This window comes from Pinus tabuliformis, chromosome 8 (assembly GCF_031772625.1).
Source record: "Pinus tabuliformis cultivar Carrire ecotype Pingquan chromosome 8, CPIR1, whole genome shotgun sequence".
Taxonomy (NCBI): domain Eukaryota; kingdom Viridiplantae; phylum Streptophyta; class Pinopsida; order Pinales; family Pinaceae; genus Pinus; species Pinus tabuliformis.
In genome coordinates this window covers 1,613,175,487-1,613,247,575 of record NC_142294.1, presented here as the reverse complement: position 1 = coordinate 1,613,247,575, position 72,089 = coordinate 1,613,175,487, and the positions used below count along the sequence as shown (strand labels likewise).

The 72,089-nt window shown below is 37.2% G+C and overlaps 1 protein-coding gene across 1 annotated transcript; it reads right to left on the bottom strand.

Moving 5' to 3' along the window:
- Positions 1-34,251: 34,251 nt before the first annotated feature.
- Positions 34,252-61,179, bottom strand: LOC149242234 (inositol-3-phosphate synthase-like). Its single transcript, XM_089370796.1, has 5 exons — positions 61,143-61,179; positions 58,993-59,186; positions 58,698-58,885; positions 52,420-52,462; positions 34,252-34,371 (listed from the first exon to the last, which is right to left on the bottom strand). The coding sequence occupies exons 1-5, from the start codon at positions 61,177-61,179 to the stop codon at positions 34,252-34,254; spliced, it is 582 nt and encodes a 193-aa protein (XP_089226922.1).
- Positions 61,180-72,089: the final 10,910 nt, after the last annotated feature.

Here is a 72,089-nt window from a genome sequence, read left to right as displayed (position 1 = left end):
CATCTGCGGGTTTGCTGTGATGTTGGGCACAATTTACTTGGCCGTGGTGACTGATAAAGGCTCAACTAGATTCCAGGAGCAATATTTTTTCCTTTCTTGCACAATCTTGAGGTTAACTTCGTCGAAAGTGAGCCTTGTGAAATCTAGGACCTCCTCTTCTTGTCCCTCCGAGAAACCAAGTTCCTACAAGGGGAGGTGTCTGCTAGTGAGGGGAGTAGAAGGAGGCACATCCAATGGGGGAAGTTCACTTTGCCTTGTACCCATCTCAACTGTTTTACTAGTTTCTCCTTGTTCGCTTTCCCCGGTTTCTTTTTATTTGTTCGTCCTTAGCTCCTCCTCCTGTTACCTATTTTCTTGATCTGTGAGAGCTTGTTGCCTCTCTAGCTCATCTTCCATATTTTTCAGCTCTTGCTCTAATCTTCTTTGCTCCTCCTCCTATTTTCTCTTCGCCGCTTCTTCCTGTGCCCTTCTTTCCTCCTCTTGTTTTCTCTTCTTTGCTTCTTCTTGCACCCTTCTTTCTTCCTCCAGTTTTTTCTTCTCTGCTTCTTCCTGCGCCCTTCTTTCTTCCTCTTGATTTTTCTTCTTTGCTTCTTCCCACACCCTCCTTTCTTCCTCCCTCTTTTCTTGCAAATGTTTCTCCTTTTCTTGCTCTTCCTGTTGCCTCCTTTTCTTGGGCTGGCCTTGGTTGCTGGAATCTTGAGATTGTTTGATCTCTAGCTGTCTTTGCCTCTTAAGCTATTGATTTTTCCTTGCCAAGGTGGCGTTTCTTTGTTCTAGCATTGCATTACTTTCCTCCTCTTCGTGGTCGCTCACAACATCCTTGACCTCTTTCCCTTTTCGCTTCTCGGATTCCCCTGAGCCTTTCTTTGCCTCATGCTATTTTTTCTTCATGGTGGAAGCTATTACTTTAAGGCTCACATCTTATTAGGAATTGTCGTGGAGCTCTTCATCACTGGCCTGCTGCTCTCTTGGGGTAAATTCCCTTGTAGCATTATACCAATTTTTTATCCCATCCTCGTGATCTTGTTTAGTGTGAGGATATGACTAGTTGAACTTTGCCCTTTTGCATTGAGCGGCCACGACTTTCCTGGGATTGTATGTCCGGTAGTTGAGGCTCACAAAATGGCTCCCCTTCAATGCCTCAGCCTTTGGCTCTACTTGTTTAAAATTTTCCACCACATGTGCTCTGATGGTGAGAGGGAAGGTGGGCCATGGTTTCTTTTTGGTTTGTTTAATACCCTTGAAAAGCCCCATGTCATTTGGTAGCAGACCTCTCGCAGGGGCGTTTTTTCTGTGACGAACCTGGGTAGGGCATGGGGGGACTTATGGGTACCGAACACTCTTATGAATGTTCCTTCTTGAATGGGAAATGAATGTGCTACCTTGACCATAGTCTTCATAACCCTCTTTGACATGCATGGTGGTTCTTCCCCAAATAGCAGTTGGTACAACGGGGCGATAAAAGATTCAGAAATTACATCTATCATACCTTTGTAAGCCATGTCCCAGAAAACCTTGTAGTGGCAGTGCACGGGGTCGGCTGCTGATGAATCCCAGTTGCAGCTCCAGTGCTCAAATTGGCATCTTGAGCAGATAATGTATAGGAGGTATGAAGCCATATAGAATTCCAGAGGATGTTTTGGCTGTGGGAGCTTGGTCGCAGCTATGTTTTTCCTCAACGATGATGCGAGAATTCTTGCCCAATTAAATGCAATTCCTTGGGTGACAACGATGTACATGAGGGGTACCTAGGTGCCATAAAATAAGTCGCAGTCCGCCTTACGATATAAGCGGCACATCATCGCAACAACCAATTGATATACTTTACGCAACCCCTCTGTCCTGTATGCCTGATCCGTTCTGACCTGGAACTTTGACGGGTCTTGACATCATTCCCTTAGGATGTCTTTTACTGGGGTCATAAACTCAGAGAGCCACTTGGTATTGAAAACCTCCTATCTCTCCGGGAGTCTGTAATAGGCGGCGATATCTGTAGAGGATATTGTGGCTATGGGTGCTCCAGCATGATCCTTGATCGTCCATGAATCCGTATCTGTATTTTGCAAGATCCATTCAATAGTTTCTGTGCATGGGAAGATCGGGGGGTGTGTTGCTACCTTGTGTAACTTTGACCTCTTGACATTTAGGTATACCGGGAAATCCTCCTGGGTTTCTGGAATGTCTGACTTTGAAAACTCTTTGTAGATGTTGTACTAGGAGAGTTTCATGGTTTTATTGATGTTGCAGGCTGTGTCCCCGAATATGGGCGGCTCCTCGTCTTGGTAGATCTCCCATGACCTGCTTCCTGAGCCTCTGCGAGAAACCTTAGTGGTTGGGGGAGCCATCTTGTCTTCGAAGGAGGAGATGGATATGCATTCGAGGTCAACGTCAACTGGCATGTCGAAAATACAATCCCAAGATGATAGAGATGACATGAAAAATCTATCAAAACTATGAAAGTAAAAGGAATTTTAGAAGCTGATAGAAAAGTCGCAGAAGGGGATAGGTCGCAAGGTCACAAAAGGAGACATGTTGCGAGGTCGCAAATCCAGAAGGTGAATGAGAAAATTATTGTGGAGGTTGCAAGGTCGCGGGTCGCAAGATCGTGGTTTGAAGGAGGTCACAAGGTCGTAGGTCGTAGGTTGATGGGGTTGCAATGTCACAGGTCGCATTGGAGGCGAAGTCGCAGGTCGCAAAGTCACGAAAAAAGAGGTATCACAGTCTTAATCCGTGCGACCTAGGTTTTGAGAGGACTAAGGAAGGAAATTTGAGGCTTTGGGAGGTCTGGGATTCTTCCAGGCAAGGTGGTTAAGGCTTACTGGTGAAAACCGGGGAGGCTAGGGTCAAAGAATGGCCAAGGTTTGGTCAAGGAAGAATGAACGAGGCAAGGGCAACTGCTATTTTGGGTTTGAGGTGAAAAACCAAGCAAAGGGGATAAAAAACCCCTTAGGAATGGGATGCAGAAGGTCGGGGATGCAGAAAATGACACTTGGGAGAAAATCATGATTGGTAGGAAGGCACAGAGGTTGCTTCCCTGGATAAAACCACGCGCACACCCAAGTTGCAGAACTTCCTTGTCTTCCGTGTGACCAAAGGAGCCATTACAATGAAACAGGGTGACCTCCACTTTTATAGCTTTGATCGCACGTGTAAAGGCCGCATGGGTCTATTGTGCGACCTTGCGACCTATGTGACCTCGCAACTAGGTAGTCATGAGGTCGCAAGGGTCGCATGGTCACATCCATAGGCGACTGAGGTCTATGCAACCTTGTGATTAGAGAGTTGCGAGGTCGCAAGGGTCGCATGGTCACATTGATGGGCAAGCAAGACCGATGCGACCTTGCGACCTATATGAATAGTGGGTCGCATTGGTCGCAATAGTCGCAACGATCACAAGATTTAGGCTTAGTCGCACTCCGAACTTGCGAATGAATGACTTTGGGCAGGAACTAGCGACCTAGCTATACTTGGTTGGAAAACTTAGTCTTTTTCAAGGTTCTTCGGGACTGGTGAACTCTTTGAGAAGATCTTAACAATGTAGGAGGTTCCGCACGATACGGGGGCTCCGAAATTTTAAGGGTTTCCAGATTTTTGGAGGGGTTATTGCAGCAGCTACAACAATTGGCAATTCACTGGGAGAACTCCAAGATCTCTGACGACTTCTGGCCTAGCTTAAGGGGACTTAAATATGTGTTTCTTTATAGAGCTACTAGTCTCGCTAATGGTACTCAGGCCTCTCCTTCGAACCAGTTCGCTGTCCCATCTTGCGAAAACTGGCCTTTATCACACAAGATAGGGTGCTACCTCTAGCTATTCTGGGAAGGAAAAGGGAACCTGAAGTTATGATATGAGCTTGAATTTTTTTTTGGTATAGTGGTCATGGTACTCTAGTGTTGCTCCGCTGCGAGCGAGCCTGAACAGTGCCCCGACGGAGTCATTACCTAGAAATCGTGAACGTTTCTATGCTGCCAGTGAACCTGGTTAGTACCCCGGCAAAGTCGTTGCCTCACCTCTCTGCGCATGAAGCCTTTCTTGGTCCTTTAGACCTTATTATGAGTGGATGGATGTGCTCATTGGCACTTATTTGTCTGTGCTTATGTGCACTTATTCGATGGTGGGTTAAAGCCTCTGCGAACGAGGGATACCGACTTGTTTGACTTGCAAAGAGGTTGTTTCTGGTTTTTCAGAGACCTTATTGTTTTCTCGAAATATATGTATTCTCAAAAGGTTTCTTCAGTTTCCCCTTCATTCCCAGCACCACGGGTAAGCCAGAACAATTCAAAACTTATTGTCCATGTAAGCAGACGGGACAGACTGACGCGAGCAAGCCTATGTGTACCCCACTACTGCCAATATTGCACACTAAATTTTTGGCCGCGGCTTAAGTTTCAGTCAAAAAATGGTTTCGTGGAGAATCCACAAAAGCCAATATGTAGGGCCATTCTAACCTCTACCTGCCATCCCAAAATTTTATTCTAAAAGGAAATGGAACAACAAACTATACTGAAAGAAAAACAACAAATATCTAGGAAAACAAATTGGATCAATGGTACAAGATGGGGATAGAAACCTTGGGGCTATTAGGTAAAATAGAACTTAAGGTCTTGGCCATTCATAGGTAGGGGTTCTACTCGACCTTCAAGGGTCTGCAACTTAAAGGTGTGCTGGCCAATTTTCTCTTTGATTTGGAAGGGGCCAATCCACAAAGATTGGAACTTCGTATGTTTGCCCCTGTCTTCATGGGCCCGATCCCATTTAAGAATCAGATCGCCCACATTAACCTCACAAGTCCCTGCATATTTCTTGTCAAACTACCTCTTAATCCTAGCTTGATGAATGACAAATTTCTCTTTGGTCTTTAGTCTCTCCTCTTCCAATCTCACAAGGGTATCGATATGGCTTTGAATGGCAGGACATGGGGAGACTTGCGACTCTTGAGCTAGTCTGAGGGTTGGGAGGTACAGGTTAGGTGGCAAGATGGCTTCTTTATCGTAAACCAAGAAGTAGGGGGTTGTGCCAATAGATGGTTTGGGGGTAACCTGATCGGCCGATAGGGCGTTACTGAGTGCATTGTGCCAGTTCCTTTAATGAGAAAGCAGGGTTTTCTTGAGGATGCGAATGAGGTTTTTATTAGTTGATTTTGTTAGGCCATTTCCATGAGGATAGTAGTTGGTTGAATGCTTTAACACGATACTGTTTTCTAAAGCAAAATCATACAATTTTAAAGATGAAAAATATCTAGCATTATCAAAGACAAGTGAGGTTGGAACACCGAACCTGGTTATGATGTACTGATGAATGAAAGATATTACCTCGTCATCATTAAGCTTATGCAACAGAATTTCCTCTACCCATCGGGTGAAATAGTCGGAGGCCGTGAGTATATACCTATGCTATCTTGATGAGTTCGGCATGATATAACCTATGACATTCAAACCCCATTGTTGAAAAGTATCTTCTACTGCTATGGGTTGGAGTGGACCGGATGATCTCGCCTGCCTACCCACGTGCTTTTGGCAGATGGGACATTTCCGAGCATATGCATGTGTGTCCTTAAACAGTGTGGGCCAGTAGAAACCTGCCCGCATAGTGACCTCTTGCAGGTCCATCATGTAGATCTTTCAACACTCATTGAGCCTCATCGTATTCCAAACATTTTAGTAGTATGTCGAGGTGGTGCTTTCTAAAAAGGTTTCCTTGAACCATTCGATATGAGGCGGACTTAAGCCTAACGGCTATCTTTTGTTTGGTGGACATGGTCTCGGGTAGAGATCCTTGCACTAGGTATTTCCTTAAGTCAGAGTACCATGAAGAGGTGTTGTGTGGACCGAGGAGTCCGTTCTAGTACATTTCAATTTCATGTTCACAACCTTTTGCCTATAGAACTGGTCGATCAGACTCCACATTTTGTTGATTTTCCACCTTGGCGGTTAGTTTACAGAGTCTGTGTCCTTTCACGGTGTGGGAGGGTTTGAAATCCAAATTTTACTCTTGGATGGAGGTCATCTAGTTGGCTCTCCTCTCACCTAGCTCCTATTGTACAAAGAGGGATTTGATGGCCAGGTGTGGAACCATTACTGTGACACAATTTTTTAGGATGTATGGTCTGAAGTGTTTCACCTCTTTGTAGACTGCATACGCCTGCTTATCAATGTCCGGGTAATTTAGCTTTGTGCCTTGTTGTGGTCACAATCCTTTTGTGTGAGGACTGCGACCAAGGACGAGTTTGAGGCGAAAGTATATAAGATAAAGTCCTTACTGAAATCTAGGCTAGAGAGGGAAGGAGCCTCTGCGATTGCTGTTTTGATGCGATCAAAAGATTCCTTTTCTTCTTGATTCCATTTGAACACTGCATCTTTCTTTATCATATTCTGTAAAGGTTTGACAATTTGCGCAAAATCCGAAATAAACTTGCAAAGAAAATTAGTTTTACGAAGGAAATATTGCATACCTTTTTGGTGCTCGGCTGAGGGATCTATGCTATAGCTTTTACGCGGTCAGGGTCTACCATGATTCTGTTTTTGGTGATGATGTGACCTAGCAAGTTGCCTTTGGAAACCACAAATATTCTCTTCTTAGGGTTGAGGGAGATTCCATATTTCCGACATCGTTCAAAAATCTGCTTCAAATGGTGAAGGTGGTCACCCCTTTTCTTTGAGAAAATGATGACATCATCAAGGTAGACCACCACACCCTAACCCATTAAAACTCGGAAGGCGATATCCATTGCTCTCTCGAACGTTGTCCCAACATTTATGAGTCCGAAGGGCATATGACGAAACACAAATGTCCCCCACTTTGTTCTGAAAGCTGTTTTGATCTGATCAGGTTCAACTACCAGGAGTTGATCGTAGCTGGAGAAGCCATCTAACAAGGAGAAGACTTTAGATCCCGAGATGGTTTAAAGGATCTGTTCCATGGAGGGAATCGGGTCGCTGTCATTATCTGATGCCTAGTTGAGGTTTCAGAAATCGACACACAGGCGTATCTCTCTGGATTTCTTTTGTACTGGAACTAGATTAGATACCCACGTAGAGTGCCTGACTTTGAAGATGATGCGAGCATCTAGCAATTTCCATATTTCCTTTGGATGAGGGGCTCTAATGCGGGATGTACTTTTCTCAGTTTTTGCTGAAATGGTTTGGCCCCTTCTTTCCTAGGGATGACATGCTAAATAATTTGAGTATTGTACGTTTTCAGGTCATCATATGTCCATGCAAAAATATCGCGGTACCTTTTGAATAGGCTGATGAATGCCTGTCTTTCCTCGGGGGTTCATCCCAGCTCTATGTTGACACACTTGGGGTCATATTCAGTTTCGAGGTTGATTGGTTTGTGAGAGAGAGTGGAACTATGAGTCTTGGTGTTCGGTGGGCCTCAAAAGCGGTTTTTTAGGTCGAATAATTTCTCTAACGTAACCACCCCTTTAGGTAAGGGGTTTCCTTTTTGTGAATCAACTTCTTCTTGTAGGGACTTCTCATGTTCTTCTTCATTGATGGCTGCATCTTTGAACACTGCCGCGTTCATCATAAACTCTTGAATCTGTTGGTCATCATTGAAAACACACAAGTTAGTTATGTTATCGAGCACTTCGAGTTTATACATAATTTCAATAGAAAACTCATCCCTAAGGGGGGTGAATCTAGATGCAACATTATCTAAAGTGTTAGCAACAAAATTATTAAATCTATGAATAGAAATGATATTGAAAGCTTTAAACGAGTTTATCAAACGCCATACCTCTTGCTGGTAATTCTTGAGGTGAGGCGACAAATAGTGAATTGTATTGCGTACCTGCCTCGTTATAATTTTAGAATTCCCTATTACCTTCAGACAATCTGCTTTTTGGTCGATGACTTTTTTGAGGCCAAGTACCAATGCCTCATATTTTGCAAAGTTGTTGGTGCATTGGAATTCTAATCTGCAAGAGATTAGGAATCTATTCTCCTTGGGGTCTAATAGGACGCACCCTGCTCTAGCTCCGTCATGAGTCTTGGATCCGTCATAATACAATGTCCATGTCTTAGCACTAAGGGGTAGACCCGAAGTATGCAAGTTTAAGGCACATACTTCACTATCATGGCTTGGGGCCTGCATGGGAATTTATAACTGGGTATCTGGGGGAACGATTGATGTTTGAGGTTGATAGCACCCGGACAGGGTCTCTAGGAGGCATACCCACAGCTCTTGCTGGGTGTAGCTGATCAGATCATTAGATCCCTCAAGTTTGGTTACGATGTGCTTCATGCAAGGCTCACTATTGACCCTGATCTAGTTATTCCTTCCCTTGTAAGGTAGCCATAAGTGGGACCAGTCTGTGGTGAAGTAGATTTGAAGCTTACAGGACCAATCTCTGCTAAGAAGTATACATTAGGCTTCTGGAATGTCTACAACGATTATGTCAATGCACTGGTGAACTCGAGAATCAAAATATAATCGAATAATAACATTGTTTAATTCTCCCACAACTAGAACATTAGACCTATCGAGTTGGATGATTTTGGTGTCAGTTTTCTCTGGTTGGATGTTTAGCTTCTTGCATATTGACCAGGGCTTGACGTTGGTCAATGCGCTCGAGTCGACGAGGCAATTGTGAACATTAAAATTGAACATCTCAAAGGTCAAGAGGAAAGGAGGGGTCGAGCCTCTCGAGTTTGCGTTTGTGGCATTCACTATGGCTTGAAGGTCGATCACAGCTGGGGATCAGCCTATGGAGTTCGCCCTTCTTGATGCAGAGGGTTTTGAAGGGATGGGAGAGATGGCGAAGGTTTTGGCAATCAACTTGCACAGACTAGTCAACTTGGATAATTCGTACAACGAGATATTAGCTCCAATATTCTTCAAATCTTTGATGATATTGTAATCCAAGTCTATGGATGAAGGCTCTTGTGCCAAGCGCTGCGTTACCGAGGTAGTTTTAGCCGTCACCCCTTTGGTCGAACTTCTGGGTGTGGATGAGTCTCCTCTCATACTGGTTGGTGACTCTTTAGAGCTTACATCATTCGTGCCTTTGGGTGAGGAGGTGGATGTGTGGCTGGTATTGGTGGGGGGAAGAATCCTCCGTAATAATGCCCTTTTCTTATCTTCCAGCGTAGAGTCTAACACGGGACCTTTACTCCCGAGGTTGTAACTTTTTGGGGGCTTGGGGGGAGCATCTCCAATGATGGCCTCTTGAGCGGTCAACACCTCTCCCCCACGGATGACCTTAAAGGTTAACACAATAGATGGAGCATCATCACTGGGAGGGGAGTCGTCCTCTTCAGGATCGTTAGTTTCTTCTTCACCCTCTCCTGTGTCCTGATCCTCTAAAACTGGGTGACTATGACAATCATGTTATGGAGCCACTATGGACAGGTCTTCTCAAAGTGAGATGCCTGATGGAAAGTGCAGAATTTATCCTTTCCTAGCTCTTCCACATTGAAGTTCGAATTGGATGCCTGCGACTCTTTAGGGGGGGATTGTTAGTTTTCTGGAAAAAGGGTTTAGCAGTTTTCCTCTTCCCAAAGCATCACTAGTTCTTCTTTCTAATCCAGACACTTCATTAGTCAACTGTTTCAAGGATTTGGCCAGTCCCTCGAAATCAGAGGAATCTTTTTCTTTGTTTGCAGTTTTACTTGATGAGGCATGATTCTTCTTACTGGAGGGTTTTTCCTACTTTTGGGACTCATGCTCTAGGGCACCGATAGAAAGGAGGTCTTTTTCGAATTCAAGTGTAGTAGCGAAGTTCTCTACCAGGATGGGTTTTGCTTCACGTTTAACGAACATGGAAATATCCTGTGGTAGGGTCCTGATGTAATAATAAATCATGATGGAATCATCAAGTGCTATGTCCATGGGGAACTTATTCAAAATGGTGGTGAATGGTTGGTTGAAATCTTTCACCTTCTCTTTCTTATGACACTTCAGCATGATGAGCTTGGTGAGGAGCATATAAGGTGTCTTGTCTTCCGAAAACTTGTTAAGGAAGGTTTTTCGGAACTCATCCCAAGTTCGGATGGAGGTGATGGGCAGCGACTGATACCAAGTGGCTGCCTTATTCTCAAGGGTGTGAGGGAATAAACAACAAGCCACATCGTCGTACTGGCCTTTCATCATTTGCAATGTGAGGTAGAAATTGCTAATATGGTCGTCAATTGAGGTACCCTTTTTAGGGTCAAACTTCGGGAGGTGCTTCTTAGAATGGAGGGGAATGTCATGGAGTTTGCCTCTAATGTTTATTGGGGATTGAGCCATCCAAGCCAACGGTTGTTGGCGACAGTTTCCTTTAGGGTGGAAAAGGAGGCAGCGATCATTACCCTCTGTTTCGCTATTTGTGCCTGATCCCCTGCTAGTGTGAGGGGGTCACCTGCCTTCCCCTCAAGGCACTCTGAGGTGTCCTAGATCTCTAGTGTTTCTCACATTCCTGGTATTCCTCAGGTTTCTCAGGAGACACTGATTGTTGTAGAAGTTTATACGGTCTCTAAGGTAATCCCCGGTTCCTCGCCCCAGGATCCCTTGAGTATTCCCTGTGAGAGGCTGATTGCTAATGGGGTCTCTTTAGTGAGGCGTCGATTGTTTCCCTGCATCTCCCCCCATTGTGAACAATTTTTCTCACCGGTGAAGGTATTCCTAGGGTCACCCCCCTCATCTTTGGGATGACTTTCCCACCCTTTGATAGGTAACCTCTCAACAACGTCCACATAGTCATCCAACGCTAGGTTGATTAACTGTGATATGAAGTTAATGCGGGCGCCTTGACGCATGTGATGAAGCATGGAGGTGTGTGGATTGGATAGGGAGTTAGTGGCGGGAATGCATTTCAGACCCTTGGCGAACTGTCGAGTAATAGGGCGTAGAGCCCTGAGTTGTTCGCTAGTGACTTCGAACATGGGAAGTTCCTGTCCTCCAGGAGCATCTTCAAGAGGGGGAAGTTGGGATTCTTCTTGATGCGGCCTCATGAAGGTTGGCCCATAAGGGGGGTTGTATGGTTTTTCAGGGGGCGTGGGAGGAGGAGGTTGGTTACTAGCTTGGTGGGGAGTTTTGGTGTGAGGCCGTGGATTAGTACTTGCCATGGCCCTCCTTCTATCACCAAATCTGTTGACAGGCTGGAATTTTCTGCTAATAGTAAAGGGGATCTCCACGGTGTAGGTTCGCAACTAGAGCCTGCACCGCTTGAATTAGGGATCCCTTCCGGTATGCAGGCCTGTTGGCAAGTACTAATCCATGCCCTCACACCAAAACTTCCCACCAAGCTAGTAACCAACCTTGTCCTCCCACGCCCCCTGAAATACCATACAACCCCCCTTATGGGCCAGCCTTCATGAGGCCGCATCAAGAAGAATCCCAACTTCCCCCTCTTGAAGATGCTCCTGGAGGAGAGGAACTTCCCATGTTCGAAGTCACTAGCGAATAGCTTAGGGCTCTGCGCCCTATTACTCGATAGTTCGCCAAGGGTCTGAAATGCATTCTCGCCACTAACTCCCTATCCAATCCACGCACCTCCATGCTTCATCACATGCATCAAGGTGTCCACATTAACTTCATATCATAGTTATTCGGCCTAGCGTTGGATGACTATGCGGACGTTGTTGAGAGGTTATCTATCGAAGGGGGGGGGAAGTCATCCCGAAGATGAGGGGGGTGACCCTAGGAATACCTTCACCAGTGAGAACAATTGTTCACAACAGGGGGAGATGCAGGGAAACAATCGACGCCTCACTGAAGAGACCCCAGTTAGCAATCGGCCTCTCACAGGGAATACTCAAGGGATCTTGGGGTGGGGAACCAGGGATTACCTTAGAGACCGTATAAACTTAGGATTGTATGTCTAATAGTTGAGGCTCACAAAATGGCTCCCCTTCAATGCCTCAACCTCTACCTCTACCTGTTTAAAATTTTCCACCACATATGCTCCGATGGTGAGAGGGAAGGCGGGCCATGGTTTCTTTTTTCCTTTGTTCAATACCCTTGAAAATCCCTGTGTCATTTGGTAGCATACCTCTCGCAGGAGAGTTTTGTCTGTGACGAACCTGGGTAGGGCATGGGGGACCTTATGGGTACCGAACACTCTTATGAATGTTCCTTCTTGAATGGGAAACCAATGTGCTACCTTGACCACAGTGTTCATAGCCCTCTTTGATATTCATGGTGGTTCTTCCCCGAATAGTAGCTGGTACAATGGGGCGATGAAAGATTTAGAAATTACATCTATTATACCTTTGTAAGTCGTGTCCCATAAAACCTTGTAGTGGTAGTGCACGGGGTCAGATTATGATGAATCCTAGTTGCAGCTCCAGTGCTCAAAGTGGCATCTCGATCAGACAACATCTAGGAGGTATAAAGCCATATAGAATTCCTAAGGCTGTTTGGGATGTGGGAGATTGGATGCAACTATGTTTGTTCTCAATGATGATGCAAGAATGCTTGCCCAATTAAACACAGTTCCTCGGGTGGCAACGATGTACATGAGGGGAACCCAAGTGCCATAAAATACGTCGCAGCCCGCCTTACCATATAAGCGGCACATAATTGCGACAATCAATTGATATACTTTACGCAACCCCTCTATCCTATATGCCTGATCTGTCCTGACCCGTAACTTTCATTGGTCTTGGCACCATTCCCTTAGGATATCTTTTACCGGGGTGAGCCACCTAATATTGAAAACCTCCTGCCTCTTTGGGAGTCTATAATAGGCGGCGATATCTATAGAGGAGATTGCTACTATGGGTGCTCCAGCATGATCCCTGATCGTCCATGAATCCGTATCTGTATTTTTCAAGATACATTCAATAATTTATGTGCATGGGAAGACCAGGGGGTGTGCTGCTACCTTGTGTAACTTTGAAGTCTTGAAATTTAGGTATACCTAGAAATCCTCCTGGGTCTCTGGAATGTCCGACTTTGAAAACTCTTCATAGATGTTGTCCCTGGAGAGTTTCATGGTTTTATTGATGTTGCAGGCTGTGTCCCCGAAGATGGGCGGCTCCTCGTCTTGGTAGATCTCCCATGACCCGCTTCCTAAGCCTTTGCGAGCAACCTTAGTGGTTGGGGGAGCCATCTCGTCTTCAAAGGAGGAGATGGATATGCACTCGAGGTCCATGTCACCTGGCATGTTGAAAATACAATCCCACGATGAGAGAGATGACATGAAAAATCGAGAAAAACTGCGAAAATAAAAGGAATTTCAGAAGCTAATAGGCAAGTCGCAGAAGGGGACATGTCGCAAGGTTGCGAGGTTGCAAATCTAGAAGGCTATCTGTATTTTATTTCATTAACGCTTCACCTCAATTATTTTAAAAAACAAAATCAACATTTTAACAAAATGCTCATACCTTAGATTAATTTGGAGGAAGTTTGGTCATGCTTGATTTTGATCCTAAATATCGGGCTTGTTGCCACCTTAGTATGCCTCCTTGGCTTAAGGAAGGGCCTTAATTCTATCTCGAGTTATATCCTTAGACTTGGCTTTAAAAAGGCCACAAATAAGATCTTGACAATCCTAAAAAAGGTCTTTAGGTTTTAGGACTTCATTCTTAGAAAACAAGTCTTTGTCTCAACTTGTCGCCTAGATAGGCCCTCTTCCTGTAGCTTGAATGTAGACTCAATAAGCCCTTATACGCAACCCTAAGTCAACTCTTTAACACCCCTTAAACCGCATCAAAAGTGGTCCTTGAGAAACATTAGTATAACGTCTTGGATCTCAACATTCCATCAAGAAAATGCCCTTGACTACAACTGATGAATTCAATCTAAGTTGGTCCTCAAATTTGACCTGATAGGCTTGTCAATGTGGCCCTAACTAGGCCCTATTGCACCCCTTTTTCCGTGAGCAAAAAATGCATAATTCGACACTAAACCTGTCCCTTAAACTCAACATTTGAACCTAATTAGACCTTCACACATCACTTGATTTGGACCTCAATAATAGCCCTTGAAGGAGCAATAAAAACTTGATATTATTGACCTCAAAGGCGGCCTCAAACCAGGCCAAATCTTGCCTTAGGGATGATCGAATTTTGGCCTCAAGAAGGCCGAATTTTTGCTTAAGAGTAGCTGGATTTTTTCGTCAGCCCAGGCCTTAGGTCAGTAGACCTTCCTCCTCATAATAATATTAGAATCACAATCTCTGCCCTGCTATTCACCATAGAAGAAAAAAAATAAAAATGAAAACCAAAAACCCTTGAAACTTGTCCTCTGCTTCAGAGCTGCATTTGGCCGACTTGATCATTAACCACATTTAACTTGATAAATTCAAATTTTTATAAGGCGAACCTTAACTCCCCATTTTTACACCATTTCAAAATATAAAAATCTCCTTTTGAGGGTTGAATTGGTTAAATATTTGTAACGTCCAAGACCCACGTAATTGATCAATGTTCAACATATTTTTATTAAATTTTAATGCCAAAATTTTGGACCAAAACATCATTCATTTGGGGGCATCTTGACTAAGATTTCGAGGCTCCAACTTTAAGGGGAAAATCTCCCTCAACCGTGAGGACTCACATGGTGTACCACTTACTATTGAAAACTGCATAACGAGTATTATTAGATGATGATGATATAGCTGTTGGAATTACCGAAAAAGGGTGTGAATCAATATTTCGTAAACTTCAATAATTTAAGTATCAAAACAATTAAACAATAACTTTACATCAATAGAACATAATAATGTATATATATTACTAGTTAAACTACAACTTTCAGTTTACCAGCTTCCTCAAGTACAATTTCCTTAAGGTTTGAGTTAGGCATTGGGGTAACCTCAAAAACAACTTTTGTTCAGGCCTTAAGACGCCACAAAAAATTATCTACCTCAGTTTTGGATGCACAAGTTTAGAGGCTGCATAAATTCGTCTTGATAGAAATTCAGAGCTATGGAGAAGGGGCCTCACACAACCAAATTAAACCGTAGGCACATGGCTGTTACAGGTGTTGGATTTTGGGTCTATTGAGTGCCTTAGACCAGCCTTAGGCTAGGCCAAATTTCAGCCTTCCTCAGGTTTGTTGTAAGACAGTCACAGTGGCCTAAATTTGCTTCAGACATGCCCTTAAAATGGGCCATAGATGCCCTAATCAGGGCCGAAATAAGCCCTCAGAGAATGGTTGAATTAAGCCTCAGATTAATTAGTTATGCACAGTGAAACCACCACAAAGAAACTAAAAAAAAACATAAAACCCTCGAAATTAGACCGTTTTCAGATGTTCAATGAAGCGCAAACCTCGGTTTCCTTCACTTTTGTTCCTATCTTAGATGATCCGAATTTTCTTGTCCATTTAGATGCGCCAAATTGAATATATATAGATATGGAGGGGTCCCTTAATTGGAGCGGACTTGAAATAAAATGATATTTTAACGTCTACGATAGTCTATGAGGCTATTAGTTCTTTGCTTTTCGTCTTGATATGGGACTAAGAGTCTTGATTTGTTTTGAACAATCGTGACTATATTTGAAGATGACCTAAAAGAGATGAATTGAATTGATTAGAGAGACTTTAGGACACTTAAAAAAATATTTTTTTCCCCTTTCATATAATCTTCTTTGAAGGTAGATTTGGACCCATAAATTTAGGCTTTTTAATTTATGAATTTTGGCCTTCCTTTTAGGGCAAAAATAAATGTTAAGGCCAAAAACCCTTGTGGTAAATGTGTTGGTGCGAAACCCATTGATTGAGGCATCCATCATTGGTCGATCTTCATAATGTATTTTTGGTCCTTGATGTATTTGTAATCATGTTCTTCATGCTTGAGTCAAAATAAAACTTATTTTAGACATGTTATTCATGTTGATTGTAAAAAGGAAAATTTCGAATTTATAAAAGAATTTTTTTTGGCTCCAAAAACTTAAAGTCAACCTCCTCCTAGTCAAGTTGCCCCCCCCAAATGCTCAAGTTGGCTCCAGTAAAAGACACAACCATTCAACCAACAAAATTTGTATAAATAAGTGCGATTCATCCTCCCTTAAAGGCAATTCGAATATGTAAAAGAAAGTTCAACTTTCTGAGGTATAATCTTCTATCTGAGGCAACGAAGTATGAAGTGAGGCAACCAATGAAGGGCACTCCGAGGCAACTAATGAAGGGAAATTTGAGGCAGCCAATGAAGGGAAATCTGAGGTAGTGTATGGGGCTTCTCTGAGGTAGCAAGAAGGGAACCTTTGAGGCAAAGAGGTCTGAGAAAAAAGGGTTGAATTCTGAAGTGTTGAATCCCTGTGGAAGGGCTATTTCTAGAGAAGGAGAAGGCAAAGTTCTATTAGTCACTTTAGTGGCTAGGTTGACTTGACTAGGAGGATGAACCGTGGACCCAGTTTGACCTAGTTGATGAATTAGATGTATCTCTATTGAATTGAAGAATCTATTGAAAAGCGAGTTGTCTTTAGTGAGACTTTTGGAAGCTTTTGCGGTGGATTTTTCCGGTCTAATTTCTCTAAAATCTGGCAGGAATTTATTGAAATCACAAGCTTGATAGGTAATCCCTGTACAATTGAAGTGCCCTAGGGGTTTTTATGGGTGTTGAATCCATATATACAATCAAAAAACCAGTTTAAATAACACAAATCAAGATTTCACCTCAATTTTTTTGGCTGGATTCTGGCACCGGAAAGTCCAAACAGTCACACTAAAGACAACTCCATTGAAAAGGTTGTTAGGTTTTTCCCCATATGGGTTTTCCCAAGTTAAATATTTGTGTTCTTTTGTGTGATTGTCTCTTTAAAAATTATACTATCTTAGGAATTATATTGTTGATATTTTCTATTTAATTATTGAATGATGAAATAATGAATAATAATGTGAAAAATAAAAAATCATTAGAAATAATTATCAACATAGAAAACCATGTAAAAATCAACCAAATGAACAAGCTATGACCTGATGGATGGTACCTAAGCATCATATTTAGTAGTCCTAACAATACAGTTTTATAAAGGCTTGGTATTGCTTCACACCACATTATCTAGATCAAACAACTTTTTATTAATAGATACTTCGTTTCACAATTTAAGCTAAGTTACATGTGAATTATATATGTATATTCTGTTGTTGATTTTATGTTAGGAAGTTGCAAAATTCAGTTCATACCTTTCTGAAATTTATTTGATAGTAGTGCTTCAATGCATAGAGTAATGCACAAATTAGTGTAGGATTTACATAGGGAAGAACTTGAACAAGTTTAATCATCCAACTAGGTACATGGTATATGCAAGTTTCAAATATATGATAATTTTGTAACAAATAATAGTAAAAATTATAATGGTGAAGCTCAATCTATATTAATATTTAAGCACATTCCAGGTAATTACCACTTTTTTATATTTAGAATATTTTTTTGCAAGATTGAAGATACAATTGTTCATTATCTCAACTACAACCTAGTAGCAAGGAATGTGTGAAAACCTAGATTGCTTGCTTTCTTGCTTCTTATTCTTCTACTCTATTCATGAGATAAGAGTTCTTTCTAGCAATATTATGAAGGTAGTGGAAATTGTGACCCTATAAAGGGGTAGAAACGATGATTGCATAGTTGTCAATCAAAAGTAATGGAAGCAAAAATCTGAAGACAATGCAACAATTACATTAAGAAAAAAGAAATATTTTACAAATCTTCAAAATTATCAAGCAATGATATATATATATATATATATATATATATATATATATTTCCTACCTCAAACATTCGACATCTTAAAAAAAACCTGTATACCAAACTGAAAGTAATAATAAGTCAATGATTAAGCCATCACTATAAACCTAACCTTCAACGGTGACTAAGACTAATAAGAAAGCCAAAAACTTCTAGAGTAAAACCACCATTATTCTCTTGTAATCATTGTAATATCATTATTGCTTTTGAAACAACATTGTGTTAGTTTCAGATTATCGTTATTGGCCCTCTACCATTATGAGTTGATCCATTAATAACAACATTAAAACTAAATGAAAATAAAAATATGCTTTTAATTTTTAGTTAGGTAAAACACACGTAAAACACCACTACCATGTAGAATCGACCTACACCACATGGATCCTTACCTTTCATTTGGGCTGGCTGATTAGTTCATGCCATTTTAAATTAAGCTATTGATTATGGATGCATGATCTTCAATAATGATAATAACACCATAGAATGGGATACAATGAATCAGGAAAATAGCTGAAAACTAAGGATGTCATGTCTATATATATATAATTTTGGAATGATATATATATTTGCATATGTTAAGAAAATGTGAATTATGTAAGGTAATAATATTGTTATTTATTTTTCATTTTAAATAAATGATATAATTATTTTTAAATCAATTTGATATATGAATTTAAACTTAAATATTTTATGTTTTTTTGTGACGGTAAATTAAAGAATAATAACAATATTTTTTATGGAATTATGAACATTGTTATATAAAGTTTAAAGTTTTTTTTATTCACCGTCTTGGTTTATCATAAGGGAAACAAAATTAACAACGATGAAGGTAGTTGACTAGTTTTTTATCCATAAAAATAATCAAAATATAAGTTTAGTTCTAGCTATCCTACGTTTAAACAAATGTCTAGAAGGATTGTCAAAATTACTACATATCATCTACTAGTACTTGGCCATGCATCTAACTATGAAAAGAAGAAATTTCTAAAGTCAAAACGTAATTTGTCAGAGGACGTTACTAGGGATGGGTCCTATGCACTTAGGCTTGTTGGAGGTTTGTGACCACACTGAAGATGACCTTTGATATCCGCCAAGCGAGCATTGAGGCTAACCAAACAGGAGCACTAGTGGTGTTGAGACTGTTGGATTTCATTGAGGCATGCAATGATCTCATTGCGGTCCTCATATTTTTCTTTGAGCACCTATCCCAGAAGCGTATTCATTTGCCAATGAAGGGTGATGGAATTAACGTATTGACTGTGTCATCCCCTAGTGTGGACAAGGTCAGGGAACAAACTAGAAACTTCAATTTGAATTTCCACTTGAATTTTAGGTGGAGTGGTAGAATGGAAAATAACAATAACCAACTGGGCTTAGGTTTAGGCACGAGGCTTGCCCGAAGCACCATGACCTCCAGACCCCCGTTGAGAGCACATCAGCTGGTGTGGCTTAGCTTTCAAGAGCAACCAAGATACAATGTTGGTAAACTCCTAGAGGAGGTGAGGGCTAGTGAACCAGACAACACTAAACTAGAACAAAGCTATGTGAGAGGTTGGATACTACGCCTAGGCTAACCAAAGGATGGGATGAAACAAGAGCGACAAAGGGGGTGGTTCTAGGGGGGAAGATCTAGGCGAGAATTGAAGAAAAATGTAACCAAAACAACCCAAGAGTTCTCAACACCACGAAGATACTCTGTACAACAAGCAAAAAATTATACCATTTTCTTGGCGGCCCACCAAGCTATGAGTTTCTAAGTTCAAAGCTCACCACACTATTGGACGACACAAATTACAAGACTCACATTCACTGCAACCTATCCCATGAACTAGGTTCAAATATTTGCTGAATATCTTGCAAATGAATACTAACAATATTAAATCTTCAAAAAGTTTGTATTTAATAAATAAAGTTTGTATTTAACAAATAAAGATGAATCCCAAATTTTCGTGAAAATATATTTGATATATAAACATAAAATTAATATTTTATAAATTTTTGTTAATATAAATTAAATAGTAATAACAATATTAAATTGCCACAAATTTCGTAGTTAATAAATAAGGATGAGGGCTAAAGTTCAATATTACATTGGGATAGGTCATTTAACTTAGACTCTTAATTTATGCATAAAATTTAAGGATTTTAATATATTGAGAATATTGGAAGACAATAGACCAACTTAATCTTAAATTTGGATTTATAGGTGTAGTTTTTTTATCATTTAATTTTATGTTATATATTAATTTTTTCATATTAAATGATATAATTTATTTTTCATATTAAATGATATAGATAATATAGAATTATATGATTCAAAAAGCATACTTTAAGAAATTGAATATCTCTCGGTGTTTAATAGTTTTGGATTTAAGATAGATCTACTTTGGTTTATTGTTTTTAGTTGTTATGTACATATATAGATATATAAGTATTTATTTATTTTCCTTATAGACTAAGTAGACTTTCTTTTTTCCCCATTTCCCTGGTCAATTCATAATCAAAATAAATCTTTATTCTACCAAGGGGAGGGAGGTGCTCTACAACCCAGTATGGGGTGATGTTGTCACGTAATGTAAGATATTGTTATATTAAAGGTATAATAAAAACTATTAGAAAATACAATTTGGCTTTAAAGTAAATTTAGATTCTATTTTTGAGTTAGTAGTAGAACCAAAAAATATTGTTAATTTTATTTCATGACAATGATAATCATAATAAAGATTTACTTTGATAATGAGTTGATGATAGAAAAGAAAAAGAAAATGTTTACTTGTTTTTTTATAAGCTTGGTAGGACCTTTCTTTTCATTATCTTTCAAAAAAAGGCAAGTTACATCCATAAACTAAGTGGTTAGGTGGCCTCAACCTGCCCAGAGGGAAACTAGATCTGTTGGCCACCTAATAGCATGATAAGCCATCCAAAAGAAAAATATTATGAGTCTGTCAATCCAACTTAAATAAGCTTGTATGTACTTAAACTTCCTAGATTCTAGATAACTATAAGCATAAGCATGTAAAATTTGAGATTGCTGCATACAAAAACTAAACAGGAAACATCAAACTATTCATCATTAGTTGAATCAACAAGAGCAAGATCCTTCACACTTGATCCTTGAAGCTCAAAGTGCAGGATACACGGGAAATGCTGTTCAATGCGATTGAGGCAACCATTCAACCTTTGGTGCCAAAATTGGATCTGTTGGAGATCCTTACTATAATCCAGGAACCTTTGACAAGACAAGGTCGAACCAGAAGGGATACATGTCAAAGATTTCACCAAGCGATTCTTCATCATCCAATACAAATGGACAGTTTGCTTATACTGAGAGGTTCTTCCCCGAGAGTGTCCAGGGTCAGGCACCAGTGATTGCCAATCTTCCATATCGCTATCCATAAGGCCAGCTTGTTGGTTAAGCTCGAATTCCCATGCATCTACTAGCTAGCGAAATTGGGAAGAGATACCCTCATGGTATGCAGAGGCAACTTCCTTGATTATACGTGAGAAAAATTTGCGACCATGAGGTTACCCTCAGATTCGTTAAGATGAGGCTTAAGCATGCCTTGAGATTTCTTACCTTGACCACAAGAGCCCTGGGTGGCCTTGCCCTTCCTAGCAGCAACACAGGTCATGGTTTGAAGGTAGTTGAAATAAATGATGTCTGTAGACTAGAACCTTGTTAGCCAACCCAAGGATGGGTTGCAATGGACCAGGGGTCCTGCCAAGTTAACCATATGTGAGAGTCTCATCTTGTTCATAAACTAATGCTTCCCTCCGATACAGACTTCCACCCAAAAATATAAATAATTTTTGAACCAAGAAACAAGAGTCCATCTGTCTGGCACAACTGAGGCCATAAGAATGAGTTGAGAAACTCTCATACTGAAACCCATAAGCCTCAGAACCTACTCGGCCAACATTCAAAAGGAAACCAACTCCATGGTGGTAGGGGCAAGGCCAAGAGGGCGGCTAGGAACAATACAAAGGCCCTACATAGCAGTGAATAAAACAGAGAAACCCTCATACCATTTTGCAATTTCCAGATGATATTTCTAGTGTAACACCTTCCAAACCATCCAATGTAATATTTCCATTCTTCTTAGAGACCACCAAAACTAGGGAATTAGCCATAGCTGCAGAGAGATAAAGATTAGGATTGAAAACATACCCGTAAGAAGTGGTCTAAAGAAAATATGGATGAGATGACGCCCAATGAAGGACCACAAAGGACACATCTAGGCCACAAATATGCTCATACCAATGCAGAGACGAACATGGATTATGAGCATAAAATTTATCAAACTTACCAGCGTGAAAACCTGAAACTTTCCCCTCAAGATTATTGTTGCCACCTTGTTGAATGTCATTAAGTAGAGGCATGCAAGAGGCCACCACTCCATGTGCCTCGTGCATGTGGAGGGTGGTAGAGTACCTTTTCGAAATCATCATATTAATTGGCTGGCAGGGGCAGGGCCTGCTCCATCCTGCTCACACCCCGATCGAGGAAAAATGTTTACTTATTTAGTTTGTAATAAGAGAAATAAATAACTATGTATATATAATGTATATGAAAACATTTAAAAAATAGATCAACATAGATCCATATTAAATCAAGGTTTATCAAGCATTGAGAGACATCCAATTTATTTACGTATCATTTTTTTAGTCATTTGATTTCATGTTATGCATTATTTCTTTCATATCAAATGAAATGGAATTACATGATTTTTTAAATTTTTTGGTAAGCTTTACCTTTGCATTAGAGAAACATTTATCACATATTTAGGACACTCTTTGCTTCTAACCCGCCACTTGGGAAACCAAACCAGAGACAGAAGAATATAAAGTCTAAAATAACAAAATTAAACTTAAAATAACAAGATGTTCCTAGAGAGTTAATGACAGGTCTGTTGCTCCATAGCTAGGAAAACCAATAGCGAAATTCAATCAAAAAGTGACATTGCAAGTCTACAAAGTATGAGATGAATGTTTAAGGAACTAAAAATAACAATAAACTTAGGGTGGAGACACCCACAAAGAACAAGCTTAGAAATCTAGAAATTAAACAACATAATCAAAGGGGAACCTGTGGCTCAGGAAGACAAGGAAGTTCCTAGGTTAATGGGTTGCTCCTTGACCTTGCATGGCAGTGGAATTGGAAAGCTAGGTGGTTATCCCATCTCCAATATTTATAGGCTTCCTTCAACACCCAACATAAGGTTTGTCAACTCATCCATCATGTGCATGAGATTGGCTTGAGTTTGAAGTCAATCTATGAGAACCTTTCCTAGAAACAACTTGACATGTTAGTAGAGGTCCACTATATGTCGATAGTGATTTTTTTTCCCTTGAGAATTGCTTGTATCTGCTACCCATAAAGCGACTCCCTCTATGAAATATGATTCTAGGAACTCCTACCCTTCCTGACAAATTTCCTCCTCTTATAGCCAAATTTCTTCTTGAATGTCGAGATGAATGTTCCCTTGAAAACCACATATTGACGAATCAACATGAAACCTCACCCTTGGAGCCACCAACTGTTCCATGTACACCCCCTCGTCTATGACAATGTGCATGTTGATGCATCATAGCAGCATGAGGCAACAATACACAACTGATATTCAAATGGTGTAGAGTCGAGAGTTGGAAAAGACACTCATAGAAGGTCTCCAAAAAATCATCCCAGGAGGGATTCACTTCAACAAAAGAGTGAACTAACCCATCAGCTTATGAAAAAGCCACCAAATACTGAGGGAAAAATAGTTGGGAATGATCATACCCCCACACCCTAGATATTGTGCTATGACCAAAGGACATGGACGATGTTGGTAGCAACACGAGGGCACAACATAGAAGTAGGAGAAAACAATTTTTTTTTCCAAGGAGGAATAACGTCGTGTAGGTTCCAAACATTGTTGCCGATGTCAAAACTAAAACTTTCCTGAGACTCTTTTCCACCTTCATTGGAAGGCAAGGCAGCATAATTTTTGGCTTGCTTGGTGGCATGCAGAGGGGTGGGGGAGTGGGGTGCCCCGTCCTATCAACCCTAGCTCTCGTTAATGCTTTTTTAACACCCCCATTGGGGTGATGTGGAATTACATGATTAAAAAAGTACACCTTAAGAAATTGGATACCTATTAGTGCTTGATAAATCTAGATTTAAGATGGATCTACTCTTTTCTTTTTTAAACATTGTCATGTAGATATATACATATGTAGTTATTTATACTCTTATTACAAAATCTACTTTGGTTTATTTTTTTAAATGTTTCCACGTACATATATACATACACACTTATTTATTTCTCTTACTTCAAATTAAGTAGACATCTTTTTTTCCCATTTCCATCATCAACTCATAGTGAAAGCAAATCTTTCTTGCATCGAGAGTAGCAAGTATGAGGGAGACGTTTCCAGGTAATGTTAGATAAGGTTATATTAAAAACTAATAAAATATACTAAAAAAATATAAGTCATCTTTAAAGTAAGTTTAAATTTATGTTTTAGAGTTAGAAATAGAAACAAAAAACATTGTTAATTTTATTACATTACAATGATAATAGTAATAATTAATATCTACTTTAACTACTAGTGGATGATGAAAATGGAAGAAAAAAATGTCTACTTACTTCGTTTGTAATAAGATAAATAAATAACCATGTATATATGTAGATGACAATATTTAAAAAATAAACTAACCTATATTCATCTTAAATTCTGGATCTATCAAGCACTAAGAGGTATCATTTTTTTTTGGTAGGTAAGCACCCACGGGGGATTTGAACCAGTGACCTATCGCAAGGAGTGCCTTAACAGTGCACCCATTCACCGCCAATCCAAAGCCCTGTGGGCAGCACGAAGAGGTATCATATTTCTTAAGGTGTATTAGTTTTAATAATATAATTTCATGTCATTTAATATGAATAGTTAATACATAACATGAAATTAAATGACTAAAAATGACAACTTACTAGATTGAATCTCTCTTGGTGTTTGATAAATCCAGATTTTAAGATGGATTTACACTAGTTATTATTATCATACTCATGTAATAAAATTAATAATGTTTTTTGTTTATACTTCTAACTTTAGATGAATTTAAATTTACTTGAAAACTAACTTGCATATTTTGAGTATTTTTTAATATAACATTATCACCTGTTCACATTTTACTAAAAAATTCTCTTCTAATAAATTTCAAATATTAAAAACTTAATTAAGTTAATGTAAATTTAAATTCCTTAATCAACAAGTTTAGGAAGGGGGATGAGGTTCAAAGAGCTTGTATATTATTTCAAAATTTTCATATAATGGTATTTTCATTTTTATATATTATTATTATTTTTGGTTGGCTAACTCAAGGGATATTTGAATTGGTAACTTTTTCTCAAGGAGTGCCTTAACAATACACCCTTCACTGTTAATTAAAATCCTTGTGGGCTTAATTATTAATTATCATATATATATATATATATATATATATATATATATATGAACTTTATTAGAGTAATTTATTAATAAAAATATCAAAGTGAATGATAATATTTTTTTCTTATTTAATAAGTTTGTCTTTTTTGGGTAATTAGTGGAATACTAGCATGACATGGATAGCAAATGTGGACAATCGTAAATGGCCATTGAATCAAGGACATCATTTTTAAGGCTGATTATAAAATTTAACTATTCAATAATGTTTCTTTTTGGATGATGAGTGGAATAATAGCATGATATGGATATCAAATGTGGACACAGATAATTGGATATTGAATCAAGGACCTCATAATAGTTTGCATAACATGTTTAACTTTAAGTGAGCTACACCTATAGAATTGATAACTTAATTTTAATTAATAAAAACTATACAATTTTTTACTATTCAATAAAATAGAAACAAATATATTTATTATCAAAATTGTTGCAATCACATTGTCCAACGTGAAATCACATACTAAGTACAAATTCTTCATATTAACCTTAAGCATGTTCAAAAACCTGTACTAGATTATAATAATACATTCAAATTGAAAAAGATAATGTTGTCTTCTCCTATAAGGATATACTTTTACAAAATCACTTAATAAGATGTAAACTTTGTAAAAACTCAAGAGTAGCTATAAAGAGTGTTTGGTTCCACACAATCTTTGTTCCATATTGCCTTAGTTAGACTTTACCAGTTCCATTTCCATGTACACCAACTATTGTTGAATTGTTTCTCCCTCATCATTGCTTGAGTAACCCAATGCCAAATGAGCCATTTTGAGTGCCATGTTTAAATAGCTACACTACCTATTTGAGGCAACACTACCTATATCAACCATCATGTTTTTAAGAAAAATGTATACACCTTGTAATTTTGTGATTTGCAACTTTTATTGCTCCAAAATTTCCATCAACAATGTAATTTTAGCATCCCCATTATCTTCCTCTATATGCATCTTTCTTTCTATAATAGTAATAGACACTTTACTCCCCATGATAATGGCTTCATGACTTATAAGAATTATCTTTATCTCAACCACTTATAAATGTAGTAATGAATTACATCGCTATGTGCCATCACCCTAAACTCATGTCCTATGACCTTTATCCTTGTACCATTCCTTGACTTGCCAAAGTTAACTTCAAAAGAACTTAAAGCAAAAAAAAAATAGAATTGGACCCAAATCTAATATGCCCTAGTACTGAATGCATACAAAAATTCTAATTCATTTTTAAAAATAGCTTGGATACCATCCCCTCTAAAAATTATATTGATAAAGATTTAATTTAGTAATTGAAGCTTGACAATAATACAACCAACCTAACAATCTCTACTCACATAAGCTTTTTTCAAACAAACATAATGAACCAATAACCACGTGGTGACATGTCATTGCTTATTTGTATACATTGTGCATATATTTTTTAGTTTATTTGGTTGAAATGATACGTGTGAAGATGAAATTATTTGAAAGACTAGCAGCAAGGAGATAAAGTATGGAAATTTTGCTTTCTATTAAAGACATGTCCTCTACTACTTGAAAAATTATTCAAGTTACAAATGAAGTATTTGTTCGACTACTAGATTATCATATTCAACTTATAAATGAAGCATTTGTTTGACTACTAGATGATCAAAGTAGAACATAAAAGGGAATTAGAATATCTTTATCTATTTCAGATTTATTCGATTGCAAGATGATCAAAGCAGAACATTAAAGGTCATCAACAAATCTATTTCAAAATTTGAAACTGTAAACTATAAGTCATAAGTTAAAAGTTAAGGTTGTAATAAATAGTTTTCCACCTTGGAATGAAATAACTTGCAGTTGAACTCTCTAGTCTCATGAATTTGCATCAATATGATGCAAGGTTACCCCTGCTTACACCCACAGTATGCTTATATACGCATAAGAAACTTAGTCCCAGGTATTTAACTCTCTCGAGAGTCAAATCTTCCACCATAAAATGGTAAGGGCCCTCTTTATCAGTTCCTATATTACAGAACTCAATCACCCCACTTAAACCCTCATTAACCTTTTTATTAAAGCCTTCCTCACATATCTCTTATCGGGACTGGTTATCCCTTATAGACCTTTATAAATCCTTCGCTTACCCCTTAAGCCTGCATATATCCAAACCCACTTTAAAACTTTGGGTTACAATTGGAAAAACCCTTCTATCGACGCTTTAATCCATTGTAATACTCTTATAAGCAAATACACCTAAAAGCGTGCACAAACATACCTTTTTCTGCTTTAGTACGGGTTGGCACTTTTCCCGATGCACCCTTTATCGCTGATCGCTATCAGCGTCCCCACGGGTCTCTTTGCATATGACTCCTTCACATCGATAAGCGATAATGCAACATCGGACTTCAAATAACATTAACTGTGCCTATACCCTTATTGGGTCCAGCTTACCATTCGCACGTCGCATTCCTCTGCACGTCGACAAGCCCGAACTTCGATCGCTGATTTATCGCTATTGGCGATACCGCAACATCACTAATTCACCGTTGCTATCCCTTGGCACCTCCGACTTCCGATTGCGATTTAAATCATGACCGTTGATCTGGTCTCAATCCAACGGTCCATGATCAATCGGCCATTGCTCATCGCAATTCTGTAAGGCTCAGTTCCAATAACTTCGCTGATGCGATTTAATTTTGACCATTGATCTTCTGGATCCAATGGCTACTGAGCGTTAACACTTCATTTCTCCGCTCTTCCACTGCACTTATATTTTGCACCTTTTCTTCAGTTTTCTGTGGTTTCCGGGGTTTCCTTAATGGTTTCTGTTCTTTTCTATTTTCACTGCATGACTCCTTTTGGACTACCCTCTCATGCTCCTTTCACTGATCTCGTCCTCGAACATTTCTTGATCCCTTAATGGATTCAAAGGTCCATTACGAACCTACGGTTCGTTCCTCTCCTCTGTGCATATTCCGCCAAGTACCGCCTGCATATATTTATTATGCCAATCTTTGATTAACACAATTTATGATTCAATACTCAAAACACACCTTTCACACAGTTTTGAATTAATATCTGCATATATAAACACACAACAATACAATTCCTCTATCTTGGCCTGATCTTCTGATTACGATGGCCCCTCTGTACAATCTCTGCCCGTAGGCTTGAATCTCACTCTCACAGGCTTGCTGTCTAGCTAACTGGCTCACTCACTCCTCCAACCTCTTTTTTTTTCCTTTTCTTTTCAATACATCAGAAACAATTTCTTTACAGTTGCTCAACAGTTTCGTTAAACTAATTCCTAACTAATCCTAATCCTCTCATGTTCTCCTACATTCGAGAACATTTACAAATATGTCTCACAATATTTAATTAATTCCTATTCTCATTAAAATCACTCAAAGGCATAAATATTTACATTAATTCCTACTCAGGAACCTATTTTCTTGAAAACACAAGACCCCCTATGTCTACTAAATTACATTGATTTTCTTGGGCTGAATGCTCCTGCATCACAATATCAACAATAGTGGACTCTCTAGCATGAGATGAGTTAACCAATTGAAGATTTGGTTGGTTGGGAAAAACAATTAGTGAATTGTCTAGATGTTTTTTGAGAATATGATTTATGTTGTGTGCTTAGTCCAGAAGATGAAGCCCACATCAATTAAATTAAATAACAGTTGAAAACTTGGGTTGAAGGCTTAGTTGGTTGGGCGAAACAATTAGTTATTTGTTTATATGTTTTGTGAGATAGATGATTTACGCGGTGTGCTTGGTCCAGAAGATGAAGTCCGCACAAATTAAATTAAAAACATAAGCTTAGAAGTAGATGGATTATAAAAGAAAAGCCAGCCAAAACCGATAATATAATAACGCAAGAGAGACATCAAGTTGAAAAAGTTGTATTTTATTAACAATCACCAAAATGAACATAAATGATTCATCTTGGTTCAAAAATAATTATAAACAAGTCACACTTCTACAATCATTATTAATCACAAACAACTTGGATTGTAAAATTATATGGCATAACAAGACGAAATGTTATGAACTTGATTTGTAGAAAAAAATGTAAACAATAATATTCATAATTAATGATTAGCTAATTAATAGTTAGTATTGAAGAGACATGTTCTAAGGACATGTCCGTTTGTGAAGGGGTGACTGCCTAGGGTATATAAGAAGGCCCTCACCCTCATTTGTAATCATATCATATCAATTCTTTTATACACTATTCAGTATATGTTTCTTGTCCTCAATGGATGTCTTCGTGTACCAAGTATTCTGAAGATTATTGTTGTGTATATGAACCTTGTACGTTACATTGGTATCAGAGCATTCCTCTGAGTATACAAATTTTGTTTGTTACTGTGGTAGTCTAATTCACCTTTTAAAATAGCTTGGCTACCATCCCCTCTAAAAATTACACTGATAAATATTTAATTTAGTAATTGAAGCTTGATAATAATACAACCAACCTAACAATCTCTACTCGCATCAGCTTTTTTCAAACAAACATAATGAAACAAGAGCCACATGATGACATGTCACTGTTTATTTGTATACATTGTGAATATAGTTTTTAGTTTATTTGGTTGAAATGATATGTGCAAAGATGAAATTATTTGAAAGACTAGCAACAAGGAGAGAAAGTATGGGAAATTTTGCTTTCTAATAAAGACAAGTTCTATGCTACTTGAAAAATTGTTCAAGTTACAAATGAGGTATTTGTTCGACTACTAGATTATCATATTCAACTTATAAATGAAGCATTTGTTCGACTACTAGATGATCAAAGCATAATATTAAAGGGAATTAGCATATATTTATCTATTTCAGATTTATTCGACCGCAAGATGATCAAAGCAGAACATTAAAGGTCATAAACATATCTATTTCAAAATTTGAAACTATAAACTATAAGTCATAAGTTAAAAGTTAAGGTTGTGATAAATAGTTTTCCACCTTGGAATGCAACAACTTATAGTTGAGCTCTCTAGCCTCGTGAATTTCCACTAATATCAACAATAATGGATTCTCTATCATGAGATGAGTTAACCAGTTGAAGACTTGGTTGGTTGGCAAAACAATTAGTGAATTGTCTAGATGTTTTTTGAGAATATGATTTATATTGTGTGCTTAGTCTAGAAGATGAAGTCCACATCGATTAAATTAAATACCAGTTGAAGACTTGGGTTGAAGGCTTAGTTGGTTGGGCGAAACAATTATTTAATTATTTATACGTTTTGTGGGATAGATGATTTACGTTGTGTGCTTGGTACAGAAGATGAAACCCACATGAATTAAATTAAATACATAAGCTTAGAAGTAGATGGCTTATAAAAGAAAACCCAACAAGACCGATAATCTAATAACATAAGAGAGACATCAAGTTGAAAAAGTTGTATTTTATTAACAATCACCAAAATGAGATAATCTAATAACATAAGAGAGACATCAAGTTGAAAAAGTTGTATTTTATTAACAATCACCAAAATGAGCATAAATGATTCATGTTGGTTAAAAAATAATTATAAACAAGTCACACTTTTACAATCATTATTAATCACAAACAACTTGGAACGCAAAATTACATGGCATAACAAGACGACATGTTATGAACATAATTTGTAGAAAAAATAAAATGTAAACAATAATACTCATAATTAATGATTAACTAATTAATATTTAGTATTGAAGAGACATGTTCTAAGGACATGTCCATTTGTGAAGGGGCACCTGCCTAGGGTATATATGCAAGCCCTCACCCTCATTTGTAATAATCTCATATCAATTCTTTTATACACTATTCAAGATATGTTTCTTATCCTCAATGGATGTCTTCGTGTACCAAGTATTTTGAAGATTATTTTTGTGTATACGAACCTTGTATGTTACATTGGTATCAAAGCATTCCTCTAAGTATACAAACTTTGTTTGTTACAGTGGTATCAGATTCGCGTTCTCCTATCCAGGTCTATGGCCATCAAAATTTGTCAACCTTTTTGTCGTTGAAGAGTTTTGCTACATATAATTTGGAGCTTCTCCATTTTTCCATCAGATCTTTGGCCATATTAAAAAAAAGAAAAAGAGAGAAATTTAATATATATCTATATATATATACATACATATATATATATATATATATAAATGAAAAAAGAAAAAAATTCAAGATTATATATATAAGGAGTTAAAGAAAAAAAAGATTTTTGATTAAAAAAAAACAAAAATGTTATTAGAAAAATAAAAATAAAAACGCTATCCTCTAGCCACCAATTCTTCCATTGTAGGCCCCTTTTCCAATAGAACAACATTGCAACACTGTCACGGACACCAAACACCACCTTCCCATTCGTCACAGCCTAGCTATACAACCACCCGTCCTACAAATTACGCCACAACCTTGTTCTTCCCTCAGAAATCCGCTTTAACAGTTTCACCTGTCACTCAAGCCTTCACTGCATTTTCCATTGCCATAGTCTGTCGCAGTTTCCGATTCAACTCGACCATCGTCCGCCTAAGCTTCAGACTCAATCTGTGCATGCTCGAGGCTATAACAAAATTTCTAATGAACTAGTCACTCTACACATCATTATCACCGCCGCCACTGACACATCGTAGCTTGACCATAGCTTGACCGACCATCCATTGCCTTAACAATCACCACTCAAATTGCTACGAGACGTTCTATACCACAACCGCACTTTCATCACACTTCACAAACACCACCATGTTGTATGAATTGTGAATACCTTCGTACGATTCTGCCTTCTAAAACTAAAAACCACGCCCACCAAAATTCTAGTTAACTAAATTGCTACCAAATTGGTGGAAAAACAGGTCGCATATATTCAAAGTGATTAAACAACTCATATGAAGATTATATACTACTATATTTAAAAGTATACAACTATATTTAAAGAAAGGAATTAAGTTGACTCAATACAAGGAAACTCAATACAAGGAAAAATATAAGGGGAAATCGTGAAGGTTTTTATAGAAAGGAAAAGTTATATATATATTTTAAAAAGAAGGTTAGAGAGCTTATTATTAATTAAATAAAAAGTTGAATAAAGGTATAAAAGGGTGATTAAAATATTAAAAAAATTAAAATCCAATTCAACTCAAAAGTAAAGAAATATATACTTCAACAATACTCACAAGTAAAGAGTTTGAAGGAAATATATTTCAAAGAAGTCAAGAAATGATTGAAAAATGAGCTCCACATATAAGTCAATCACTGAAGAAAAAAGAACGGATTATAATCCAGAAATAAAGGAAGGAAAATTGTCCTATAAAGATATTTCAATTGCAAATTGTAGATTAATTATATTAAAAGGGAATACCCAAGGAAAGGAGATTAATATCATTATCAACAAAAGTGACGAGAAAAATCACATCAATGTTAATTTGGAAAATCAACTATTAATTCCAAAGTCAATCATAGGAGAAAGAAAACATATTTTTGGTGAAAAAAAGTATGAAATTAATGATTTACAAGTAATAATTGACCACTATGAATGCACCTCTCAATTCCACATCGTAACTATGTTTAACCCAGAGATTGGCATAATTTCTGGTCAACCTTGGTTAAAATAATTGGGTACATTCATGTTAAACATAGAAAAAAATATTTTGATGTTTCCTTATAAGAAAAAAGATGATCACTTTCTATAGCATGAAAATGAAATCATAATTGATAATGCCTTCATCAAAATAATTTAAAGATATTTCAAAATTGATGCTGCAAAAGAATCAAGAAACGATGTTAAAGAAGCAAAAGGAGATTAAAGAAGTCATACCTAACAAAAAAGAAGAAAATTCATGCTTGAAGGATCACAAACAAAACTACTTGCGCAAGTCAAAAGGTGTAAAACTAAAAAACACAAATTAGAACAAGGAAAGGAAGGTTCCTGAGAAGAAACTCTACGAAAGTCTATTAGAGAAAGAAGAAAAAAATATGCACTTAAAATACCTTAATGAAAGGTTATTAAAATAAATCCAAAGTTTAAAAGATGAGGAGGATACTAAGAATGAAGTCAACAATCTATAAAGCGAAGAGATTTTACGTCTAAGGAATCATAACCAAAGCCTTCTTACGCAAATAAAGAAGCTTAAGTGTGACTAGAAATCATTAAATGACAAGTTAGAACAACTTACTTAGGAAGATGAGAAACCAATAGCAGTTAAAACATATTCAAATGTTGGAGGTTCAAATAATGGAAATTCCAAGTGATGATTCAGTAGCCAACTCAACAATGAGAGTACCTGAAGTAAATAAGGAAATTTCCACACACATGATAAGGGAAAGTCAAACTAAAAGAAATACTTATTGACATCTGAATCATAAGAGAAAACTTCTCAATCAATATACATATCAATATCACTAAGAACATAAACAACAAACTTATGTTTCAAAGAATACTAAAGTTTATACAATTAACTCATGTGATAACAATTCATCACAAGCTTCTAGTCACTGCAAGATTCCACAGAAGATTAACTTAGGATGGCCAGATCCCTTCTCAGTGCGACAATTTTGTTTATCACTCAGAGGATCCTATCATCTTGTATCAATGAAAACGAAAATTCAAAAATTCATAGAAGATAATAGATTACAAGAAAAGAAGCAGATGACAAGCCTTGACAATAATAAGCTTTGAAGATAAAGATTTTTGAAGAGGACGACAATGTTATGAACATAATTTGTAGAAAATAAAAAAAAAATAATGTAAACAATAATAATCATAATTAATGATTAACTAACTAATAGTAAGTATTGAAGAGACATGTTCTAAGGACATGTATGTTTTGAAGGGGCACCTACCTAGGGTATATAAGCAGGCTCTCACCCTCATTTGTAATAATATCATATCAATTCGTTTATACACTATTCAATATATGTTTCTTATAATCAATGGATGTCTTCTTGTACCAAATATTTTGAAGATTATTGCTGCATATACAAACCTTGTTCATTACATTGGTATCAAAGAATTCCTACGAGTACACGAACTTTTTTCGTTTGATGACATTAAGTAAATATTATTTCAAAATGGTACCAAACACATTGTAGATGTTCATTCTAGCGGACCACCATGTTTTTGTTCTTCATTAGTATGATGAATGAACCCATGCCACTTAGGATGTTGACTTGGCCCCAACACTTCATTTGTATTCGAGGATCATGTTGTTTTTTGGATCCAGGCTCACACATGCCCTTATGACGTTCTCCAACATTGTCCTCTTCTTTGCCAGGGCATTGACGGTCGATGTGCCTAGTGGTACCTGCATGTATATAGGGCATGGGTTCAAATCTAATTAGCACGACATTTTACAAATAACCATGTCCCAAAAGTTTACTTGAACATAAATGTAGTTAAATTTGAATAAGGCACTCAAAATTATATTCACAATAAAATAATAATGCAATACATGAAGCTATGTCTCAAGATAACTAATCTATCTTGGACATACAATTGTTGGCATTATGATACATGTGTTGTACTTGATGGCAACCCACTTGTAGAAGAACAACTCACTTGTATATGGTAACTAGATGAATCTACGTAACTAGATGAATCTACATGAGAGATATAAGATGTTACAGAATGCATGTCAGTTCAAAAGAATCATTTCAGAAGTAATATGGCAAATTATAGTGTAACAGGTCTATTCAGAAGTAACATGACATTGGTATAGAAGAACAGGGAGATGGAACTTAGGTCTACTAATCAGAATAAAGAATGTGAAGGAAAAGGTTGGTGTAAAGCAGTTTAAGAAGTATACGCAGTTCCACTTAGTCAAAACAACGTATACACGCTGGTCCACAAAACAAAAAGAGCGTATACATATACACACACTCTCTCAGGAGGAAAAGCACGTACATGTTGGAAAACCAAGGTTTTGGTCCGAGGTATTTGGTCCAAGGTATTTTGGTCCAAGGTATTGGTCCAAGGTATTTGGTCCGAGGTATTGACCCTAGGTATTTGGTCCAAGGTATTTTTGTCCAAGGTATTGGTCCAAGGTATTTGGTCTGAGGTATTGACCCTAAGTATTTGGTCGAAGGTATTGGTCCAAAGTAGTTTTGGTCCGAGGTATTGACAAAAGATCTAATCTAAGTATATAAGGAGGAGAATATCAAAGGGTTAAGAGCACAAGTAATGAATATCTTATGAAGTGTTATATCAAAAGAAAATATGCATGTTATGGGTTTCTGATGCTTTGCTTGATCTAGACTAAATATGCACCTGAGCATTTGATGATTGATGAGATCTAATGATGGATCAAGATCATAATGACTTATCATTATGTGATATGATAATGGATGGGTTAGATCTGATTGCTAACACATGTTTTATCCTTTATATGTGATTATCTGAGTATATATGAAGTCGTGAATTGCAGCGAAGTTATAAGTAAGTATTTGCAGATCTATACGTTGGTTCGCTTTGGTGAAGATGCATATACATGCTGGTTCAACTCTTCCAAGTAGCGTATGCAAAAGAAAAGCTTGATGTTTAAGGATGAATGATCTATCAGATGTTGTTTTACTGTTGTCTGTCAATTAAGTCTTCTTATATCTGAACGTAAAACTGAATAAATAAGGAGGTTGGTATTTGATTGGTTGATTTTATAAGTGAGAAGAAGTGATCTCTATTATTGCCTGTGTAAAGCTCTGTAAGTTGACAATAGATGTTCAGTATATTGCTGGTTGGTACAAACTTGATTCAAAAGTTTATATTTGCAGTATTTTTGAAGATATACGCAGGTTTTATTAATGGAAGTAGCGTATACACGTAGTTTGGGTTCAACCAAGTAGAGTATACATTCTGATGCATGGTTTCTGAGGTTACAGTTGGTTCTGAATGATGATGCAATGTTCTGGGTTCAGATTTGTGTACTGGTCACAATGATCTGTCTGTTACAGTTGATTGGTTGAATTTGATTAAGTTTGAATGAATGGTTGATTCAGTTGTGTCAGAGGTTCAATGATTGTTTGATTCAGTTGTTCAGTGATTGTTTTATGTCAGAGGTTTCAGTGATTGATTGATTCAGAGATTGATGATTAGGTTTTAGTTATATTAGAGATTGATGATTGAGTTTCAGTGATTGGTTGATGCAGATGTATTGTAGTGGTGATTGAATTTGAGCTTCAATGTTACTAATGGGTCCAGTGTGAAAATTTGATGAAATGTGGCCTACATATAGTGTCGTTGTGTACCAGGAGCATCCAGTGTGAAAATTTATGAAACGTGGTCCTTGGAGGATACTGAAGGTTGGAGCCTTCAGTGAGGAAGTCGAAGCTTCCCGCCAGTAGTGGCTGGTGATTTGATCAGGGGGTTGGAGCTCCCTTTTAGTAGCAGCTGGAGAATGAGTGAACGTTGTAGCCTTCTGTAGGTAAGAGCCTATGTGCTAGTAAATATATCAGCTAGTACAAGAACTATGGGGTTGTAGCTCCCTTCCAGAAGAAGCTGGAGAACGAGAGAAGGTTGTAGCCTTCTGCAGGTGGGTGCCTGCGTACTGGTATGAGTCTGCACCAGTACAATATTGTAAATAGATTTTCTTATTATTAAAAGAAGACAGAGACGACAACAACAGGTGGTTTTCACCCACATTGGGTTTCCACCTTAAATCTTGGTGTTCATGTGTGTTGCTTATGTGTGATGGTTTATTCTGTTATTACTGCACATGGTTACTGTTTAATGTTTAATAAAGTATTGATGCACTGATTAAAGATCAACATATGATGAATTAACTGAATCATAAGTTCACTGGATATACACTGGTTGCCTTAAGAACAGTTGCGTGCACACGCGAGTTCCCTTCACTAAAGTAGCACATATAAATCTGATTATGGAAATGAATTTTTTTTTGATTTGTAAATACTGATTCACCCCCCCCTCAGTATTATTTCCAACAATTGGTATCAGAGCAGGTCCTTTGGTAGAAGCTTGATTGCTTGAAGGAGATTCGTAGTAATAATGGGAAAGAAGCTAAAGAAGAAAGCACCTCAAAATAAGAAGACATCTCAAAGGAACTGTGACAGTGGGAGAGACGATTGGCCTTTATGTGGAAGCAACTCTTCAGATTCAGAATCACCTCAGAATGAAGATGAACAAGCAAAATAACTATCAGGTACGAATTTGTTGTCCTTTGGTGATACATTTCTCTGTTCATTTGAAGATAATGAAAGTGACAACGAAACAACTGAATTTGCTCTTATGGGTGAAAGAGAAAGAAATAAAATAGAGGAAGAATTTAAAAATCTCACAGACAAAATTAGAGATCAAAAAGATCTAATTGATAAAAGGGAATGTGCCTACAAAGAAGAAGTTACCAGGTTAAAAGCCCAGTTGGAGGAAGGAAACAAAATAAAGAAGCAGTACAAAGAAAAGGAAGATCAAAGTCAAAGGTTGCAGGATGAAGTGACATCATTGAGAAATGAAGTGAATGAAAAGGACACAACAACCAAGGAACTTATAGAAAGAACCAACTACTGTGAAGGTCTTGAAGCTATGGTCATTTCTCTAAAAGAAGATCTCAAAAATTCAAATAAGCAGAATGAAGAACTACTCCAAGCATTTGAAGAATAAGAAAATGAAGTTCTCAAATTAAGGCAACAAGTGGAAGAAGGAAGAAAAGTTGAAGAAATCATGAAGAAGCAGTATCTTGAAAAGGAAGAGAAATATCAGGTTGAGGTAAATATCCTAAAAGGTAAATTAGAAGAAAAGGATAAACTTTTACGATTTCAAGATAGTACTAAGATTTTGGATGATATTCTTAGTAGTCAAAGGTCTCCTGCCATCAAATTTGGTCTTGGTTTTCATGAAACTGTTAAAGGTGAATCTAGCTCTCAAACTGAAGCAAGGAACTCTAATGCAAAATTTGAAATGCTTAACAAGGAGCTAAGAGGTCAACCCCATCAACAACCAAGGAAAGAAAGTATTCAAAGAAATTCATTTACTTCTAAATATGGAAGTGATAATCAGTTCTTTCCTCTGATGAATAATTTTGAATGTTTTATATTCCATAATTTTGGACATGTTGCAGCTAGATGCAGAAGTAGAATGATTCAAGCTAATAACCGTCACACAGAAAGATCATCAACTTCAAGGTACTTTAAGGGATATTGTTTTTCTTGCAATATGTTTGGTCACAAAGCCATTGAATGCTATAGAGGGAATATGAAACATATAAGATGTTATGCTTGTAACAAGTTTGGGCATATAAAAAAAGCATACATGAGCAAATTTCGGCCAACATACCAAAAGGAGAAAAATTCATCACACTCCAAGGTATGGAAGAAGAAGGAAGTACAATGAGAAGTATGTGGCATAGCTCAGTATACAGACAAAACAGACTCAAGAGGAACTAAAAGTATGAAATTTCAGTGTTCTAATTCCCATACGCAGTTATCATGAAGACAAGTCACGTATATATGCGAGTTAGAAGCTGCATAGTCGCGTATATGTTGGTTTGATGAAGAAGCAGTGGGACAGACTCAGAAAAATGATGTGATATAGTTCAGACAACTACCAATTATATTTTTTGTCTTAATGATTGATAACTATAGTCTGTGGATGTTATTTAGAAGTGCTTTTTATCCTCATAAGTTGTTGATGACTTGATGTATATCTAATTGATGATGATGCCTTGATATTTCTTACTGATATATGCAATGATAAGATCTGACAGTGAACAGGTGGCACATGTTCAGGGGGAGAATATGCTCTGCTTCTAATATTGCATTGTTGACATTATGTTTAGAAGTATTTGGCACGTAATGATTCTTATCAATGATGATGAGGCTTATGTGGCTAAAGTTTTTAAATGATACATCATGCTATGTTGCGGTTATGAGTTGCCTATGATGATGATACTTGTATTTCTTGGGGTTACATAGTTGTTATTCAGATCAGATTTATGGGTGATTATGGATGAATTTTGATGATGCATACAATACATATATGTTTCTTACATGGTGATCTTCATAAGGACAAGGAGAAGTACAAATCTTGAGTACACAACTTCATTATTTGACGATGAGTCACTCATTTATTTTATGTTGTTGTCATCATGCCTTCAAAGATGCATAAAGTTCATATGGTGCAGTTATGATGCAAGATTCCTATAGTTCTTGGCTCTCACATGGTTGAGGATTGTTGTTGTTGATAGTATCAAGAAATCTTGACAAATGACTATGAGCTCATGGTTTGCTAGCTACATATTGCTATCTCTTTGATGGATACACATTATGTTGGATACATGGATGATTACTTAAGTTTCATATTGATAAATATTGTTGGTTGGCCAAGAGAATGGTGTTATTACAAGTCTCATGAAGACATAGCTATTTGAAGACATGGATATTCGGAGACATGGCTTACTTAGTCACATAATGATGATGCCTTCTTACTTTATGATGATAGGTTTGATACTCACATATGTTGATTATCATGGTTAATGCTTATCAGATGTGGGATGTTCCCTAGTGATGATACATGGTTGATATATTGAGGGTTCTTGTGGAAATATCATGCAGTTCTTGATGATGATGTTATGATCATAGATGATGACTATGGTGTTTTCACATACATATGATATGATGTGAATGATTTTGTGTTACTGCTTGGAGATATGACATATGCTTAGTTGATTCATGGAAGGTTATGATAAGGCTCTTTCTACTAAGGAAATGAAGCAAGTTGATCTTGATGAGATCAAGAGGATGAGTTGATATCTATATACGGCATACTTTGTCACAGGTTGATGATATTTACTTTTTCATATCTTCGGAACTGATGATGGACATATACAGGTTGCGGGTCTAGATGTTGCTGACAGATGCTTATGGTGCAGATCATATATGGTGTATGATAGTTGCTGATGACTATCATGGTCTTGTTTAGATCTTTGGTATTTGTTATAAATGTCATGTATATCACTCGATGAAAAGGTCATATAAAGGCCCATGATGTAATAATATGTCTCTGTCTGTCATAGTATTTTAATGAGTCCTTTTGGTCATATAATGTAATTTATACCCCCACTATGCATGGGAAGGATGATGTAATAATTGCTATATTTCAGTCATGTATAAAAATTTGGTATATCCCCACTTGGTTGGGTAGATGAGTCAAATTTGGTATATCCCCACTTGGTTGGGAGATTGATGTATGTATGAGTCATTGGTGATAGGAAGGTCAAGCTCACATAGTTGAGTTATAGAGTCATGTTATTCTTTTGGAAAATATTTTTGTAGACTTTGCATGTGCTCAAAGGGAGCATGGACGGTTTAGTGCATTGCATCATGTACAAAGGGGGGGCTTAATCGGAGAATTGAGCATGTGCCTAGGGGGAGCATGATCAATGTTTATATTCAGTTGTTCAGATATGACAATCTTCATATCAAAGGGGGAGAATATCTTGGTCCACCCTTTGCCCTTGATGTCAAAGGGGGGGAGTATTTTGGTGTTGCTTGTTATCTCTAACAGTTTCTACAGTGTGCAGTAATCAACACCAACATGGTTGCTATCAAGTCCAAAGGGGGAGATTGTTGGCATTATGATACATGTGTTGTACTTGATGGCAACCCACTTGTAGTAGAACAACTCACTTGTATATGGTAACTAGATGAATCTATGTAACTAGATGAATCTATAAGAGAGATATCAGATGTGACAGAATGCATGGTAGTTCAAAGGAATCATTTCAGAAGTAATATGGCAAATTACAGTGTAATAGGTCTATTAAGAAGTAACATGACATTGGTACAGAAGAACAGGAAGATGGAACTTAGGTCTACTGATCAGAATAAAGAATGTAAAGGAAAAGGTTGATGTAAAGCAGTTTAAGAAGTATACGCAGGTCCACTTAGTCAAAACAACGTATACACGTTGGTCCACAGAACAAAAAGAGCGTATACGTATACACACACTCTCTTAGGAGGAAAAGTGCGTACATGTTGGAAAACCAAGGTTTTGGTCCGAGGTGTTTGGTCCAAGGTATTTTGGTCCAAGGTATTGGTCCAAGATATTTGGTCCGAGGTATTTGGTCTGAGGTATTATCCCTAGGTATTTGGTCCAAGGTATTGGTCCAAGGTATTTGGTCCAAGGTATTTAGTCTGAGGTATTGACCCTAAGTATTTGGTCCAAGGTATTGGTCCTAAGTGGTTTTGGTCCGAGGTATTGACAAAGGATCTAAGTATATAAGGAGGAGAAGATCAAAGGGCTAAGTGTACAAGTAATGAATATCTTATGAAGTGTTATATCAAAAGAAAATATGCATGTTATGGGTTTTTGATGCTTTGCTTGATCTAGACTAAATATGCACCTGAGCATTTGATGATGGATGAGATCTAATGATGGATCAAGATCATAATGACTTATCATTATGTGATCTCATAATGGATGGGCTAGATCTGATTGCTAACACATGTTTTATCCTTTATATGTGATGATCTGGGTATATCTGAAGTTTGGAATTGCAGCGAAGTTATAAGTAAGTATTTACAGATCTATACGTTGGTTCACTTTGGTGAAGATGCATATACACGTTGGTTTAGCTCTTCCAAGTAGCGTATGCAAAAGAAAAGCTCGATGTTCAAGGACGACTGATTTATCAGATCAGTGATATTGTTCTACTATTGTTTGTTAATGAAGTCTTCTTAGATCTGAACGTAAAATTGAATGCATAAGGAGGCTGGTATTTGATTGATTGATTTTATAAGTGAGAAGAAGTGATCTTTGTTTTTGCTTGTGTAAAGCTCTGTAAGTTGACAGTAGATGTTCAATATATTGCTGGTTGGTATAGACTTGATTCAAAAGTTTATATTTGTAATAGTTTTGAAGGTATACGTAGATTTTATTAATGGAAGTAGTGTATACACGTAGTTTGGGTTCAGCCAAGTAACGTATACATTCTGATGCATGGTTTTTGAGATTACAGCTGGTTATGAATGATGATGCAGTGTTCTGGGTTCAGATCTATGTACTGGTTACAATGATTTGTCTGTTCCAGTTGATTGGTTGAATTTGATTAAGTTTGAATGGATGGTTGATTCAGTTGTGTCAGAGGTTCAGTGATTGTTTGATTCAATTGTTCAGTGATTGTTTTATGTCAGAGGTTTCAGTGATTGATTGATTTAGAAATTGATGATTGGGTTTTAGTTATATCAGAGATTGATGATTGTGTTTTAGTGATTGGTTGATGCAAATGTATTTGATGGATGTATTTTAGTGGTCATTGAATATGAGTTTCAATGTTACTAATGGGTCCAGTGTGAAAATTTGATGAAATGTGGCCTACATATAGTGTTGTTGTGTACCAGGAGCATCCAATGTGAAAATTTATGAAACGTGGTCCCTCAAGGACACTGAGGGTTGGAGCCTTCAGTGAGGAAGCTAAAGCTTCCTGTAGTAGTGGCTGTTGATTTGATCAGTGGGTTGGAGCTCCCTTCCAGTAGCAGCTGGAGAATGAGTGAAGGTTGTAGCGTTTTGTAGGTCAGAGCCTACGTGCTAGTAAATATATCGGCTAGTACAAGAGCTAGGGGGTTGTAGCTCCCTTCCAGAAGAAGCTGGAGAACGAGAGAAGGTTGTAGCATTCTGCAGGTGGGTGCTTGCATACTGGTATGAGTCTGCACCAGTAAAAGATTGTAAACAAATTTTCTTATTATTAAAAGAAGACAAAGATGACAACAACAGGTGGTTTTCACCCACATTGGGTTTCCACGTTAAATATTGGTGTTCATGTGTGTTGCTTATGTGTGATGGTTTATTTTATTATCATTGCACATGGTTATTGTTTAATGTTTAATAAAGTAATGATGCAATAATTAGAGATCAACATATGATGAATTAATTGAATCATAAGTTCACTGGATATACGCTGGTTGCCTTAAGAACAGTTGCATGCACACGCGAGTTGCCTTCACTGAAGTGGCATATATAAATTTGATTATTGAAATGAAAAAGTTATTGATCTGTAAATACTGATTCACCCCCCTCTCAGTATTATTTCCAACAACAATCTCTTGGTTGAGTGAATATCTCAACTACACACCAATCTAGGAAGCTAACTAGTTGGAGAGAATGTCTCCACCAACTAGACCTTAACAAACTCCTAAACATTAGGAAAAAGCTCATGTACATAAAAAACATCACAACTAAGACAAGTAGGAGTTATATTTTCCAAGTCCCCTCCCTAATGACTACTTGTCTCAATCTCAATAAGCAAAGTCTATCTGTGGACTTGGTGTTTACAAACATGATAAAAAAGAATATTTCGATGTCCATATACAGGAACAACCATCTACTAGAATACATGGGTACCAACCATTGCAACCACCAGTCTACTAGTAATTCCTTCGTGTACATGGTTTAGTCAACCACTATATCTGCATACATGTACTTGTACCTGTTGTTAGTGTTGAATAGTATCCGTGATCAAATGTACTCTTTCATATTGATGACATAATTTTTTGTCAAATTATAATACTTTCAGATTAAATTTGACTTGTCTCGTGGACCCATGACTGCATTTTTTTCCCTTTTCCAGCATTAATTTCATTCTCCCTTCATATTTTCAAACTCCAGCCATTTTTTATTTTCCCATTCATTTCCATTTAACTTTAGCGATATCCCATATCATTTCATTTATTATAATCCATTTTTGTTAAAGAATCCAACTCTAGCCGTTTCCCATATCATTAAACATGGCCACAAAGTCTTTTGTAATACATTACGTTGTAATGTACGTAATAAATTAAATATAAACCCACTCCCGCTACAATAAACTGGGCCTGCAGGCCACATGTCGCGATATCGCATGATCCTGCTATCGCATATCGTATGAAACAATAAAACATCCACCTGTCACCCTCCTTCGCCTGCGATTGTGATAAGCTATCCCCTTCCCAATTGCAATTGCAATATCGTAAAATTCCTTTCCCCTCCGCCGATATCGCATATTGCATGCTTCACTCGCTGATTGCGATATCATAAGTCCCATAACCCTTCCGCTCACCGATTGCAATAAGTCTTCCCCCATCGATTGTGATATCGCAATCGGGGATCGTACGAGTCTTATGTCCCTCCTCCACCAGCCCCTCTTTGATTGTGATGTGATAAAGCCAACGGACGTGATATTTTATATATTGTGATTTTTGAAGTTTCGGGTCCAGCCCATCAGTAAAACGCTATGAAACATGGTTAAGGCCCCATATTTAATCGGCCTGAATCAGCTGTTCCAGACCAACGGTTAATAAATCCTCCCAGATGGTCAAAATCAGTTCATTTTTACACTCCTGGTCAATGTTTTTCATGTAATTTCCTCCATTCACAGAGCTCCAAATTATCCATTTGGCCTCTACTCAGAGGACAACGATGAATTTGTTTACGCATATCCATTCTGCCTCCACTCAAACAGAATGTAGAAAAACAGGGACAACAACGTAGTTCATTAGCCAGCAGGACTAACAATAATGTCTATTCGAGGATTAGTTATTACTAGAATGCCAGAACAACACCAGAAACTTAGCCGAATGATATTATTAGTAGTATTGATCTATTTTTATAATTTTTGTAACAAATATTGAATTCTGTTTCAAGATATTTATTTTGTAAATAATTGTATAAATACTTCAGATCTCGAAGTATTGTGGTTTGATGTTTGTGAATCATAGCTTGGAGCTAGTGTCCATTTTGCAGTAATATTAAAGGTAGTTGCAGTTATTATCTTGGGATTCTTGTGGTATGTTTCTGTGATAGTGTTTTCTCTGATATTTCTTTTTCCTAAATTTTCTATTCTTTCTTGTGATCATCTCATGAGTTTTAAACAAAATTCATAAGTTACATGCTATGTTTTGATGAGATTTTCATGCTAGTGCTTGATGAATGAATTCATGGTTACATGATCATTCTGATCCTTTACCTTTTCATCTCTGCACCACCACAACAAACTATTTCTATCAATGATCATGCCTATCTTACCCCATTATATCTATGAAATTGATCTTTAGAAACCTTAGCCTAGTTCCTAGATCTATTAGCTTCATCCAACAAACTCTAAAATCAAACACCCTTGAGATTAATATCTAGCTTAACATTTGATTCCATCTCCAGTCATTTCATTGGCTGTGAGATTCTTGAGAGAGCCCTCTCTAATTTGGTAGGGACAACTACCAAATCCAAATATTGGTTTAAGGTTATCTCCTTAGCTTCCTTTCTCAGCCTTGGGACACTGAGGAGTGCTAACATTTTTGGCGACCATACTGAGGAAGTGAACAATTTCATATTCCCCGGGAAAGATTATCAAAGTTTAGATCTGATTTGCTAATGGTGGAAAACAGTCAAACACATATGAAGGTTGAATCATTCACCTAGCGACTCCAATCAACTTTCAACCTGATTTGAAGACTCCACTGGAGGATGAACCCTACCAATAGAAACATGAAAAGAAAATATGGAAAGATCAGGTATTCAAGTTGGAATTTCATCCAAGACATTATATGCTTTATTATAAATTATTTCTTCTCTTTTCCTGAGAACATCAAGAAGGTTTTCCAAAGTATATTATATTTGAGAAAAGATCCCAGACCTACATTTGATTCCTTTCCTTTGAAGATTGTGAATACAAATTCTCCTTATGCTTTTGATTTTGATCAAGACCCTTCTTCTGAAACCTATGTCGATCATTTTCAACCTAACTAGCCTCAAGAGATCAAGAATAATCCCATAGCTTCTGTACATACTCCTACACCTTGTAAAGTTCTAGATAGATACAAGCCACTCATCTTACCTCCTATACTCCATGATTTCTCTCAAGGTTATTACAAATGTCTTCCTAGGTTTCATGGGGGATATGGTAACATCACTATTGAAAAACGCATTTAGAATTTTGAAAATTTTATCGACTTTTTTGAGGTTGAAGAAGATGATGTTAGTATCAGGATTTTTTCTCTATCTTTGCAAGGTGAAGCTAAGAAATGGTTCAAAAATTTACCAGCTGCAAGAATTCTTGATTTCCATCAGTTTGTGAAAGTATTCCTTGATAAATGGGTGATCAAGGGGAATCCTTTTCTGATTTTAGAAGAATATAATCATTTGAAAAGACATCTAGGAGAAATAGTGTAACACTTTTCAGCTAGGTTCAATCAAGTATACTATTTAATCCCTGTTGATATCAAACCTCCTCTCGGTTTAGATCTCTTGCACTAACCGGATGCCTTTGATCTAGAAATGGAGTTTCAATTGAGAGAAAGGGACCCTACCACACTCAAATAAATGCAAGACAATGAAATAGTCGTGGAAGCTAATCTGCTGGTCAAAAGGTCAAAGTTGAAGGAAGCAGAGAGGGAGAATATAGAGAAGGAGCACCTGACATCTTCAGAAGTGAAGCTCGACATTTTGGTAAGAACAATGGAAGAAATGATGTGAAGGATCACCATGAGAGATGAACTTGTTGTTCAAAAACACCATGTCCCACTTATTGCAGAAGAAGAAGAGGTTACTAGTCCTAACCATTTTGCTGCTAAACCTAGTTACCGTAGATCAGAAAATGATTTTTTTTTGTATTCATTTATGGACAATCATGAAAATGGATTTGTAGATCAATCTGTGGAGAAGAAATCTACTGATCTAATGTGCATGCTTGATGAAATTCCTTATATTGATGAGTTACCCAAGTATGATCAGTATGATGATGGCTATGTTGTTGAAATCGAGGCTAACTCTTCAAAGAAATTAACGACATGTTTTTGGGAGGAGGAAGTTCAATTACAGCAACTCAAATATAGTACTCAGCCTGTGCATATCAATCAAGACAAAAATGAAGAAAATGCAGAAGTTTTCAAAGTAAGTGAAAGGTATTTTCCCTTATGTTTCACTTCATTTCAATTTCTGAGAGAAAACTTTCCCAAGGTGAGAAATCAGTAGCCTTTCAATTTTGATATTGAGCACGAAGAAGACAATGAACTTCCTAATCGGGACTCCTTACCTTTTTGTTTCTCCTCATTTAAAAAAATAAGAGAAAACTATAAGGTTGCCAAGGAAGAAAATAAGCAAGTTGACAGTAGTTGGCAATCTTCTCCTGAAATTGTTGAGAATGTTGTTTGTAATATAGAGCCTTTTTTCAGTCCACAATCACAGTTACCAAGTAACATTCAGTTTGAAAATGTAGCTGAAAATGTGGAACATGAAGAGCTTATACAAGATCATGCAGTTTCATTAGAACCGATCCACAACAGGTTACAACAGCCTCCTCATATTTGCAGTGATCTAGTAGGAAATTATTTGGATGAGTTTTGCAGTCAAAGTGGTCCTCCTTTGGTTGTTTGTGAGCCTGAAAATAGGGGTAAGGGAGATTTAGTTCAGCAAACAACATTGTTGTCTTGTCCATCAATAGTCTCATCACGTTCATCACAAAGGTCACAGGAAGTCTTGCTGCCTTATCACGACAGTTTTGAGTTGAAGCTCCAGGAAAGAAAGGATGCAGATGAAAATTTGAAACCATGGTATGAAGATTGCCTAGAAAGGAAGTGTAACCTATCAGATCCTCCATTTGAAGATCCTTTTACTGATTTGTTGCAGTCATCAAAGGAGGTAATGTTTCATGATTTTCAAGACCCCTTGGGCAGTCTTTTGCAAGCATGGGAAAAAGCAAATGTTGTTTTGTTTGTCAGCATAAGTCTTGGTTTCAGTTTTCATTGTGAGTTGCCTACATGTACATCATTCTGTCTGCTTACAGAGGATGTGAGCATAATTTCAGTGAATGGCCACCTCCTTTTTTGGCTTCATTGGAAATTTCGTATCACTTGAGTGAGCAGGTTATGGATCAATTAGAGTAAGTAGGAGTGTGAATAAGCTCAGCACTTTGAGCAATTTTTCTAGTAACATAGTAAGTTTTTCAGCATTGTTTCAACCTACAATAATTTCAGTTTGGTTTGCAGTGGTGTACAGTTTGGTTTTCAGTTTGGGTTTGATTGCAGAATAAGTTGGTTGCAAGTCATCAGGTTGTAGGATAATGGTTGGGAGCAACCCAATGGACTAGGCATTGATCTGCAAATTCAGAGATATGTTGTTCTTGACACCTCCTAAAGGAGATGTCATCCCTAGTTGGACCCAATGTTAGTGTTTAATAATATCCGTGATCAAATGTACTCTTTCATATTGATGACAATTTTTTTTGTAAAATTATAATACTTTCAGAATAAATTTGACTTGTCTATTGGACCCATGACTGCATTTTTTCCCTTTTCCAGCCTTAATTTCATTCTCCCTTCATATTTCCAAAGTCTAGCCATTTTTTATTTTCCCATTCTTTTCCATTAACTCTAGCCATATCCCATATCATTTCATTTATTATAAAAACCAACTCTAGCCATTCTCCATATCATTAAACATGGTCGCAAAGTCTTTTGTAATACATTACATTGTAATTTACGTAATCCATTATATATAAACCCACTCCCGCTATGATAAACTGGGCCCGCAGACCACATGTCGCCATATCGCAAAATCGCACTATCGCATGAAACAATAAAACAACCTCCTGTCACCCTCCTCCGCAGGTGATTGTGATAAGCTCTCCCCTTCCCGATTGCGATTACGATATCACAAAATTCATTTCCCCTCTACTGATATCACATATCGCATGTTATGCTCATCGATTGCAATATCGTAAGTCCCGTAACCCTTCCTCTCACTGATTGCGATAAGTATCCTCTCGCCCATTGCGATATCATAATCGGGGATCGCACGAGTCTTAAGTCCATCCTCTGCCAGCCCCTCTCCGATTACGATGTGATAAACTAGCATACGTGATATTTTATATATTGCGGTTTTGAAGTTTCGGGTCCAACCCGTCGGTTAAACGCTATAAAACATGGTTAAGGCCCCTCTCTCTGTTATGATTTTGATATACAATGGCCCTGATCAATGGCTCAGATTCAATCGGCCTGAATCAATATTCCAAGATCAACGGTTAATAAATCCTCCCGGATGGTCAAAACCAGTTCATTTTTACGCTCTTGGTCACTGTTTTTCATGTAATTTCCTCCATTCACAGAGCGCCATATTATCCATTTCGCCTCCACTCAGAGGACAATGAGGACATTTTTTATGCATATCCATTCCGTCTCTGCTCAAACAGAATGAAGGAAAACAGGGACAACAACGCAGATCATCAGCCAACAAGACTAACAGTAATGTCTATTCGAGGCTTAATTACTACCAAAATGCCCAGAACAACACCAGAAACTCAACCGAATGATATTATTAGCAGTATTGATCTATTTTTGTAACTTTTGTAACAAATCTTGAATTCTGTTTCAAGATATTTATTTTGTAAATAATTGTATAAATACTTCAGATTTCGAAGTATTGTGGTTGGATGTTTGTGAATCATAGCTTGGAGCTAGTGTACATTTTGCAGTAATATAACAGGTAGTTGCAATTATTATCTTGGGATTCTTGTGGTATGTTTCTATGACAATGTTTTCTCTGATATTTCTTTTTCCTACCATTTCTATGCTTTCTTGTGATCATCTCATGAGTTTTAAACAAAATTCATAAGTTATATGCTGTGCTTTGATGATATTTTCATGCTAGTGTTCTTTATTCTTGATGAATGAATTCATGGTTACATGATCATTCTGACCATTTAACTTTTCATCTGTACACCACCACGAAAAACTATTTCTGTCACTAATAATTCCTATCTTGCCCCATTATATCTCAGCAATTTATAATTAGAAACCTTAGCCTAGTTCCTAGATCTATGAGCTTCATCCAGCAAACTCTAAAATCAAACATTCTTGAGCTTAATATCTAGCCTAACATCTGATTCCCTCTCCAATCACTTCATTGGTTGTGAGATTCTTGAGAGAGCCCTCTCTGATTTGCTAGGGCTAGTAGCCAAATCCAAAGATTGGTTTGAGGTTACCTCCTTGGCTTCCTTTCTCAGCTTTGGGACACTAAGGAGTGCTAACACTTGTAAATCCTCCATCATTATTAACTTGGGTTTTCTTGGATTACCCATAACCATGCATTGGGTTTTATTGGCTTACCCTAAACCATGCCCAGGGTTTTGTCAGCTGACCTTAAACCATGCCCATTGTTTTCTCGGCTGACCCTAAACCACACTACATGAATCCCTATCCACTTCCCTCTCACTCTTGTGGTTTCTAGCTTACCAGAAACCTACACTGCAAAGTGGTTTCTAACTTACCAAAAACCTGCAATTACATACACTCTCACAAGTGGTTTCTGTCTTACCACAAACCTGCACTTCAAAAGTGACTTTCGGCTGACCACAAACCTACGCTTACAAAGTGGTTTTAAAATTTTCACAAACTTCATAGGGGTACATATTCCATACAAGGTTTACAACACAACTTCAAGTACATAATACTGCAATCTTTTGAAGGACCACTAAAAACCATCATAGACTTTCTAACTAATACATGTGAGACTCATATAGAAACATTGTCAAGAGTCTTTATTCCACACACCTTTACCTACATTTGTCCACCATCTACTACTCCAACAAATATACATTGTTGCTTTCATGAACTATATGTGTCTTCATAACCTTCCACAATTATTCACCATGGGCATCTTCATTCAATCTTCGAGTTTCTCTTTATGAGATAATTGTTAGAGTGGTCAATTCTAAAAAAATTACACTCATATTGATTTGACCAAACTCAATATGTATCTTGTACAAACTCTAAGAGTTGATTTTTTTTTTAACCTTTTCTTTGATGCTTATCTTTAATGGTGGATTTTATTTCATGAAACAACGGGTAATAACCATAAGGAAAGAAATTTACTGGCTTGATATAGTAACAAAAATCGAATAACAGTAACGGTATTACTTTCACCATTGGAAGCTATTGTATCCAAATCCATCGCCCATTTCCACCTCAACATCCTTACTGTAGAGATCCTATTCATTCCCACTGGCAAAATAATTAACAAACCCCAACAATCACACCAAGTTTATCTATTTCCATGGCTACAATGCTTGTAGCCTTCCCCTGTGGGTCATGAAGAGTCTTTAACAATATTACAACATCGCCTGTGTCCTAGAAGGCCTACAATACAATTTGATTCTCCCAACTCGACTACACCTCCAACTAGGCTACCAACATTTCCAACAAAGATCACGATGAAGAGAATCTCTCATGCAAGGAATTTCAAAGATGGAACTATAAATTTGCAGGAAGGGACTCTCCCTACCCAAAATTTTAGCCTTAACATTCTTAATGGAATCACTACTCTCCACTTCCAGGGTTATGGTCTACCCCTTCAAAGTCATCACAAAGATTTGCATCTTCTTCTTCTTGCCACCCCACTCTCACATGACACAAATGCTAAGATGACCTACTTAGAAGAATACAATATACCTACAATAGAAGAAGAAACGACAGGTGGAAGTGGGGTAGGAGTAAGTGGAGCATTCGGTCATTGTGATTTTGCTGGGACCACGACTCATTAAATCCGTTGGTTGTTTTAGAGAGAAAATTTGTCACAAAAATCCTCTTCGGGACCTTGAAGGCAGCTTGAGATAATCTTTGGAGTGAATAAACGAAAAAGTTCATCAATCTAATGCTACACGACATGGATCTATCATAGTCAACTCTGAAGCCAAAGTCATAGATGAGGATTTTATCATCACTATGATGCATACTTTTTCTCGAACTCCACCTCTATTCATGGCTAGGAAATAGGATGGATCCACAAGGACTGGGATTGTAACAACCACTTCACCTCATACTTCGATGTCACCTACAATTGCAATGAATCTATGACCCAACTCATTTCTCATCTACAGTATACATCAAACTATATTTGAGAGCATCAATTGCTGACAGACTACAAAATTTTCACGTAGAGTGCTTCTCTGCTTATGAATATGATGGACAAACAAAAAAAACTTAAACACATGCGGCAAACATAAAGACAATACTCTCAAAGCAAATACATATACTCTCTTATTTCCCTCGACCTACAAGGGGCCGAGGCTTAGGCCCATATAGGATCTGATACCAAGTTAAATTTTCATAAGGCACTCAAAATTATATTCAAAATAAAATAATAATGAAATACATGAAGCTATGACTTGAGATAACTAATCTATCTTGGACATACAATCTCTTGGTTGAGTGAATATCTCAACCACACACCAATCTAGGAAGCTAACTAGTTGGAGAGAATCTCTCAACCAACTAGACCTTAACAAACTCCTAAACATTAGAAATAGACTCGTATACGTAGAAAACATCACAACTAAGACAAGTAGGAATTATATTTTCCAAGTAATGCTAGAACTCACCAGTGGTGCTTTGGTGATGTAGCTTAAAATGCTTTTGTTGGGCCTCCAAAATGTCATCCACTTTCACTTTCATTTCCATCAATTTACCTTCATTCCATAATTCAATATCCCCATAACCTCACATTAAGTAACCATTTTCATAAACATATGGGTTTATCATTATTATTTTCCAAATCATTAATTTTAAGTATTTTAAGAGAATTTGTGATTAAATATTAGGAAATTAACATGTTTTCATATATATCTAAAAGTATTATGAGTTTGTGATATTGTAGGCCTAATTGGAGATTATAGAAGGGTCTTATTTGACCACCCAACGACAGATTCGAATTTCAAATTCCAACTCATGAAAATTTGTGGAATAATTGTAGAAGATGTGGATAATTAACTATGCACATTCAAAGGAGAAGAATCATGGATGAGAGAATTTTGAGAGGATTTGTATCTTATATTTTTAGGAGATTGGTTGTAACCACAAGAGATAAATGTGGATTTAAGAGAGATCTAAGGATGTATATTAATTGAATAGTTATCCTCAATTTTGGTATAAATAGGAGTGCACCCTTCGTACAAAGGGTTGTTGACTAGTTAGTGTTAGTGCTAGTTGTTAGTTGCTAGTTGGAGGTTCCAAGTTCCAAGATATGTTTTGTAAAGTGAGGATAGAGAATTCTTGTAAAATATTGTAACTTCATTTTATGAAATACATACTGTCACTTTGATCTCCAAGATGTGATAGTTGTTCAATGTGCTTCCTAAGGAATGGAGGGGAGCCCCATCAACCACAGTTTGAACATATTTTTACATATTGGTAACATAGTATAGTTATGTTATTTCATTTATTTCAGCAAGTATGTTTTCATTTTATGCAAGTTTTCTTTTCCTTTCGAAAAGTGTGATTTCATTTCAGCAGGTGTGAGTGTGATTTCAATTCAGCAAGTGTGATTTCATTTATGCAAGTGTGGTGTGATTTTGTTAAACACACATGGGCAGCAAGAGAATTTGAAGGATAAAACATGAGAATACATTTTTATTAACAAATGATTTACATTTATAGTACATGTTGTGACTGTTGGGTTCCACATCCCAAGGTCTCTTGGACTCCTTTTGTCTATTCAGCTTCCACACTAGCCCATTAAGGATTAGGTGTCCAACATTCCCCCCTTAATCCGAAGGGTTATGTATGAGTCCAAGAAGAGAGCTGTAATAAAAAATGTGCAAAAATGCATGGCAGCACTAGGCTGAATGTGATCTCTGAAATGTTAGTATAAAGGGCGGTGTTTTAAGGATGACCACCAACACTGGAACGCTTAGTGCAGTTCCCGGAACTCTTCCAAAACTTGCAAGAGGCTGAAGTCTTCTGCTAGAGGAAGTGCTCCTATTGTTTTGAAGAGGGAAACCTTCAACCATGAAAGGGAGGTCTCACCCCGCATAAAAGGGAGAACTTCAACCTAAAAAAGGAAGTCTCAACTTGTGATGGTTTAAGGATGACCAACAACTCTGGAATGCTTAATGCAATCCCTGGAACTCTTTCAAAACTGGCAAGAAGCTGGAGTCTTCTGCTAGAAGAAGTGTCCCCAATTCTATTCCTGGAATTCTTCCGAAACTGGCAAGAAGCTGAAGTCTTCTGCTAGAGGAAGTGTCCCAGATTACCAACTGAAGGCATTCTCAGGGGCATCTTTGTCTCTGGCTACAACTTTGAAACTGGTGTGGCAGGTTGTGGCTCAGGCTCGCTTGATGTGACTTTGAAGCTCGTAGATGACCATCATTTCCCCCCTGTCAGATACAAGGTGAGATGATGGAGAAAACTCAACTGCAAGACTGTTCAATACTCTGGAACAAGTTCTGACATGTGATTGGAATATATTCTTGGATGTCGATGCCCATTGCCAAGAAGCAATCCATCCAAGATGAATCTTTGTTCTTACAGGACGTTTGTTTCTGAAGCATCTGTGTGAAGAATGGGTGGTTTTATGACAATGCTTACATGGATGAAGATCAAAACAACGATATTTCAAATGGCCAACTTGGTCACAGTGTTGGCATTTCACAATCTATTGTTGTTGTTGTTGCTGTGGAAGAGGGGTAAAATCTGGAATAGCTGGAGGTGAACTGTCATGAAGGAATCTAGCACTCTGAAAATGAATGGGCTTTGAGTAGTCTGGAATATGAAAGGACAAGTCCTTGTCATATCCAAGACCAGTTCTGTGCTTGTTGTGGACAAGCTATTCCCAAGGTCTGATGATGCGCTTGGGAAGTGCAGACTGAGTTTTCGCATCTGCATGTACAACTGCTGCTTTATTGGGTACTAAATTTGAACCAACTGTAACATTATTGACTTACTTCTTATGGGTTGCACTCTCAATGTTCTGAACAAAAACATGTTCAAAATGACTATGTTTTAGTTCTTCTTGCTGTAGCTGAGATTCGAGTTGCAAAAAATCAATTTTCTCTTGTGCATTTTGTAGACAGACCTGAATGTCTATGAGAGAAACTTTGCTGATTTTTAATGTATCATGAGTAGTAGACAATATGAGAGTTTTGAGGAACTCTAATACTTCATTGATTTTGGCCATTTTTTTTTCAATGTCAGATTTACACCTTAAAAACTGATCACAACTACTACTCAATGCAGAAAAGTAATACCCACTCACAGTACACAACAATATCCTTTATAAATGTGTAGCAAATGATCAGTGTGCAACCAACAAGCACCAATTACAATCCATTACATAAAAAATAAGAGTTTACTCATGACCAGCACTATGTTCTGACAATACAACCGACTAAACTTTTCTCCACAAAAGATTTGTCAAAACAATCACAGCCTTTATACAGCCCACCAAACTCTTATGCAGCAGTCGAACCAAAATAATTTGAAGGAATCAATGCATATACATGTAGACAGAAACTATAATGAGTTTTAAATACAATGCCACAACTAGGGAAGCAACAACTGCAAACTTGCTTGGATCCTTCAAATACTCCTTCACTTTCAAAGCAGAAATGATGGCTATCAAAACTTCAACAACTATAGCACCATGTCATGGACAAGACTTGAATGCTCATATGTAAATACTTTGACTAGGTTACGAATCAATATTCTCTGGTCTTGCCACTTTCTTCAAAGAAAACAATAGTCCACTATAAGAAACCCAACCAGAATGACTAAGAGAAAACCACAAAGAGTCCTGAGTTTGTATGGTTTCGTCCACTGTAGTATTTTAACAAATAGTTTATGTATCAAATGTTGTAGGTGCATTCCTTGTTGTTGGCTCATGTAAATCCATAATATGCTAGGACAAATACTTGTGGAAGAACTTCAAAATATTAATTTAATATCAACTTTAGACCCAGCAAGCATAAATAATACTAATAACAAGTGTAGCAACCACAAACTTCTTCACTCTTCACTGAAATACATGTTCAGAATTTACACAATGATGTTGTAGATAAAGAGGAGAACTAGTACACAAACAAAATCTGATATATATATGCACTGTCTATGATGGCATTAACTCACGGTTCACTTCAGCATTTGGTCACGTTGAAACGCCCAACCCTTGCTGTATATGCACTTATATATCAGCAGTGAAACTTTCAGAGAATAGATGTTCCATTCTTCCACTTTATGCCCTCTGCTACAACCATGTGAAGCTACAGGAATAGATTCAATTGAAGAGTCATAGGTACAGTCAATCAAATGACTGCATCCCTCTAGGAACTCATGTTTCTGCTACTCGAAAGGCACACACAGTCAGCAGAGAAGAAGAGTGGCTCTGTTCTGTGCAAACAGTGGTCTAATCTTCCTCAAAGAGCACCCAGCAAACATAATAAAGGTAGTGGCTTAGTTCAACAAAAGAACACGGCTATCTCAGGGCCACTTTCGAACTCCAGAAAGGAAGCCCCCACAGTTTTTCCTTGAGTCCATATCAATTGACATTTAAACACTGAATTTTCATCTTACATCATGAAATGCCCATTTTAGTATATTATGCACCTAAAAATTCCAAAGAGGATTCTAAATCCTGGAAGTATTGACATTAACAAAAATGGTGTTAAAGGATAACCCCGATGGAGTTATTTTAGATGGGCGAACAATACTGCATTAGCCATGGTCTCCTCTCATTTTTTGTTGCTAGAAAGAAACAAAAGAAATGACGATTCGAATACGTCCATGATGAAACCCATGATGTTCAAGACTTGAAGAAAACCTGTGAGGGAAAACTCTACGACTTTCTCTCAAAAATAATGGTGCCCATTCATTTCTTTAATATCTATACAAGTGGAAGCCATGACATTAGCGTCATGCTATAGGAGTGAGTCAAATAAGTGAGAAGTTTCTCCTAACTGTCAAGAATTATGACTTCTGTTCCATTAAACACAAATAATCTAACTTCCAAACGACCCGCTTGATGTGGGCTTTAAAATCTAGTCTACGATATTTGTAATCCAACAGTTCACCAGCACATCATAAGGAGAACTCTACACGTGGATTGAACATGCAACCTCTAGGTTGCCATCAAAGCGTATTCACCATTGCGCAGACACCAGTGCAGTGATCCAAGACAACATCAATTCCTAAGGAGAGTGAGATTTATAGCAGCCACTTCACGGAATTCGCAAGGAGAATGGAGAGTGGATTAAGGTAGAGAATCAGAATAACATAGATAATTCAACGTATAATGTAGCAGATGCACAATATGTAGCAGAAAATGGTAGATTATAGGAACAACACCACGGTGATCAACAAAAACATACAGACTTTCAACACACACGGTTACAGTCTTTGTCTCAAGAGGTTCTACAAAAATGACCAACTCTCGAGCTTCAACCAGAGTTATCCAAGAATCTGCATGTTATTTATATTCCCATTGACTGGTGTACGCATGGACTTCATGTATTTTTCAGCACTCTTCCATGACCTTCACGCAGGGAATAGATAATAGAGGAGTATTGAATACCAGATGAGCCAGTGTACATTCAACCAGGGCATATGAGCGAGCGTTCATTCAATAATAACGAAACTTAGAATAGGTTTGAGTGGCAGAGGAGATGGAAGACACAGAGCTGACAGAGAGTGGCAGCAACAAATGAGGACAATGGCAGCATATGGCAGAGGTGAGCAGCGACTGTGGAGGGGTAGGTCAGAATGCAACAAATAGCTCTGAGCAGAGAAAACCGTCATGGGAATAATGCTTGGCAAGGAGAGAAATGCCAATGTGGGCCAGCCAGATATCCAATGCAGATAATAACAATGAAAGATAGTGCTAATTTGAGCGCATAGTTACTACAGTGAGTGCTGAGTAGTCAGAGAATCAACAAAGGCCTTTTTTTTTGTGAGGCCAACAGGAAGCCAATAGGAAAATGATCTGACAAAAAGAGAAAGGGTCAAAGGTAGTGGAAGCAAAATACATTATAGCAGATGTGCATGAATTTCGATTAGGCACAACAGAGAGATAATCCAAGGAATCAATGGAGTAAAAGCAACAAATTTCTGACTGTCAGTGAATTAATGGAGTGTTATGGACAGCGAACAGAAATGTCATGACTGATATGCACATAGAGACCACAAAAAAAATGGCTCAAACTTGAGCAGGGCAGGAGATCGCCCGCTCTTATACCATGTTAAACACACATGGGCAGCAAGAGAATCTGAAGGATAGAACATGAGAATACATTTTTATTAACAAATGATTTACATTTATAGTACATGTTGTGACCTTTGGGTTCCACATCCCAAGGTCTCTTGGACTCCTTTTGTCTATTCGGCTTCCACACTAACCCATTAAGGATTAGGTGTCCAACTAATTTCAATTTAGAAAGTTTGATTTCAATTCTGTAAGTGTGATTTCAATTTCAAGCAAGTGTGATTTCCTTTATGCAAGTGTGATTTCAATTGCAAGCAAGTGTGATTTCCTTTATGTAAGTGTGATTTTAATTTCTTTATGTTTGGTTTGATTTGGATTACATTGATTTAATTAACTTTTTAATTAGTTTTAATTGAATTAGAACTAATCTATTCTGATAAATAACCACCTAGTACATATAGTACATGTATACCTCATTAGTCTACGAACCTTGGGTTAACAATTAATGACAGGGATTTAACCCACAATTAAATCACCCGGCAACTTGCTATCGAGTGGAAAGACTGAAATTTTCCCTAGAAATAATTGCCATATTGTTAATCCATTCATGGAAAAAATATAGTTCACAAGAAGTATTCATAGTAATAATAATTTTCATGATGTGGAAATGAGGTTTTACTCTTACCTCACCTTAAATTATTTTTAAGTTGAATCCTGGTACAAAGTTCGATGAGAAACACCAAGTCTAATATCAGAGGCGTTGCAAGCAATGAATCTTCACATGTATTGTGGATTACGAGTGTGATTTTTCCTCCCATAAATATTTTGGACGTGTACTCGTCCATGGCTCTCTTGTTGTCTCCAACGTAAGGAACATACTGCAGACATAACACAAGGAGATAAGGGTTTTAAGGTTTGTTAAAAACATATTCTAGGGATTTAACAGTATCAAAAATATGCAAAAGAAGAAAACACGAATGCTTACCTTGATGACGACGACATGGTATGGGTGTTCCCCTGGTTTGTAAATGATGGCATTGCTGGAAACCATGTTTTCCATGACAATACTCTTTGAAATTTCCTTTGACCGGAAAGTTTGGGGAGCCGATAGATTCATCCCGTTGTTATTACTGAGGTGATTGTAGCTCACAATCAAAGTTGGATGCAATGGGAATAGGTCTCTGTTGAGTCTTCAAAATGTCATTCATTTCCATTACACTTTCACTATTATGTCCATTATATCACCTCCATTTCACCTCCATTTCACTACTATGTCACCACATTCATCCCACTTTCATTATCATTGGGCCACATTTATGTTTTTCCAAACTTTATTAATTCTAAGCCTTTTAAGTGAATTTGTGGTTAAAAATTAGAAAATAATGTGCATATGCTTATACCTAACAAATGGGTTGAGATTGTTGACATGTGTAGGTTGAAAGGAGGCTTCTAGAAGACCCTTATGTGGCACTCTAAGGCCAAATTCGAATTTGAGTGGAAAGAATCATGGGATCATGAGGATATGTGTCACATCTCCTAATTATATTGTAACTCTAAGAAGACATGTGTCTTATCAGTTCCTATTTTGATTAGGACTCTAGAGGTAGAGGGAGAGATTCATGGACTCTCATTAATGAGATGGCTTCTCATCTTTTTGTATAAATAGGAGATCTCTCTCCTTCATTTGTTAGTCTTTTAGCTTATGAGTCTTAGCTTGTTACTTCTTAAGCTTGCTAGCATGTGAGATGGCTTTGGAAAGCTTTGGAGAACTTTGTTGTACTTTGTAATTTTGAAGAATTTGAATAAAGCTTTGATGTTCTCAACATGGAAGGAGATGTGAAGTAGATGTCATGGAGCACATTAGAATGCAAGGTAGAGTAGATTTCATTTTGTAATTTTGCTTTGATTTCATTATTTCATTTGATTGCTTTCAAGTTTGATAGATTAGATTTTCCATTCATGCAATTTTAATTCATGTAATTGTGTTCAACCAGTTGATTGTAGATTAGTTTTTCTTTACATGTTTTTGCAGCAAATAGTGACATGAGATTTACCTCTCTGCTGACTTTGTTTTTTTTTAGCTTTTCAATTTCAGTTATGCTTTGATTTCAATCTTATTCATTTGCTTTGTTAGTTAGTTTAGATATCAGATTGCTCAAGTTATTGATGATTACCTCCGAAAGCCATAACGAGACTAACTGGCGAGGGGTTAGATTATGAATTGATGTGATTTGATTTTAAGTTTACTTTTCTGCAATTAGATATCAGATTGCTCAAGTTGTTGATGATTACCTCTAAAATCCATAGCGAGACTAACTGGCGAGGGGTTAGACTATGAATTGATGTGATCTGATTTTAGTTTTACTTTTCTGCAATTAGATATTAAATTGCTCATATCATTGACGGTTACCTCTGAAATCCATAGCGGGACTACTGGCGAGGGATCGAATTATGAATGTGTAATTTGATTTTAGTTTTAATTTTCTGCAATTAGATATTAAATTGCTCATATCATTGACGGTTACCTCCAAAAGCCATAGCGGGACTACTGGCGAGGGATCGAATTATGAATGTGTAATTTGATTTTAGTTTTACTTTCCTTGCAATTTTTGATTTCTTTGAGTGCAGTAGCTTAAATCGCTTTTCTATATTTAGACAACAGCAGAGATAATAGTTTCATGATCAGTAGTTCATTATTTACTTGTTTAAATGGTAGCACATTTTCCATTCTTGTTCAAGCATTAAGACCTTCTAAAGTGTTAAGTTCTGGAAATCATTATAGATGACATAATTTCCTTAGAATCTATATCCATACTTGCCTTCTAGAGACTTAGGAATAGGATTTCCATTTGCATTAGACACTTTAGGAGATCAACAAGAAAAAAACCCCAAAACAAAACAAAACCTATAAAACAACGAAGTAAGAAAAAGGTTAACTAAGCACATATGGCGCACCACACTTCATCAGTTTACGATACCCGGATTGATAATTTATGTAGAGAAATTTAAGACGTTAAATTGACTAGACAGTCTCAAAGGAGAATATTTTAGTTTAGTTAGTGTAACCATAAATGTGATGGCAAAAGAAACTGAACTTTTAGGAGCTCTCAAAATTTAAAGCATATACCTTAAGACTTGCACCTACTAGGAAATCTACAAGTAACGACTTCATCTTTGTATACCTTCTCTTGAAGTTGTCTTTTGCGATGACACTATTCTTTGCAATTGCTAAATCAATCAATCCTATTCAATATTCAAAACAATGAAAGATAGTTAGAACAAATCCAGATTTCTATTCCATTATGAAACAAACACTGCATTCTGAGGCCAAAAATGTCTTAATTGTTCCCATCTCCCTTCCAGTCTATAGCAAGGGGGTTTTTCCAAATTCTCTTCAGTATAAATGAAGGATGTAACCTACAAGGTAGATGAATCCCAGACCTCGTCGAATTTCCGCATTCAGGTTAAGATGTGAAGAATTTTTTCATAGGCTGGGAAGTGTGTTGGTAATTAGTTTTTTTTTTTTGGGAAATCCAATGGAAGAATTGGAGGGCCAAAATCCTCCCCAACACATTTTATACTAAAGAGTCAAACAATGTGAGATTGTTGTGGTGCATAGTGGATTCGATCGAGGACTCTTCAAATCATCATGATTCCTAGGCTATGATCTGATTTGCAAAATAAATTATGAACAATGGTGATTTATAAAACTTCCCCATTGAATGCTTTATGTGTGAAATGATGTCGACAATCTTCTCCATCAAATTAACTCATTGGGTGATGTCAGGTGATTTGATATGCCATATGATCAATACTTATATGATTTCTCTTAAATAAAATCCAACGTGATTAGAGGGTTTAATTATGTAAATCCCTAATTGAGTTATCTAATATGTACAAGAATTTGAACACATCAAACCTAGCTACTTAAATTTTGTTACTTATTTGTTATCTTATTCAATATTCTTGTATTTTTTTTTTGAATATTATTTTATTTATTATGTCCCTGGGACATATATGATCCATCAGGTTGCATTAACTTGATCGTATAGTCTTTTATTTATTTTTAGTATAAAGTTCAACTTACGTACACAATTTTTATTAATTTTTGATTTAAAAAAATTATTTTCTGAAATGTTATTGGCTAGCTAAGAGAGAAAACAATCTTCACAATTTGATCCCTACATGGTGTTATCCTCCACAATATCCCAAGGCTTAGAAAGGAGATCGAAGGAGGTAACCTCAGACCACTTAGGGTTTAGCAGCTAGCCCTGCCAAACCAGAGAGGGCTCTCTCTATGAGATCACAACCAATGATGACTGGAGTGGAAAAAATATATTAGGCTAGATATGTTCAGCTCTAGGGTTTTGAAAATTTTAGGGTTTTGCTGGATCAGGAGTGAAAATCAGGGAACTAGGTCGAAAGATAAAAGGTTTTAGCTGCAAGAGATATAAAGGAGCAGGGTAGGTATGCCTTTGTGATACTTTGGGGTTTTTTCAATGTAGTGTAGGGTGGAAAAGAAAAGATCAAAATGAGCATGGAAAGCATGAATTCATTTATCAGAAGATAAGTGACATAAACATGAAGTTCCTAACAAAACAAAGCTTAAAACTAAGAATTCTGTTTAAAACCTCTTAGGAAAATCACTGAAAAGCATAGACATGGAAAGAAGATGGATTTATCATTCATATAAAACTATAACAGAGAGAAAACATTATCAAAAACTCACAACACAAGAATTCCTGAATAATAGCTGCAACTGTCCTTTGATTTTCTGCAAAAGTGATGAAGTACAAGCTCCAAGAGTTCTACTCACTGATGTCCAACCCTTTCTCTAACTGAAAACTAGATACATATAGACCAAATAACCATTTCCCCTCTCTCAGGGTCGAATCCTTCAATTTAGGAACTGATTAAATGAAATGCTCAACAAATCCTAATGTCTAGGGAGGTTAAAACAAATCCTGCTTTTAAACTTTGACTAAACTGCTCCTCATAAACGAGGCCTAAAATTACATGAATATTACTCTAACAAGCTTATTTACCTCCTATACACCATGAAAACTCGAGTAATTACACCATGAAAACTCGAAACTAGTTGATAGAACTGAGAAACAAGAGTTCCAAGAAAAAATGTAGCGAATTTCTTTAAAAATGCAGCGTGCGATGCAATAAAGTCAGCAAACGTGATATTTTATATATTGCAGTTTTTGAAGTTTTGGGTCCAACCCATCGGTAAAACGCTATGAAACATGGTTAAGGCCTCTCTCTCTATTGCGATTTTGATATACAACGACCCTGATCAATGGCCCAGATTCAATCAGCCTGAATCAACAGTCCCAGATCAACAGTTAATAAATCCTCTTGGATGGTCAAAACCAGTTCATTTTTACGCTCCTGGTCACTGTTTTTCATGTAATTTCCTCCATTCACAGAGTGCCAAATTATCCATTTCGCCTCCGCTCAGAGGACAACGAGGACATTTTTTACGCATATCCATTTTGTCTCCGCTCAAACAGAATGAAGAAAAACAGGGACAACAACGCAGATCATCAACCAACAGGACTAACAGTAATGTCTATTCGAGGCTCAATTACTACCAAAATGCCCAGAACAACACTAGAAACTCAACTGACTGATATTATTAGCAGTATTGATCTATTTTTATAATTTTTGTAACAAATCTTGAATTCTGTTTCAAGATATTTATTTTGTAAATAATTGTATAAATACTTCAGATTTCGAAGTATTGTGGTTGGATGTTTGTGAATCATAGCTTGGAGCTAGTGTACATTTTACAGTAATATAACAGGTAGTTGCAGTTATTATCTTGGGATTCTTGTGGTATGTTTCTATGACAGTGTTTTCTCTGATATTTCTTTTTCCTACCATCTCTATGCTTTCTTATGATCATCTCATGAGTTTTAAACAAAATTCATAAGTTATATGCTCTGTTTTGATGAGATTTTCATGCTAGTGTTCTTTCTTCTTGATGAATGAATTCATGGTTACATGATCATTCTGACCCTTTACCTTTTCATCTCTGCACCACCACGAAAAACTATTTCTGTCACTAATCATTCCTATCTTGCGCCATTATATCTCTGCAATTGATCATTAAAAACCTTAGCCTGGTTCCTAGATCTATGAGCTCAATCCAGCAAACTCTAAAATAAAACACTCCTGAGCTTAGTATCTAGCCTAACATATGATTCCCTCTCCAGTCACTTCATTGGTTGTGAGAATCTTGAGAGAGCCCTCTCTGATTTGGTAGGGCTAGCGGCCAAATCCAAAGATTGGTTTGAGGTTACCTCCTTGGCTTCCTTTCTTAGCCTTGGGACACTAAGGAGTGCTAACACTTGTAAATCCTCCTCCATCATTATTAACTTGGGTTTTCTTGGATTACCCATAACCATGCATTGGGTTTTATCGGCTTACCCTAAACCATGCCCAGGGTTTTGTCAGCTGACCCTAAACCATGCCCAAGGTTTTCTCGGCTGACCCTGAGCTGGAGAAACCTTCACTTGATGTAAAAAATGATGGGAGTTGTTCTTTTGCCTCACACTGAAGAAAACATAGCGTTCTACAGAAAACACATCGTGGAGCAAAAAACGTAGCATACAGGCTTGAAAACATAAGGAAATGGCAGAAAACACAACGAAATGGTTCGAAATGCTCTTGGAGAGTAGGATTCGATGATGAGTGAGTCTTTTAGGCTATGAATGATCAATTGAAGTCTTCTGTACATGTGAATGATGAAAATAAATGCTTGGAATATATTGTCAAAGGATGACAATATACCTTTTCTCTTGCAATAATATCTTCATAAAAGTTGCTTGATACCTTTTATTACCTTTATTGCCTAACATTTTATCTCCCTTGGTGTGAATACTAATGACACATAACCGTGATGGCTCTTTGCTTTGAATTTGGAAATAGAAATGACAACACTGGTGGAAACCCTAGACCAAGACTTATATGTTGACACTTCAACTGATCTGAGACCAACAATGACATGACCATGACAACTAATGAGAACCATGATTACTGAAGGGAGTAGCACTGACCTAGACTCAACAACCAATGATAAATTTTTTTTATTTGAAGACCTACTGAAACCATAAAAAAATTGACCTAAGACCTTAGCAAACTTTGAAAGAGCATATTTGATCACTGGTGACTGACATGACTGACAGGCACTAACATTGGCTCTAGTTGGGGATGGCAACTCCTTTAGGAGGTGTCAAGAACACCGTAGACCAGGTAACCTTATCCATTGGGCATGGAGTCAAAACACGAAGACCAAACTGAAAACTGAAAACTGACTGACTAACTGACTTCGACAACAATAAAAAAGAAAACTGAATCTTTCAAACCAACAGTTGATCAAAGAAACCTTATGTCCTTCTCCTCGGGCTTCAAGCTCCCATGATAGCTACTTTACACTCTGACAGGAAAGTAGGTATGTACAATGATAATGAAAATTTCCAGAAATTCCTCAGGTAAGGTAGTAGTGCTTGAGAAGTTTACTAATGATTGCCCCCCCTGAATAATATTGTCCATTAATTTCTTCTAGCAGATAGGAATTCTTGCCTCTCAAAGCTGAGATTTTGTATGGTCCTTTCCACATATTTTCAAACTTACCATGATTTCCCCTCTATTCATTCCGTGCATCCCAATGAAGAACTATATCTCCCAAGTTGAAATCACCTGCTTTAGTCTCGAGGTCATAAATCTTCTTTATTCTTTCCTGAAGTTTAGAAGTATTCTGAAATAATTCCTCCCTGGTTTGCTGTAAATGAATCATCTTATTTATTCTTCGCTGCACATAATTTGGTTCACTGCCAACTTCCTACAAATCTTCATGACCGGGACAACAAGAGAAGAAGAAAAGCCAGTATCAATCCCATACACCAACTGAAAAGGTGACATACCTATGGATTTCTTGTTACTTACTCTGTCTGCCCATAAAACATTGATAAGCTTTTTATGCTAATTCTTCTTGTTGACCTCCAATATCTTCTTGATTATATTGACCAATGATTTATTGGAATATTCTGCCAGCCCATTCCCTTGTAGCTAATAAGCAGTTGAATGCCCCAATGCGATATGATACTTTTCACAGAATTCCACCATCTTTTTTTACTTAAAAGCAATGACATTATCGATGATTATCTTCTGCAAGCAACCAAATATTGACAAGATATTACATTAAATAAACTAAATGACTAAAAAATCAGTAGCTTGCATCGTTGGGATCACCTCAATCCATTTTGTGAAGTAACCTGTGGCTGTTAGGATCCATTTGTGCTGGGCTGATGATGAAGGATGGATTTCCCCAACAAAATCAAGACTCCACACTTGAATGGTGCCGAGACTGAAATGGGCTGTAATGGAAATGGTAGAAGTTTCCTTTTCCCCTGAAAAATCTGACATTCATGACAACTCATCACAATTTTCTACACATCAGTGAAAAGAGTTGGCCAATAAAAACCATCCCTCAAAATTTTGTTGGCTTTAGTTTTCCAAAAGAGGTGGCCACCAAAATCTCCCTTGTGGAAGTCACTCATCACATCTTTTGCTTCAGTTTCAACAAGACAATTCAACAATACAGCACTTGCATCTTTCCAAAATAAGACACCATCAAGGATGCAATATTTTGAAGCTTTTAATTTCAATGATCTACTCTTACTTCTTAGCACTTCCGGCGGAGGATTTAAATGTTGTAGTACATAGACAATATCAGAGTACCAAGGAGATGAAGTAAACATTTATGATACATGTACCAGTGAGTCTTCCACTTCTTCTTCAGGGAGGGAAAAATAGATTGATATGCATGCAAGTTAGATTCGGCCATGAGCTTCGCCAAACCTTGTCCCTTGATCAAGTTTGTCAGTTTTATCTTCAGATCATATTCTATCATCGATGCGATCCATTTTTCCCGCCTAACTTCTGGATCTATCTGCATAAGAACTTCCTTCACTGCTGCAGTTGGAAAATAATTCAGAATGCGTGAATGCATAATGTATACCTGAAAGTCTTTTAGGGATTTCACCAAGGCTAAAGATTTTTTCTCAATAATGTTATACTTTAGCGTTGCATCTCTTATAGTTCGACTGAAAAAAGATATGGGTTGTTAAGTTTTTTGGTCCCTCTTCTGCATTAGGACAACAACCAAAGTATGTTTGAAAGCAAATGAAAATATAATGGAATCTGAAGTGTAATCAAGACTGATCAAGGTGGGAGCAGTAGGCAATGAAAATTTAACTGCATTGAATGATTTCTTTGCATCTTCTGACCATCCTATCTCATTATCTTTCTTTATCATATTAGTCATCTCTCTTAAGTGTTCAACAAGGTTGGGGATTAATCTCCTTAAAAAGTTAATTTTTCCATTAAAAGATTTAATCTATCTTTTGTTTCTTGGAAAATCTAACTATTGGGTTGCTTCATCCCTTGCAGGGTCGATGCGAATACAATATTTGGAAATAATGTGCCCCAACAGTTTGCCTTCCTCCATTGAAAATAAGCTCTTTTTTGGATTCAGTGAAATGCCGAATTTCCTGCATATCTAAAAAACAATTCTTAGATGATGCAAGTTCTCTTCATCAGATTTGGAAAAAACTGTAAGATCATCCAAGTAAATAACCAGAAATACATCTTTTTCGTTGGCAAAAGCAATGTCCATTTCTTGCTGAAATGTGGCCCCTGCATTCTTCAACACAAAGGGCATCTTGGTGTACATAAAATTACCCCATGGTGTCATAAAGGATATTTTCAACTGATCATCTTCATGCACCAAAATTTGGTTGTATCCAGAGTATCAATCAAGAAGTGACATCTTGGAAGTTCCAACTACCTTCTGCAAAATATGGTCCATCTTCGGAAGAGGATAACTGTCCTTTAGGGACACTTTGTTCAAATTCCTGAAATCAATACAAAGATGAATCTCCTCCATCTTTTTCCTTACCGTCCCAAGATTTGATACCAGATTTGTAGAGTCTATTTACCTCTTTCTCAATGGATGGCAACAATTTGTGATTAATCCTCCTCAGCTTCTAGTAGAATGGCTTATGATCAGGCTTGACTGGTATAGTATGCTGGATGATGTTCTTGTCATACACCTTTAGATCTAAATAGTCCCAAGAAAATACATCAGAAAATTCTGCCATTAAAGCAATGTATTTACTTTTCATCTCAGGGGATAGAGACTTTAACAACTTGACCATTTTTGGCTTGTCAGCTCTACCAATGTTTATATCTTCGACACCTTTTTCTACGGGGACCATTGTTGGATTTTTGGCGACATCATCACAATCAAATAACTCTTCCAAAGGAACAATACCTCATGGAATGTTATTGTCTTTCCGCTGCAACATTTCAACCTCGGTAGCCTCAATTTCCTGATCATTCTCATCAGACACATCATCAATATGATATTGCAAGAATTCATCCTCCATCTGCAGAAAATTGTTAATTTTCTTATCATTCTAAAACACCTGCCAATAACTCATATTGTCAGGGACAACTAGATGATGCTTGACATGATTTGAAAACTTCGTATTTGAGTGGATGGGGATCTTAAACATAATTGTTACAGTGACAAAGGAATCAACCATAAAATTCTGACTTTTAGGAATCAAAGACAATGTATGTTCTGAAAATGTTTTGAGAATATCAAGGACAACATTTCGATAAGCTCGCATCCTTGGATGCTTGGCTTGGTACTCCCCTTTTACCTGTTTCATCACCAACTCAGAGTCTGTAGGTTTTAGCCCCGCACAGAAATTACCTTCATACGAATTCTAAAACACAGAAAATAAACAATGTGAGAGCATAACACATAAAACACATATACATAGAGATTTCCCCTAGATCCCAAAACCGGGACTACCAGCTTAATTTTTCATTATGTTCCTTTCAATGTTACAATACATATTTATACATGCCGAAGCATCCAATACCATGGACCGAAAACCATCGCATCCAAAACCATGGACCAAAAAACCTGCACAAAATCATAGGTAGGTTTTCCCAACCTAATGTAGGGTCCAAAAGAAAAATTTTCTGGGGCGCTGCCCCGAACCCCATAGAGTGGGGTTACCTACACCCCTCAAACCCCTTGTGACTCCTCTCACTATGCAATCGGCGCAACGAAGGGGGGGCTCCACCCCCCTTCTAACCCCCCGATTAACTACGTGGGCTAGTCATGGAAAGAATATAACAGAACCCAACAGAGTCACCATAAACTGAAATTTTCTTTGCTCCTAGATTTTTGAGAATTTTAAGGCCAACAATCAATGCTTCGTACTCTGCCTCATTATTTAAGAAATCAAAAGCCAACTTATATGAACTTAATCTTACATTATGAGGGACTTTACCTGACTGATGCAAGGGACCATGAATCTACATGCCAATCCCAGCTCCTTCTTTTTGCAATGCCCCATCAAACTGCGGGGTCCAATGACCATCTTCTTCATCGAAAAACTGAAATTTGGAGGGATGATCTATCTGACTTTTTGGAGGATGACTCGTTGTCTCAACAATTTCTGTTTCTGGCACTGATTCAACAATCCTTTCAGGTGAACTTTCCGGCTGCAAACAATCTACATCCTTTTTCTCTTTTTCTGCAATCAAATCTTCTTGTACACTACTTATAACTTCTGAAACTTCTGAAATTTCTACAATCTGACTGTCATCATCTACTGGACTCATATCACTATACAAAATAAAAGACTCTAAGTCGGTATGTACAACATGGATTGGGTGATTATTAGGTCTCTCTTTGCTACTAATCATAAATTTCATCTTTTTCTCTCGGTACAATTTTCTAAGCTGCCCAAATACCGGTATAGTAGCATACAAGAAATCAAGTTGTAGGGTGCCTTTCAACTTTTCTCCCCAAGACCGAGAGAGAAACATGCCAAACCATGGAGGAATATCAGCAACAACCACATCCATCAACACATTCTTGGCTGGAATTTGGTCCAGAGACACTACCAAGTCTTTAATAAGACCGAGGCATTTCACTCTTCCCGAATCAAAAGAATAGAGGTCATGGTATGGTCGGGTGATATCTAATCCCAGTTTTTCCATAATGGCTTTAGGCATAAGGTTGTGTGAGGCCCCAGAATCTAACATGGCATTATGAAGGATAAAATCATGGAGTTTCAGACTAAGGTAGAAAGGTGGGAGTTCACTATCTTTTGGACTTCCCTCTACAGCTAGAGCAAAAGGATTAAGGCTCATCATAGAAAACATTAACCATCTCCGACATTTGATCTACCTTTAACATCTTAGAAATCTGAATCTTATATTTATCATTCTTGACTAGTTCAGTTAGAGGGATCAAAACTCTCACCTTAGAAATTTCATTATCTAAACTAAACAAGTTAGATTTCTTCTCTACCTCATTTGAAGTCGTGTCCTTCTTTTCAGGCTTTCCTTTGGTGTGAGGCTCCTTTCTCTGACCTTCAATTTGAGTCTTCTTATCCTTCCTTACATTGCTAGTAGAAGCTTCATTGGTCTTGCCCCGAATTAGAACAACAATCTCCTTTTCTCTGTTTTGATCTACAGGGGTTGTTTCTTTTTCTTGCGCATCTCCATGAGTATTTTGCCTCTTCTGATTCAATGTAACAGGCACATTCCTGCTCCTCAAATTGTACTGCTTTTGCAAATGGCTGAGAGCATTATGATAATCTCTTTGGTATTCTTTGGTCTGCACTGCCCATGAATCATCATTTGATAGTACAAGTTGTTGATCACTTGGTGCAAGATAATCCTGAGAGAATTGATCTTACTTAATCAAAAAATTAGGTAGTTGATCTTCCTCAAAGAAATGGTTTGCTTCAACAATATCTTCTTCATCTTCTTCCTAGCCTTGAGTGTAATTTTTCTGAAATGAAGTTCTGATTTGTCCCTGAGGATCTTTATTTTTCTGCTCTTTCTACTTATTTATGAATTGTGATTGTTGTTGTCCCCTATAATTTGGATTCCTTATTGAAGTCTCCACTTGTCGATATGCAGTGGTCATTCTCTCCATCATTCTTTCCATGTTTTTTAAAAGAGTTTCGAGTTTACCATCAGAAGAATAAGAGGATTCCTCCTTAATGGTAACTTTCTTCTCCGGTTTTATTTTGGACTTTTTGATCAGAAAATTATCTTCCACACTCACTGCATTTCTCTGCATGTCTTCTAAAGTGGCAGAGTTTCTCTTCCTAAGCTAATAAGCCAAGTCTGGGTCAAAGCCTTCAGGATAGTGGAGGAGTGCTAGACCAGGGGGAGGTTTCATGTCATTAGGGATAGAATTGTACACATTATTGAATCTAGTTGTGAACTCCTGCATTGTTTCATTTGGATTTCTCTTCATGGAATTGTATTTAGCCAAAATCTGTAACATATTCTCCTTTTCTTCCCACCAAGATAAAGACAACTCTGTCAACTGTCGAGACCTGTTGATGGAACCAGCTGCCAAAATACGAAACCACTTCTTAACCTATCCGGAAAACATCTATGCTATAATTATCATTTTAGCATCCTCTTCCTCAACTTCTTCAAGATAGATGAAATCCACCAATTTGTCAACATGATGCTGAGCTGTGATTTCTGAATTTCCATCAAAAAGAGGAAGCCTTTGGCCATAGTTTTGAGGTAGGGCAACAAGTTGACCAGGTAATACTAGAGGGGAAATGTTGGGCCTTGAAATTGTCATTCACTTCCATTACATTTTCACTTATATTTCCATATTTTCACCTTCACTCCACCTCTATTTCATTACATTTACCTCCATTTCATTACATTTACTTTACCATTATCATTATTGGGTCACATTTATGTTTTTCCAAACTTTATTAATTCTTAGCATTTTAAAGTGAATTTATGGTTAAAAATTAGAAAATAATGTGCATATGCTTATACCTAACAAGTGGGATGAGATTGTTGACATGTGTAGGTCAAAAGGAAGCTTCTAAAAGACCCTTATGTGGCCTCCCAAAACCAAATTCGAATTTGAGTGGAGAAGATCATGGGATCATGAGGATATGTGTCTCATTTCCTATTTGTATTGAAACTCTAAGAATACAT

What these genes read in the sequence shown, in the direction of transcription:
- LOC149242234 (XM_089370796.1), bottom strand. Translation starts at nt 61,179, where the DNA reads ATGAAGTCGTTACTTGTAGATTTCCTAGTAGGTGCAA. An exon ending in ACCATGTCGTCGTCATCAAG is followed by an intron (nt 58,886 to 58,992) that starts GTAAGCATTCGT and finishes TTATGTCTGCAG; the next exon opens with TATGTTCCTTACGTTGGAGA. An exon ending in ACATCACCAAAGCACCACTG is followed by an intron (nt 34,372 to 52,419) that starts GTGAGTTCTAGC and finishes ATATACATGCAG; the next exon opens with GTACCACTAGGCACATCGAC.